Source organism: Notamacropus eugenii, chromosome 4 (genome assembly GCF_028372415.1).
Source record: "Notamacropus eugenii isolate mMacEug1 chromosome 4, mMacEug1.pri_v2, whole genome shotgun sequence".
In the NCBI taxonomy this organism is placed as follows: domain Eukaryota; kingdom Metazoa; phylum Chordata; class Mammalia; order Diprotodontia; family Macropodidae; genus Notamacropus; species Notamacropus eugenii.
In genome coordinates, this window is record NC_092875.1 from 439,979,099 (window position 1) to 440,051,187 (window position 72,089).

The 72,089-nt window shown below is 38.1% G+C and overlaps 1 long non-coding RNA gene across 2 annotated transcripts; it reads right to left on the bottom strand.

Annotated features, from left to right (window-relative positions):
- Positions 1-26,652: 26,652 nt before the first annotated feature.
- LOC140498642 (uncharacterized) lies at positions 26,653-44,612 on the bottom strand. Of its 2 annotated transcripts, XR_011965157.1 has the most exons (4): positions 44,284-44,612; positions 44,089-44,207; positions 31,404-31,494; positions 26,681-26,902 (listed from the first exon to the last, which is right to left on the bottom strand). It is a non-coding gene; the product is annotated as an uncharacterized lncRNA (long non-coding RNA). The 2 variants fall into 2 exon arrangements; XR_011965156.1 differs by lacking the exon at positions 44,089-44,207 and having other exon boundaries at positions 26,653-26,902.
- Positions 44,613-72,089: the final 27,477 nt, after the last annotated feature.

The following is a 72,089-nucleotide window of genomic DNA, read 5'->3' on the forward strand; positions in this document are numbered from 1 at the left end:
CCTCTAGTTCGCTTATTTTACAAATTAAGAAGCTGAAGGCTGGAGAGATCTACTGGTCTGGCCAAGACTACATAATGAGTAAGGAGCAAGAAGTAGAGTTTTATCCTATGCCTTTTGAATGCAAATCCTGTATTCTCTCCATTACACCACTGGGTCAGCATTAGGAAGAAAAACAGATCAGTAATTTATGAAAGATGATGTCCAAAAACAATAAAGTTCATGACCATATATTCAAAACTGATCACCGACTACCATGGCCCTCACTGCCTGGAAGGTAAGGTAACTTAGTTTTCACTCTTCCCTTCTCCCCTCCAAGGTTCTCTAGTACTCTTAAAAGGGTTTTGTGGTATCTAGGCTCTCTGCAAATGGCTCAGGTCAATACCGATAGTGGTCCTTTAAGTGTAGTGAGGTGGAGGTCCCTGGCACCTGAGTTCTATTTGGCCACTAACAGTTGTTTTGAGGTGCCAGTTGGAAGAGATGGTTCAGGTACGAAAGAAGTTGCTTAGATGATTTTCTCTTAGCCATTCATTGTGAGCTTTATTACTTGAAGCACATGTAATTGAGATTGAGCAAGGAGCTAAACAAATGTCCTGACAGAGGAAAAAAACCCAGACTTACATATACAGAAAGCTATACAACCTGTAGGATGATGATGGAATTTTAGAGTTTCTAATGGGGGTTGGAGATTCAGGCATAGGATAAGTACAAAGAAGGTGAGGAAGTTGGTTGCTTGCAAGATAAGGAAAAATTGTCATGACACAGGATGAGGAAGATGAATGACAAGATAGGGAACACAGGAGTAGGGGGACAAAAGCAGTGGGGTTTTTTGGTACAAGTTGTATGGTATTTCAAGATAAGGGGAAAAGGGTATTAAGATATGCTCAGGTTACAGGGTGGGCTACAGAATGAGCCTCAAATCCTCCTCAGAGAGCCTGGGAAAGTAACCCTTAGTATTCCTTCTAACTCTTAGGACACCATTTGTATCCACATCATTTAGATTAACATTTTATATAAATTTTTACTTTATCAAATTAAGCAACCATTTCTATAACATGCTTTAATAAAAGAGATGATTGCACATGAAACAGAAAATCTACTATGCACAATTTGCTATCCCTTTCAAATATACAACAAAGTTATTAAATAAAATTCCTTTTTCTTCCCTCCCCCCAACGATGGCTACCATTGACAAAATAGGCATGTATACACACATATGTGTATATATATATATGCATGTATGTATATATGTGTATTGAGTGTGTGTAAAATTATTCTGTACATTATAAAGGACTATTTACTTCACTAGATAAAATCATAAATATGTAAACATACTCCCTTTACAAGGTAGAAATTATACCCTTCCCCTCTTTTATCACTTCAGTCTCTGGGGAGGGAAGGGGAATAGGTTCATAACTTAGCTCATTTTCTACACAGCATATCATCCCAGTTTGAAGCCCAAAACCATGATTCCTAGACCCCCTGGCTTCCCTAGGGTTTCCCTGACAGATTGGTTGGCTGCACCATCCCTCCTTCAATCGTGGCTCCAAGGTCACCATGGCTTGAACTCCTGGATCCAGTTCAGTGGAGATCACTGAAAAGATCACCCAAAACAGAGAAGGGCAAATGACACTGAACAGAAACAAACACCCCCAGTCCCATTTTTCAGAGCTGGGGTAAAACTGGGGTAAGCAACTATTATGGGAGAAATAGCTCCTTTCTAAGTTTATATGGAAGGTAATTGCTGAAAAAAATATATTTATGATGACACAAATAACAGAAATAAAGATCTCAGTTTTAGTATTCCATTCAAACATAGGTACAAACCTCAGAGAAACAGCCTGAATAACCATTAGGCATCTAATAAGGCTTTTTATAGGCAAAACATCAGCGTGACATACACATACATGCATACATGTGTGTGTATATATGTACATACACATATACACACATATATACATATTCCTACATGTATGTGCATATATGTATTTTACATATTACAATCTTGTATATCCTCTTAGGCCATAAAAGTTAAAGAAAAAATAGATCCATATTAGCATACTTCCTTTAATCTCATAAAAGTTGAACAAACTTAGTTAAACAGTCATAATCTCATATATCCCCTAAGGAAACAAACTTCATCAAATAAACTTAATAAGCAAACTAAGTCAACTTATAAATTAAACTATATTTAGAGAGTTCTGTCTGTGTTTATCCTTCATTTTTGAAGAAGACCATGACATCAGAGAAATGATGACATGACTTGTGCTTGATTTTGTTTTGAGTGAGGGACGGCTGTGCAAGTTCACCAGGCTCACTTTCTCCTCCTGAGCCATCTGGATCCAGTGACCAGATATTCATCAGGATGACTGGAGATGGCCCAGGAGGCAATGGAAGACCTTAGTTTTTATTAGGCTGGCCTTTTCAGGTACTCACATGGAGGGAGGTAACACCCATTGGGTAAATAGGCATCTTTCAAATTGGCTGATTGAGGAGGAAGATTTACATGCTGCCAAGGAGTCTGGGACAGTTGGAATTCTTCTTCTGCCTTCTTACCTAAGGAATATTTGAGATCCCAAATACAGTTTTACATCCCATGGGGCAAGTTTAGTCCAGCTCAACAACCTCACAATGAGGAGAAAGAACCCTTAACTTTCCTTAACATTAAGATTCCTGAGTCAGGTTTTGGTCAGGTGAGGTAAATACTTTCAGAAGACAGGCCTTAAGTCAACTAAAAGTTGTAGGAAGCATGAAAGGAAATCAAGGATCAAAAATTTCATTACAGTGGGGAAGGAAGTCCTTCCCTTTCATTGGTTTAGTAAATCGTGCCTAAGCTATAGCAGAAATGATCTTTACCTTTTGGGCATAGCAGGAAAGGGGATAGAAAAAAGCACAAGCAAGAAAGCAGATCAGAAACAGGAGAAAAGAATAATTGATTCAGTCATATGTTACTTTTAAAGATGTGATCTGGTTCAGTTGTGAAGTCATTCAAAGGAAGCTACCGAAAGAGGGGATAGAGAGGCCTCCATGTTGGGCAATTTGGGTAAGTCCAGACAAAGTCCAGGTTACAAATAAATAAATCTCAAAGTCTGGATAACAAAGCAGGATGAGATGAGATAGAAATTCTAACATGTCAGCAATTTGTACCTCATAAGTACCAGAGACTCGACAGAATGAGATGCATGTGTGACCTTGGCTTCACCTTTTACAGCCCTATTTGAAAGTTCTCCCCAATGTACCATTTTTCTCATGTCCTTCCTTTTTTTAAAATCCTAGTGTTTCCCCATTGCCTACAGAAGAAAGTGTAAGCAACTGACCCTGGAATTCAAGACTCACCAAAATTTTGGCCCAGTTTTCTATCATACTACTCTTCTTCAAGTAATTTACATTCTGGGAGAACTTAACTATTTGCAGTGCCCATGTTCATTCTATCTAGTCCTATCTCTGAACCTTTGATGATACTGTCTACTCCTCAGTTTGATTTGGCAGACATCCACTAGGTGCCTTTGATATGCAAGGCACTGCACCATATGCTACAGATATAAAAATAAACACAAAATAGCCCCTGTCCTCAAGGAGCTTATTTTGCAATATCCATCCCTTAAAATCTTAACCTTTTGAAGAGACGATTCCTCCTTGAAAGCTTCCCTGACAGCCCTCCTCTCCCCATAGCTGACTGATCTCTTTTCCCCTAAATGTTTTTTTATACTTCTCTTAGACCTCTCCTGTGTACTTAAATCATTTCCCTTTGTTTAATAGCTATTTATGTGTAATAAGTATCCCACTCAGCTGTGGAATTGCCCATTACTTGGGTTCATTGTAGGGGAGAAATATGATTCAGGCTCCCACCCAGGGACAACTACACCAACATACAGGGAGGATACATAAATCAAACAGCAAAGTACTCAGCTATAGCAGAGTAGCAAGTAAACAACAGGAAAATTATGTAGTAAGATCATACTCAGCCCCAATACACAAATGTGTGTAATTTCCCACAAACACACTCCAGCAGAGAAGGGAGAAAATTGTTTAAAAAATAAGGTTGAAGTTCTTAAGTGGTGACAAGTTTCTATTTTGGGGGCATCTGCCTTAAGTAGCTGCTGAAAAACAAATTCCTGGTTGAATTTTCATGACTCCATCACCTGGCAAGTTGCTATGCCCTGGTGCTTCTGGGGTCTATACACTTCCTGCGGCTCCTTAGCGTGGTCAAGGGGAATGAATCTCCTCTCCTCTCTTCACATCCCCCTCTGCACCTGCATTTGTTATTTGAAGGATATCTGGACTCTGCTACTGCCTTCTGCTTCTAAACGGAGCATCTATTGCTTTTCTGATTGGATATTACTGCCTTTACCTCTCTTGCAGCCAGGTAGCACAGACCTGGCATTTGGCACCATGCCAGGTACACAGGAGATGCTTAATAGATTCCTGTTCCTTTTCCTTCCCTCCTGATGATACTATCCACCACCAACAATGCTATGTCAGGAAAGTGGCATCATTCTTTTAGAGTGAAAGAGTTTGTGCTAATATGTGTATGGACTACTCATAGCATACTTCAAATCGTACTCAACTCCAGCTCAATTGTTAGATTCACAACTCCGCTTGATTGGTGCACAAAAATCTTAATAAGCTACTCTAAGACATTTTTCTTCATTCCTCCACAAGGAAGAATTTTAGTCTAAGGGCTAATGGAAATGAGGATTATAGGATCAGAGATTTAGAGCTGAAAGGGGGCTCAAAGTTCATCTAATCCAACTCCCTCATTTTACAGGTAAGGAAACATTTGTCCAAAGAAGTGACGTAACCAAAGATACAAAGTCAGTAAGTGACTTAGGGGGGGATTTTAACCTAGGAATGAATTCCAGACTGAGGGGATGGCTTGTGTGAATTCACATGCAGTGAACAGTTGGAATTTGGATGGAAAATTCAATGGGCAAAAGAAAATGATTTAATGTAAGTCTTGAAAAGTAGGCTGAAAATAGAGGGTGGAAGGCTTTTAATTACAGTCCTGTGAGCCAATATTCAAAAAAGAGGATCACCAAAGGCATCCTCTCAAAGATAAGAAAATAAGGCAGAAGTGAACTTCCAGCAACTGGTATCCAGACTGCACTTTATCAACACGCAATTGCTTGTGTTACCTTCCCTTTGTTTCAGATGCAATTACTTTGTCTTACAGATACAAATGTGAGACAAAAACTAATTAAACTTCAGGGGAGAACTGACAAATCTGAAGTTGTCAGTGTGAACAATGGTAGATTTTGATTTTCCTTTCAATTTTTCCCTGCCTTCAGGTACAAGCAAAGTCCTTTTCTGAGGCTAGGGATATCATTAATTAATCACATGTACCTCTTTTCATTTGTCCTTTCAATCTCCTTTATAGGACCATAGATTTAAATTTAGAAGACCATGCAATCCAATAACCCCATTTTGTAAAGAAACTGAACTTCCAAGAGATTCAGTCAGTGACATATAAGGTCACATGGATAATAAACAGTAGAATCAGATTTCAAATCCAGGTCTTATGATTACAAATATGATCCTCTTTCCATTTCTTCAGCCAGTGGCAAGAATCTTGATTGTGGAATTTTGTCTAGAAGCAACAATAAGTTTTTAAAAGGGCATTGTCACCCTAAATTGAAATCAAGCAGCTTTTACTGACATTCTGGCTGTCGTGGCCCATGCCCTAATTAAATGTTATCTTTCTTTTTTTTAATTTGTAAGGTTTGTAAGAGTCTTTTAGAGAATAAGGTCCTTATCATGGATTTTATATCTAGAAAGTACCTTTCTTATAGGTGCTTAATAAATATTTATTAAATAAATTGAGATGCTGTATTTCTGATATTTTAATGAATCTTGTATTATTTTACTTAATGCTTTGCCTCTCATGAGATTCAATTCAATTCAGTACATATTTTATGAAACACTAAGTTACTTAAGTTTCTCTCTTTTAATATATTAAAAACTACATGTTGGCTTTATCCTTGTTATTTGGAACCTAGCTCAGTGCCTTTATACAATAGACATTTGATAAGTATTTGTTGGTAGAACTAGGAATAATAAATGGAGCTCTAAGTGCCAAATAATTCTGTTACTTCCTTTGAATAGCAAACTAAAAAAAAAAAGTTCTCAGAGCCAAGTCCCTCAAGTACTTTCTAATCAGTCATCATTTTCTTTATTCTCCTTAGAAAAATCACAACTCCACATGTACATGACTACAAGCTGTTTCTCAAAAAAAGTTTTTTCACCAATTCAGTTAGAAAGGTCTTAAGTATATTTCTAGCCTTGGATAGGGCCTCAAGGTCCCTTTACATACCTCAATAAGTAGGTATCTACAGCATATACATATACATTTCACTTTGTTGCTTTCATGGATCTATGATTTTCTCTAATGGTATATTGTGAGAAAGGGCTTTACAAATATTGAACCACCGGATTAATGAAAACTCTCTTTGTTATTATCAATGTGGCCATTCACTCCCTTAAAGGGATTTTAGACTGTATTTCTCCCATACATCCCATATACAGCACCTACTTACATCATTAGAGGCCTTTTTTTCCTTACACTTCTATAATCCTGGGAGGACTGTTGTCCCACTTTGGCTGTCCACATATGATCTTTTATCATTGCATAGCTTCACTTTCTAGTCACGGATATTCTTTATAATATATTTTATGACCTCTTCATAGTTACTGGCAATGTTACAATTATATTGTACCCACCTTTCCATTGTCTCATGGGTTATTTGTAATTTGATTTATTCTGATATTATGGTGTTACATGATTTGCAGCTGTATAGAATGAACAGGACAATAATCTAACTCTGTTCTCTATGAGTCTATAAGCCTGATTTGTTAAAGAGATGGACTCTTGAAATAGCAAACAGCTAGAAATAATTAAAAATCCCTTATGATTTCCCAAATGCAATCTCTTTGAAGACAAGGACAAGTTACCTCACTTTTATATTTGTAAGCACAACACCTAGTTCAGTGCCTAGAATATAGTTGTCACTTAATTAATGCTTATTGTTCAAACAATTACATCTTACTCAATTCTATGCCAAGCTCTTTACATGTAATGATGGTGGGCCAGCTTAGTAGGTGACTGTCCAGTTACATCATGGTCTTGGTAACACCTATCTTTCATTTACTTTACATTCTCACTGTGAATAGTTGAATTGATCTTTTTCATGTTATAGATTTCATTGAAAAAAATCAAGGAGCTGGTACTTGATGAAATTATCCAATGTAACCTGTTAATAAGAGAATTTTGAGAAGGTCATCATAAACTGTTCTTCTGTTTGGATATACTACACAAACGTAAAAATAAGCTACCTTCCATAATACCGGTAAACACATCTGGAACACACATATCCTTGTTTAACACCATGTAGAGGAGAGTACACAGTGGATCACTGAACACAGAAAACATTGTATGCATGTAGGTGATGGAGGCTTATAAGATTGTTTCATACTTATGAGAAACATCTCTTCTGAGGAGAGTCTTAACAGCTGCATTTTCTTTATTTCATGGAGTTAGATGCTTTCTCAAAATTGATAAACGATGAACACAGCAGAATCTTCTGTGGCAATGTATGTCATTCAGATAGACACAGGTGAATTGAGGGAGAAGCATAGGGCAACCAGAAGGCCATTTTAATATTTTTGAGACTTTTCATATCACATTTATTTCTAAATTTATCCCTTCCCAAATCAACATTTTCCAGAGAGCTATCTATTGAAACAAAGATTTAAAAAGAAGTAAAAAGCAACTAAGCAAAACTAAGAAACATCTCAAAGATGTCTGAGAATATATGCATTATTGCAAACCCATAGTCTCTCCTCCCCTCCCCACTAATTTCCGCCTCCTTCTCAATGAAGAAAGGGAGGAAAACATTTTTAACTCTTTTCTAGGATCAAATTTGATCATTATCAAGTAAAATTAACTCTTCAACAACCACTTATGAAGAACTTACTGTACCAGGCACCAGGTGCCAGAAATGAAATGCAGGGGGAAAAAAAGTTAGTTTCTACTCTCAAGGAGCTTGCAATCAAATCTAATCCAATACATCAAAAGGAGCTGAAGGGGTAGGGGATGGATGAAAGTACCATCAGCTCATTATAGCATAGTGGATAAAGTAGGAGTCATTTATAAGTCTTTTGATAATTGTTTGCACCTTTTGACCATTCAAACACCAGGAGAATGACTCTTGGTCTTATAAAGACTGATTTTTCACCAGTTTCTTAAAAGTTCGAGAAAGCCTGGTGACTAGCTAGATGCTATGGATACACAAAGGCAAAAATGAAAATGGCCCTGATCTCAAAGTTTACATTCTATTTGGAAATGAGGTGGGAGAGGGAAAAATATTTCACAGATAAATCTTTAAAATGTATTTTATTTTTAATTTATGGAATAAAGCAAACATTTTCATAACATACTATAATAAAAAAAATGATTGCCCATGAAATTGAAAACCTACTTCATACAACTTGCTATATACCTTTTAAATATACAACAAAGTTATCATGTAAATTAATTTTCCCCCCTCCCCAAGATAGCCACCATATACATATACCAAAGGTGTGTATATACATGTAAAATTGGTGTGTTTTTATATATGTATATGTAAATATAGATGCATCTATATATACACATATGAATGATTATTCTATATATCTATTTATCAGTTCTTTCTCTGGATATAGATGGTAACTTTCTTCATATGTCCTTTAGAGTTGAATTGGAAATTTATAGTAGTCAAAATAACTTCTTCACTAAAAGTCATTCTTAAAACAGTATTGCTATTACTAGATACAATGTTTTCTTGTTTTGTTATTTCACTCAAGTCTCTCCATGTTTTTCTAAGAACCTTGAGCCCCATCATTTCTTGCAACATAGTAGCATTATATCACACTCATGCTACAATTTGTTTAGTCACTCACCAATTGATGAGCATCTCTGCAATTTCAATTCTTTGCCATCACAAAGAGAGTGGCTATAAACATTTTAGAACATATAGGCTATTTTCCTTTTCCCCTAATTATTTTTGGAAATACACCTAGAAAGTATTGCTGTGTCAAAAGATATAGGTAGTTTAATAACTCTTTGGGCATAATTCCAGATTGTTCTCCAAAATAATTGGATCAGTTCACAATTACACCCACAATGAATTAGCATCCCAATTTTTCCACATCTTCTCTTTGAAATGACAATTTAAGTGGAATTTACTTAAAATTTTTGAATCAATATCCAATTATTATAATGGTTAGTAGATTTTCTTTTTTGATTTATCCTTCCTTGGTGAATGCATTAAGAGTAAATTTGTCTCATAAAATGAGTTTAGTAAAGTTTTTTTATATTTTTCAGTTTTTGAGAATAATTTGTATATGATTGTGAAAAATTGGTCTTTGTAAATCCATCAGGACTGACACCTAAACCAGGAAGAGCCAAAACAGAGAAAGAAAATTATAGATCAATTTCTCTAATGACTATAAATGCAAAAATTTAAAATAAGATTTTAGCAAAAAGAATACAGTAACTTATCATGAGAATAATACATTATGATCAGGTAGGATTTATAGCAGAAATGCAGGGCTGGTTCGATGTTAGATAAATCCATCAGGAGTTATCTTCTACTCCCTCATTTTTGGTAATGCCTGTGTAGCTAACTCTATTTTCTTCTCCTAGACTGAATTATTTAAGTCCCCATGTGGTGTTCTGTTAGTTTGGCTATTTTATATTTTTAAAGCTAATACTTTATTTCTTTTGTGATCCCATTTTTGATGGCATATAATTGTATATTATGGGGTTCTGATAATTCTTTATTCTTTTCTTATTTTGCTGTTGCTTAATATTGCTGGTTTTCTATCTTTCTGGCTTAATTTTACTGCCCTCTTATTTTTACTCATGCTGCCTAAGGGATTTTTCAATTTTGTTAGCTTTTCGAAGAAGCAGCTTTTTGTTTTATTATTTCTAGATCTCTTTTGGTTTCCAGTTTATTAATTTCTCCTTTAATTTTCAAGATGCCCTCTTTTGTGCTGCTAGTGGTTTTGTTTATTTAAACTGCATATTCATTTCATTGACACATTCTTTTTCTATTTTGTTAATGTGCGATTTAGATATATAATTTTCTCTTTGATGACTGTTTTAGCTGCAATTCAGAAATATTGATATATTGTTTTGTCATTTTCAATGCCTTTTACATGATCAGTATTTGTGTGATTGACTCTGAATGATTTATTATTTAAGATTTCATTGCTGTCTCCATTTAAAACTGAATCTTTTGTTTGTGATCCCTGAACTAATTACTATTTCTTTGTGTATGGTCTGTAATAAATGTGTTTAATATTTCTGTCTCTATTATCAACTTCTCTGTGACAGGTTTATGCTATAGAAATATTAGTGTTGGAGAAGGGAGGAATTAGGGTAAGCAAGAGGTGAATATGGCTTGAACTAGGGTGATGGACTTGTAAGTGGAAAAAACAGAGATAACAGAAGATATGTTGTGTAAGTTGAATCTACAAGACTTAGCAAATGAATGGATATAGGAGAGATAAGAGTCAAGGATCACTCTAAGTTGTGAACCCATATGAGTGAAATGGATGACTATTAATGACAGATATTGCAAACAAAGGTAAAAAAAATTGATAGAAATAGTGAACCCATTCTTTATACAACATAACATTCAAATACGTCAGTTCCCTTGAGAGAAACAGAAAATAGAAGGTGAGCTTAGGTAAGGGATATGCTGAATCCATTTTGAAGTGGCTTCTGTGAGTCAGCTGTAAATTTTCAGCATCAGTCTTTACACCTCAGAAACTGGCAAAAACTCTAATTAGGGCTTGATTTATTGTTCTGTTGGCTGTCTAAATTGAAAAAAAGAATGCAAATGAAATTTGAAAGTGTGTTGCATGTGTCTTTTTTCAGAGAATTACTTGTTAAAAATTTGCCAGAATGTCTCTGATTTATGAGGGAAAATCATGCGTTTCATTTGCAACATATTGAGTTTTGGATGTCCATGGGTCATCCAAGTGGATCTATTCAGCAGGAAACTGGTAGTATTGTATGTGTCAAGAAATATATGAGGGGTGGGTGGATATGTAGATTAGGAAAGAAGGGACATGTAGAAAGGTAGGAAGAGGAAAAGGAGAAAGCAGTACCACAAAAAGTCAAGGTCAAATATACAGAATTAGGGCATTGGGAGGTATAACAATGCCTATAGAAAGGTTTAAAAGAATGAAGAATGAGAAAAGGCCATTGGAGTTTGTAATTAAGAGAAGGGGGATGATTTTGAAGAAAACAAAGAGAAAAAAATGAAAAGCTAAAGAAACTCTAAATGTAGTGAACATAACTTGTGGGTATTTAGATGGACTAATCAAACCCTGGGCAGACAGGTAGAGTGGCCAGCCAATCTAGTAGCAGGACTTATGGATATTCAGATGTGACACATCACCTCTTGAAGGAGCTGAATTTTTAAAGTGTAGCAATAAAACCTAATCAAGCCAATATTGTAAAAACTCAAAGCTAACGCTGTTGCCCATCTAACTAAATGTCCTTAATGAAAGTATCAAATAATCCAAACCCAATTAATTCACGGCTTATTTTTCTGGTCCCTTGCATTTCAAATTAACAAAGTTTTTACTCTACTTGACTCATGAATGTTTTCTATCGCTTTCCATTTGCATCTAATTATTTCTCAAGATGCCAGATTTAAGTGCTCTATAGAACACTAATGACTGAAAACTTTTAATAAAAACAGGTGATGATAACGTGATAGTCAAGTTCTGGGTTAACTCCTAATAGTTTCAAAGTGTCATACAATGTTCATATTCCACAGCAGATTTTTGTATTTCAGTAACAGTCTTCATCTTATTCAATTCAGCAACATTTATTAAGTACCTGTTATGCGTAAACACTCTACTTTTAATTTACCTGCATTTAAGTGACTATAATCAATACTTTAGACCCCATTGCTTTAGTGGCAAGCAGAAAATTTGGACACCTCATTTTATCACTACCTTTGCTTTTTACATGTTACTATTTCAACAATTTATTTATTGACTGTCTGGTTATTTATGACATTGTCATTGTCTCTGTTTAGATCTCTGCTTTTGGTTTGTTCTTCTTATTTGCAATTTTGTTGTGTGCTAAGCTCTGTAGGAGAAATAATAAAAACATCCCACAGGATAATAGGATGCTAAATTTAGAGCTGAAGGGACTTTATAGGTCTCTGAGTCTAACACCTTCATTTTCCAGATCTAATCTAAAGAATCTAAAGCACAGAAAAGTTAGGTGACTTGCTCAGAATCCCAGCTGTCAGACCGAATTTGAACTTGGGTCTTTCTTTTACCAAGTCTCTTGGTCAAGAAGCCTTCATCTGAAATACAAACAAGAAGCATATGCATATACAAATTTGGGATCAGTACAAGACCAAATGTCATAAATTAATGTCAAATTATGTGGTGCCAAATGGAAGTACTATAGAGACTCAGGACTATTGATCAGTGTTGATTATAGTATTTGAGGAACAGATAAGTTGGTAATTGAGTAACAGAGAAGCTTGAAGTTGTCGATATGTGTGCCTATAAAATAAATGTGTATATGTATAGGAACAGATATAAGTATAACTGTATGTACATCTATTGATCTATGGATTTGTACATACATATGTCTGTATTTATATATACATGTACAGTCCCCAATCCATGTTGGAAACAACATAATCTTGAAAATATCAAAAGATCATTTCACAAGATGTCTCAAAATAAAGGGAGAAATAAACCACAGAAAATATTTCTCCACTGAAAGGAAATTCATGAACTTATAGATACATACATACTTACATACCATATGTTCATGTACATGTATGCTTGTGTGTGCAAATGTCTGTATGTCTAAATATATGCATAGATATTGGAGAAAAGGAGATAAAGGATATATATGAACTCACATTCATTTTGGCTAAATGTGATGTTAATGCTAAGGTCAAGGTCAATGTCAATGCTATGCAACTATACACTGTGCCAGCTGTCTTGTACATGCATGTGCCATTAGATATTGTGAATTCTTCAGGGAAATCTATCACCTCCCCTTGGGAAGTGGAGAGTGGGAACAAAGCATATATTAGCATCCTCAGAAAACTGGCAGTACCATCTTTGCAGTCAAAAAAGAATACTGAATCTTACATATGTATATGCATTTAAATTTTTAAAGAGTCTTGTAGATCCCTTGGTAAAAAAAAACCCTAACAGTTATATGTAATTGGTACCTGCTACATTGTGTTCGGTAATCTCTACCCTCTCCAAAAGCTGATTACTTTTTTCCTTAGAGAGTTCTTGTCTGAATATTCCTTGCTGTTTTTAGGTAAGGATGAGTCTCTGTCAGGTTAAGAGCCCCTGGTGGATGATTTCCTAGTACACAGTGACTCAGTCAAAGACTCAGTCTTATCTATAAAATGTACAGGCGTTTAATTATGTCATGGCCTATAAAAGATCTGTATGGGATTCATCCAGTTTTCTACTCTATTGTACCTGTAATTAGGATGACTCCTGTATTTTCTAAAATTAATCTATTATCCCACTTCACAGTATTTAACCTGCTGATCTTTTTACTCATTTAAAGTCTCCTTAAATTTAGCAGAATCTCATTTTCTATCACAGGACAGTTGACGTTGCTCTTTTTCTCTTTAATGTGTCATAAATCTTTGCAAGGACGCTCAATGAAAAGGAACAGTGTGTGGAAGGAACCTCAGAGACTGCCGGGTGAGAAGAAATAAGCTGATGGAAGCTCTGCCTACTCACACACACACACACACACACACACACACACGTACACACACTCTAAGCTGTGTGTGTGTGTGTGTTGGGAGTGGATGTGGGAAGGAGAGAGAGTGAGGAAAAATATTACCAAAGTTAGATAATGCATCTTTACATCTATATCTAATAGGAAATTTACCTCAAAAATAAGGTTATTTAAACTAATACCCAGATATATAGGGGGACTATAAGTCATCTAGCCTGAGTTCATCTCAGGTGATCGTTTATATTTGCTTGATTAGCAAGCTAAATAAAAGAGCATCAGAACTGGGACAAAATCTTGTCAAAGAAGTGAGTGGCAGAGTTACATTTAACTACGGAGTCAGACTTTAAGGAATTAAGAGAAGGAAAGTTGAGGCAAGGTGGCAGTGTAGTCATTCTGACCAAATGATGCAGATCTTGGAAGAGGTAGTGGGTTAGGGACCATCATCCAGTCATAGAGTTGGTATAGTTGAGAGAGTATGGCCTTGTTGGGTGCAGAGATAGAAGATAGTACAAGCGGCACCTTATAAATGATGCCAGATAATCCCCAGAGCCACTTCTAAAATGCCACTGCACTGAAGAATTTCTCAGTCAAGTTGAAGTCTGTTTGTATCCTCAAATGTACTGTAGGCTGAAGTTATCCAAGGTAACAGAGAAAACAACTGGTACATATTTCATCATAGGATCATAGATCTAGAGGTATGAGGTACCTTAGAGACCAACTGTTCCAAACCCTACATTTTACATATAAGGAAACTGAGGCACAGAATGGTTAAATGACTTGCCCAATGTCAGCATATTCACAGTGGCAAAGAGAGAATGTGTGTTGAGGATATATAACAGTGAAGTAAAACTGGGAAGAGTTATACAAAGATTTCTTTCAGAGTCAAATGGTACCAGACTAGAGGGAGTGAGTAATATTGAAGCTACATTCCAGATCAGGCTCAAGCTGCATGTATTGAGTTGGAGAGGTAAATTTCCTGAATTAATGTCAGCTAGAGAGTAGGAGGTGCTTTCTGAAGAAAAGATTTCTACTAAAGAGCCTTGCCTCTATGTTCAGAATATCCGGTTTTTGTTGGGTTTTTGAATGGTACAAGTTTGAGGTGAATGTAAGGTCCCTGAGGGCAGGGTTTGTCTATTACTTTTCTTTGTATTCCCAGCACTTAGCACAGAAATGTGATGTCATCAAAAACACAGGGCAGTTTTATTTTAAGGCAATTGAACCTATTCCTATCTTCCTGCTCAATTCTGGACCCAGTTCATTTGCACTTTCAGTAACTGTATAAGACAGATGTACTTACGGAACCATTTTCTGGCCTTCCTAACTACATATCTAGGGAGCATTTGTCATCTATTTGCTTTTTTGTCTGTGGATAGGTCAAATTCTTTTGAGTAATTATAGGTCTCTCAGTTCATCCTGGGTAATCTCCAGTCATCCTGATGAATATCTGGATTCAGATGGCTCTGGAGGAGAAGTGAGACTGGTGACTTTGCACAGCCCTCCCTCACTCAAAACAAAGTCAAGTGCAAGTCATGTCTTCATTTCTCTGATGTCATGGTCTTCTTCAATAACGAAGGATGAACACAACAATTATCTCATTTATAAGATTGTATAAGTTGATGCAATTTTTACTACATCCTTCATAAATATGAAAATTAGGGAAACCTCATCACCTTTTGGGAACCCCTATTCCCTCTGTGCAAAATATTCTCCATACTTGTAGCAAATATATTTGACTTGCATATATCTCTGTTTCAGGCCACACTTCATAATAATGATCAGGTCATTGAACAATTATTTCTTATATTAAATATTTCAAAGACTATTAAAAAATTTTAGGAACACTTTGTTGGAGGAATACTTTAACGTAGTATTTTGTCCTACCAAGTCACATGCTTGTTTTATTCAACACTTTATTAAGCACAGTGGGATTTGGTACTCCCTGCTCCTTTCAGTAAATATTGTGACTAAGAAGACATGACCTGCTGCAGAATATCATTTTCATAAGACTTCCTGTACTGTTTTCATACCTTTATCAAGGATGTCTTTGGTAAGTATGTAGATTATTCTTATAAAATTTTATAGAGATGGAAAAGTAAATGGAAGAGTTGATATTTATTGATATTTTCATAAGATTTTTAAGAGGTTGAGGATTTTTATTCCAAGTCTTTGTGTTTTGCCCTCTTTCAGATATCTCAAGATTAAATCATTTAACTTCTTCCAAATTGTGTCATGTCTAGCCCAGATCTCCTCTATGTATGTACCCAGTCTAGTTCAGGTGCTCTTTCCATCTGTCTTTTCCACAGTGTCGTGTCTACTTCATCTCACAGTAAATACTCTGGATCTAAACTAAACCACTGTCACCAAAATTTGCTTGTTCCACTGTCATTGCTAGAGTAGAATTTACTATAGAAACATCAGATATTTTCTATTTTTTATATGTTCCTTGTCCTTGTCCTCATATTCAAATAATAAATCAGGATGATTTTGCTTAATCAGCAAGCTTTTCATAAAATTAGTTTTCCCTTCACTCTTTCTTAATTTCTAATAAGAAGATGCTATTTATAATCTCCTACTATTTCTTCCTTGATATTTTATAACCAAATTTATATTCTCAAGTGTTGTTGCCCTTGCCTGACATATCTCTCTATTTGTCAAGGCCATTAAATATTTGCTGGCTAAGAACATTTTGATGCAGTTTGGGTCCACTTTTTTGACAGGATTGATTTAGTTAAATTAAACATTCATAGGAAATGATGATGGTCCTTGTCAATATCTGTTCTTTTATCCTTTTCCTATTTGCCACTATCTACAACTTGTTTAAATGGACCAGGTTAAAGCACACTATGTTAAATATCTATTCTTTCCTCTTTTGGTACTGATTTTGATCTTATTCTAACAAGTCAAGAGTCTAGGTATACAGATGGCAAATTCAGTTAAAGCAATATTTTCTGGTAACCAGATGTTTCTTATTCTTTAAAATGTAATTAATTTAGTTTTTTGGTAAAGTTATTTGGGGCTTGTGATACCCAACACCACTTGTCTTTTTTAGAACTAATATTTTGTACTCTTAAACACAAACATTTGCCAATATTCTAATGAAAAGTGGGGGTTGCAGAGATGTTTTAAAAGATAAGCTGATAACTTCAAGCATTTAAATACTTTTTAATAATTATGTTAGGAGACAAGAATAGAAAAACATGTGTAGTCATTGCCCTTTATGTCTCATAATATGTGACTACACAATACTGAGTGTAAAATCAAATGAAATTTCAAACATGCAGCACAGTCTCTACAATCCTCAATTCCTACTGAAAACTGATTTGTATCAACTCACTACTAAAGGGCATTGGGGGTGAGGCAGAATTCAAGCCATTTTGTAAGAAGATTAGAAAAGGAAAATGCACATCTAAACTTGTTGAAAGATACTTCAGGTATGACTTTTGCCTCATTATCAAAATATACTGAAAAAAAGTGATTTTTGATATTTTTTTGTAAAGTTCAAGTGTCTGCCGATAGGTGTACTTGACCTCTCCTGGATGAAAAATAAAATGCCCCAAAGGATAGTTAATCCCTGATCTGTCTCACTAACTGTGAAGTTTAAATAAAATTACATATATAAAGGGTTTTGAAAACATAAGCAGCTAAATAAATATAACAATGACACTAACATACATCACATGAATGCTGCCAAGGGGCTTTACATGCATTACTGCTTTTGAGGCTCACAATAACCATAGGAAGTAGGTAATGCAGATGGGGAATTTGGGATTGAAAAGTTAATTAACTTACCCAACATAATGCAACAATTAAGTATCAGGGATATTTATCACCAGGCTAGCCTAACTGAAGTAGCCCTACACTCTGAGAGAGAAACAAGAGGAAATATCCACCATGAAAATCAAATTATTACTACCACTTCAATGGAGACAGCTCAGGAATCTGAGCTCAAGAGCCCTTGGAATAGTATTCTTGTACTGCTTCCAGCCCAATCTTTGCAGCCTTCACCCAGGGACATAACTACTGTGGAGAAGGGGCTTGTCATGCTAACCAACTGGCAATCAATTGCTATCTAAGCAGACCAGTCTAGCTGAAGTATCAAGTCACTCCAACAGAGAGATATGTACTACAAATGTCAAACTGTTGCCACTACCTGTACTACTGAGCCTAGACTCCTGAGTCTAGGAGTCCTCCCCCAGATTACCAGCCCTGCTCTCTGAACCACACCAAATAACCATCATCCAAAAAAGCAATGCTTGTGGAGATGGGATATAGCTAATGGTACTACAAGTTCTACACACCTTCCTGCCTCAGCCCTTGACTTCAGCAATGGCTACTTAAGACCTGGAAAGACAAAGTTAGTCACCAAAGCCAAGACACTGTCAAATGATGAAACATCAAAACAATGGAGATGACATTAAAGAAATTTATTTACCACCTCACCATAAAGATTATGGGATCATTCATTTGACTTGCAGCTGAAACCTCATATATATTCTTTCTTTCCCATATTAGAATATGAAGTCTATGAGAGGGTGAACAGTCTCAACTTATCTATTGTATCTTCAATACTTAGCACAGTCCTTTGCATTTATCGAATGCTTAATAAATGCGTTTTTTGCTCATTCATTCATTAATCATCATCATAGCCAATAAAGACAATAGCCCATAATTACATAATACTTTAATCTTGACAAGTTATTTTAAGGTGTTTTCTTACAATCACCTCATTTGCAAGAAGAGATATCAGCCTAGTAGATAGCACACTGCATTAAGAGTCAGGAAGACCTGTGTCCATTTACTATTTCTGATGCTCATGAGCTATGTATCCATTGGCAGATCTCTTAATTAGCCTCTCAGGTTTGTGTCTCTGTTTCCTCATCTGTAAAATAAAAGGACTGGATTTGATATTTTCTTATATTCCTTTCAACTCTACATCTAAGATCCTGTCCTTATTTTATGCAAATTTTCTGAGGCTCGGAGAGGTTATGACTAGCCCAAATTTGTGTAACCAGTAAGAGCTACACCAATACATTTGGGTGGGGGAAATTATCTAAATGCCTAGACTTTGCTGTAGTTTTCACTAGATTGGGCTTGTCAAGTGTTCAGGTTCAGTACTCAGATGGGAAAACTGGGATAATTTGGTCTTAGGCAAAGACCAACAATGAAGAGTCCAGACAAAGAAAGACCTCCAGGGTAACTGACTGGAAACACTGCTGTGAATCAGCAAGACTAAGGGGTAGCCATCAGCTCTGTTATACCCTATTTCTTAAGTCAGTAATTTTCCCTGGGTAGCCCTAAATGATACCACAAGTGCCCTTGGTAAGAATAGCCCTTCTTCTGAGCAAGTAAGTGTTTTATATGGACACAATTTATTGTAGCCCAAACCCTATATATTCCTCAGTTTGTTACTCCTCCCAATCCATCTGATAGCAACCAGTGCAGACCAGGAAGGGAACCATTATCGACCCTCATTTGCTGGTGAAGAATGGGAGACACTGAGAGGTTAAATGACTTGCCCCAGGTGCCACAAAGAGCCCAGGAGGAGACTACCTCATCTCCCTACTGGTTGCAGCCTCTTCAGAAAACCATGAGAAATGAAATGCTGCTCAGCCTGATAGGAACCAATGCACAGGAAGGCCCCTCACTATGGCAAGGATTACTAGCGGCTTGCCTTATTCCCTGTGCACCCACATAGTGCTGACCAAGGTACTTAGGAGATTGGCCCTCTAACTAATTAAACCTTCCTTTCACAGAATCCTTGAACAACAGATCATTAGAGTGGGAAGGGGCCTTGGAGATCAAGTTCCTTATTTTACAGATGAGGTAATCTCTTCCATCCCCCACTGCCATAGTGCAGAAGTGACTTAGTCTCAGAAAGAGCAAATATCAGAAGTCTGACACCAAATCCAGCCACACAATCTGCTGTTTTACTGAAGTCAGAGGAACTATGCCTAATAAACCACTCCAGTCAGGGACTAGTCTCCTTCCATATTTTAATTTATTCCACAAAAACAAAAAGTGAGGGTTTCCTTCACAATTTATACTACTAACGCCGGAATGGAGACCAAAATAAATGGGATTTCAATCCAATAACAACAAAATATTTACTAATAAGTAAATGGCTATTACTAAATGTTTAGTATCTGAGTCAAGCATTATGCTAGGCCAGGAGTGGGGAACCTGCAGCCTCGAGACTACAGGTTGGCCCTCTAGGTCCTTTTGTTCTGTGAAGTTTCGATTCTGTCAAAGGGCCTCACTTGAGGACCTAGAGGCTATATATGACCTTGAGGCCACAGGTTCCCCATCCCTGTGCTAGACACTGAGACTACGAAGATAAAAATTAAACAGTTACTATTCTTAAGGAGTTTACATTCTACTGAGAGTGGAAGGGAATTACAACATAAACCCAGGCAGATATAATACAAGGTAATCTGAGGAGGAGAGAAAGCAATAGTTACTAAAACAAGGCTTCATGTAAAAGCTGGCAAGATGAGCCTTGAAGGAAGATAAGGATTCTGAAAGGCAGAGGTGAGGAGATCATGTCTCCTATAAAGATACAAAAGGGCACAAAGTAGTAAATCTGATGAGAAGCTTACCTGGATTGGAGTACGTTATGCCTGAAATTTAAAATAAAGCTTGCTGGAAGGCCAAATATGTGAAAGAGTAAAATGTGAACTAAAGCTGGAAACATTAAGTTGAATCTATGTAATGGAGGGTCTTGCATGTCAGCATGAGGAATTGATATTTTATCCTGGGGGCAATAGGGAGCGATAGCAGCATTGTGGTATAGCTAGGTCTGTATCTTTGATAAATTATGTTGACAGTTCTATGGAGGATGGACTGGAAAAAGGAAAGACGGGAAGTAGGGAAATCATTCAGGAGGCTTTTGTGATTTGACAAGAAATTATGATGGCTTTAACTATGGCCAAGGCTTGTGAGTAAAGGGAAGGGGACAGATACGAGAAATATTGGTGAAACTGATTCATTCTTACATGACTTTGCTGATAGCAAGAGGGTGAAGTTAAGGGTCACTTGCTGATAAAGCTTCAGGTGTACTACCAGCTTAAAATCCACCTCCTTCACTTCCTGCTTGCTCGTCTTTGAGTTCCTAACAATATTACCAATTTGCTGAAGGCTGGTATTTGTCTTTTTGTACCTGACATGATTTCATTAGTGTAGTGAAGGTGAGCAGCTTCCTCTGCCAATGAAGATCAACACCTTCTCTGAAACTAATAGTCTTAGAATGTTAGCTGGGGCGCCACTCAGCCAATGTAAGTCACAGGTGGGACTGAAACCCTCACCTTCCTGACTCTGGAGTTCACTATGTACATTCACTATGTAACTCTATCCCTCTTCCCTAGTATTAAAAAAAGAAAAAAATACATAATCTGGATTCTACCAAATTATATCCATTGAATTGAAAATTCTCCTGTTTGCATTGTGAGTCCAAATGCATGAACTCTATGAAACCAGGGCTTTGTCAATGATAAAGCCTCTCCTACATGGGAACTATTATTGTAACTGTGAATTGTGTAGCATGAGGGGACTATTGCTTATACTCAAAGCTCCTGGATGGATGAGGGGATTGGGAGCTCCAAAGACAGAATAAATTGGAGCGGAGGGAAGACTAGCAGTAGCAAACTGGAGAAATTTCTTAACAGTATAGTTTTGATTTTCTCGGACATTCCCCATCTGTATCTCTGAAAATAGGAACTTCTCTCTTCTAGAGTAACCAGAGAGAAAGCTGTAAGGAAGGCTTTCCTATTCTGAAAAGTAGCATTCTTTTAATAAAGTTCCAATAGTTGGCTAGTGTCATATAAGGTCCTAACTTGAGAGAGAGAGAGACAGAGAGACAGAGACTATGTTATAAAGGAATGATTTCATTCCTCATTAAAAACCTGTTTTATTTTTTAAAAATTTTATTAATTTCCAGTTATAAAACATTCATTTCCCCCTTCCTACCTCTCTCTAGTCACTGAGGGAAAAAAGTTAGAAAAAAATACAAAATCTCTACGTCACATAAGTGTCACATATATCAACTCACATTGTTTATGTGCAAAAATACATTTCTTATTTTGCACAATAGTCCATCATCACTTCATCATGAGGCAGACATCTTTATTACTTCTTTATTAGTCCTCTGGAATACTGGATGATCAAAATTTAGCTGATCAATCTTTCAAAATTGTTCATGTTTATAATATTGATATTAAGTATAAATTATTTTCCTGATTCTGTTTGCTCCACACTGAATCAAATTATACAAATATTGCCTGGAACTGTCTTTTTTGTCATTTCTTAGACCTCAGTAATATTTCATTATATTCATATATCTCAATTTGTTTAACCTCCCCCCAGTTGATGGGCATCTCCTTGGTTTTCTTTTGTTTTGCCACCATTAAAAAAAAACTGAGAGGAGAGAGAAATAGAGAGACAGAGAGAGAGAGACAGAGAGGAGAGAGAGACAAAGAGAGAGAGAGAGATAGAAGAAGGGGGGAGAGAGAGGAGAGAGAGATAGAAGAGGGGGGAAAGAGAGGAGAGAGAGAGAGGAGAGAGAAATAGAGAGACAGAGAGAGAGAGACAGGGAGACGGAGAGACAGAGAGGAGAGAGAGACAAAGAGAGAGAGAGATAGAAGAAGGGGGGAGAGAGAGGAGAGAGAAGAGGAGAGAGAGGGTAGGGGTGAGAGAGAGAGAGAGAGAGAGAGAGAGAGAGAGAGAGAGAGACTCAGAGACACTGATAGATTAAGGACCTTTTTCTCTTTGATCACTTTCGGCTAGCTATGAAAGGTGATATAACAAACAAATGAGGAGCTCTTGACCAAACAAGAGACAAAGAATCACAAAAGATAAAAATGGATGATTTTGATTACATTAAATTAAAGAGTTTTGTATAAACAAATATAATGTAGCTAAAATTAAAAGAAAATTCACTGGGGAAAATCTTTGAAGCAAGCTTCTCCGATAGAGGTTTCATTTTCAAGATACATTGACCTGAGTTCAAATGTCACCTCAGACACTTGACACTCACCAGCTGTGTGTCCTTGGGCAAGTCACTTAACCCCAGTTGCCTCATCCTGGGTCATCTCCAGTTATCCTGATGAACATCTGGTGACTGGATCCAGATGGCTCAGGAGGAGAAAGTGAGGCTGATTCCCTGCATAGCCCTACCTCACTCAAAACAAAATCAAGTGCAAGTCATGTCATCATTTCTCTGATGGTATGGTTTTCTTTGGCAATGAAGGATGAACACACACACACACACACTCACACATACATACACACAAACACATTGTATAAAGGATGGATTCAAAAGATAAGAGTCTAAGGCTCGAAACAGGCAGCTTTCAAGGGCAGAAATCAAGCTATCTCTAGTTGTATTTTTAAATGGTCAAAAAATACTAATAATCAGTGAAAACTAATTAAAACAATTCTGAAGTTCTATCTCACACCCACCATTGACAAATATGACCCACTCAAAAAAGGAAATGACAAATTTTGGAGAGTTATAAGGAAGCAGGTACATTAATGAATTATTGGTGGGTCTGTGAAAATGACCAACCATTCTAGAAAAAAATTTGAAATTATGCAGAAAAAGTTAGTAAACAGTGTTTTGGATCTAGCTTAAAAACCTGTTTTAATATTAATTTATGTTTAAGAGTATAATGCTCTGGTATGTAAGAACTTTGAATTTACTATATTTTGTCTAACTGAACTGAGAGGAAAATAGGAAGCAAGAAAGTCAGGAAGTAAGATAGATAAGGCAGAAATTCTATTACCACACAATCTACTTTAGCTATTCTCTGCTTATAGCCTAAGGTATGGGAATCAAAAGACCTAGGTTCAAATCCAGTCTCTGAGATCTATTACATGTGTGACTGTAGGGAAATCCTTTGACCTCCTTAGATCTCAGTGATTTTGAGTAAATGGCATTTGTAGTTTCTTTAACTTTATATTCTAAAATACAGCCCCTTACTGCTTCTGTGTTATATAGACTGTATGCCTCAGAATAAGAGTTTTTATAAAAATTATCAGAATAGCTTTCTCCAAACAGTAGTCTATCTTCCCTGAGCCCAACTAACCATGGGCCATTGTGAAGTTGGCTACATTTAGGATGATGCTGTTATAACAAATATAAAATTTTTGGATCAAAATGTCCTTAAGTACATTAGAACATGCAGAATGAAGATGGATATTATTTTGGTTTCTTCGTATATGAGCTTGCTACTACAAAGAGAAAAATATGCAATTTAAATTATCTGGAAACTATATTCTTCTTATGTACTTTCCTAGAATTAGGAGTTTGAAGAGGTGTGAAAGATTCAATCTCTTTATTTTACAGTTGAGGAAATGGGCCCAGAAAGGAATGCCACAGCATAGAGTTACAGGCTTGTTTACAAAGTTTTCTTTTTTTAATGGTAAAGGCTTTAGGGTGAAAAGCAGGCTCTTGCTAATCTCATTTCTTCCCTTTACCTCTCTTCTCAGTATTAAAAAATGTGGCTGCCCCTACATCATTTCTGACCCTATACTCCAACTCTTCTCATATAAGTAAAGCTGCTCCCAAACACAGGACACATTATATGGTGTGCAGAGACAATCCCTGTGACATCTATAATGCTCTCCGTCTGTATCTCTGCCTCTTGGAATACATGGCTACATCATGTGGACCTTTCCTGTTCTCCTCAAGGAGCAGAGATCTCTTCTGCTCTTGATATGATGATATGTAAAATTTATCCTTGTGCATATTATATTACCCTAGCAAGCTCCTTGGCAGTATGAATCGTTGTTCATTTTGTTCCCAATGCCTGGAAAAGTGCCATGAATATAGAAGGCATGTAATAAATCTGTTTTAGATTGATTGGATATGATTAGATTGGACAGATTATTTTATACATAGACTATTTTATTATTTTGTGTCCCCTGAGCTCAGTACAGTGCCTAGCACACAGAAAGTGCTTAATAAATGCTTGTCGATTGATTAGAATTTTCTACTATGCCATGTTTTTGAAGGAATTCTGGCCACCATCTTGCATTTGATATTCCATAATATATTTTACTCTATTTCTTTCCTTCTATTGAGTCTATGTAGGTGTGGGTATATTTCTGAATTTGAACAATCCACTTTTTCTTATGTGATCTCATCCTCTTATTCCCTAGGCAACAAATAGAGCATTGGGTCTGGAGTCAAGAAGACCTGACAGTATATCTGACCTCAGACACTTGCCAATTGTGTGACCCTGGGAAAGTCACTTAAGATCTGCCTGCCTCAGTATCCTTAACTGTAAAATGAAGGTGAAATTAGTACCTGCCTCATAAGGTTGTTGGAAGGATAAAATGAGATAATATTGGTATAGCACTTATCAGTGTCTGGAACGCAGTGTGTTTCTCATTCACTGCCGAAGACTATGCCATCAGAGAAATGATGACATGACTTGCACTTGACTTTATTTTGAGTGAAGGAGGGCTGTGCAGGTCACCAGCCTCACTTCTCCTCCAGAGCCATCTGAATCCAGTGAGCAGATATTCATCAGGATGACTGGAGATGACCCAGGATGAGGCAGTTGGGGTTAAGTGACTTGCCCAAGGTCACACAGCTAGTGAGTGTCAAGTGTCTGAGGTGAGATTTGAACTCAGGTCCTCCTGACTCCTGCACTGGTATTCTATCCACCACACCACCTAGCTGCCCCTGGAGCACAGTAATTGCTTAATAAGTGCTTATTTCTTTCCATTCCCTTCTTTACCATGAGACTACTATCCTCAGAAAAAAGAAATGAATTAACATTTTAAAAAAAACAACCCCAGACTTCATTGGAAGCAGTGTGACTGTGTTAATGCACCTGCTCCACCACACTACTAAATGTCCCTTCTTCTCTCTTTGTCCCCCATCTCCATACCACCCCCAAGATGTAAACATCTGGCACCAATAGACTGTCTTTTTGTGGAAAGATGATTAGTGGGCTGGCTTTTTACAACTCTTTTAATTTCTCCTGGTGTGGAGAGAATATGTTACTTAAATAGTTAGAGCTGATGTTAAGCTCTGAAACCTTCCACAAGCAGTTCTAACCATCACCAGTTAGCCATCATATTGGTCTCCTTAGAAAACCACAATGACATTTGGAACAAAAAGTCTGGGGCTGGAAGCTGAGTATGTCAAAGCTTGTCAAAAATTATGTCAAAACTTGATTATCCTTGCTTGCGACTTGACATATTTTCTGAAAGCAATTATATTGATCTCTTGGTAAAACTCAAAAATCATGGTAGGAGTTCAACTTGTTACTCTTATGCTGCAAAGGATATATTCCCAAATAGCCTTCCACAACCCTCAAGGAAGTGGTATACTCCAAATCTGGGGTGGACCTGTTGTCGGCAGGAAACCCTTGTGCTCTCCCTGGAGAAGGACTTTATTGGAAATAGCTGGTGTGGTCTCTACTTTCTATGATTTCCTGAAGTCTCCAAAGCATTGACTCCATTAGGGAGTACATGAAGAATTCATCTATAGAATTATTGGTATGGCTGTGAATAAAATGCATCATTCCTCTCAAACTGATTAGGAGTTTACTCAAACTAGGTTTATACTTTTGATTGGCTGATTGATTCAATCAAGCTTGAATTTCCTGCGATACATTAAATGGTAAAGAGATCCAAAACCCCACCTTTGTACCATTTATTATGGAACTATTCAAAATATCTGATTCATCCAAGAAGAAAGTTAGGAACTCCTCCAGGGGATTTCTATATGAATAGTAATCAGTCAAGATGTATTTATGAACTGCCTAGGATGTACTAGGTGCTGTGTGGGGGATGCAATTAAGGATAATTGTGGTCCTCCTTTGCAACAAAAGGAGATGATGACACACAGGAAATATTTAGTGATTGCCTAAAAGAATCAAACACACTTCTCTTTCTGTGTACAGCACAGCAAACCAATTCAGAATCATACAGTTAAGCATCAGGCCAGTTCAGTGGTAGTTAAATGTGGTGGTAAAAATCTCCTGAGAATTGCTATTAGGGATGGAGGAGTGAGTTGACCAGATGGTAGATGATCTTGTCCCTGAGAGCCTGCAGCAGTTTTCCTGGAGCAGCGATGACTGATGGTACCATCTGCATCAGGAACTGAAACACCAAGGACAAATTGGACATTCCAATTAGGGACTGCTTCTAAACTCTGTATGGGCATTGAGTCCAGAAGAAAGCTACATCTAAGAGAAATTTAATGAGGACTCCACTAAGGAAGAAAAGGACTTCCAGTAACCAGGAGTTATGAGTTTACCCTTTGGCTATATGTAGTCTCTATGTCTGAGCCTGATCTTCTCAGGGACTTGAATGTGCAAGAAGAGAATGTACTACTGTTTTGGGGGGGAGAGGATTATATCTGTAAAAATTGTTCTCATTATATATTCTCACTAAATTCCATTTGTAAAAATTAATAGAATTTTACTGGCTGGTTGATAATGGGAACACAATATATGGAGATTTGTAAGTGATTATAACTAGAAAAATTTAGTTGTTCAGAATTTTCCCTGGAACCCTGAGTGAAAATTTAGTTGGATATGCCAGGGAACCTGGCTTACCAATAGGAGTCGAAGTTGGGGAGATAGCTCTGGGTGGGATGCTATATTAGTGTTATGGAAAATTCAAAGGGTCCTAGGCCTAGGACTGATCATTGAACAGATCGTTGCTTCATTTTCTGAAATGGGGTTAATTATAATTAGCCATCCCACAAAGTTGCTTGTGGGAGGGGATCAAATGAGGTGTAGTATGGGGGGGGGGGGAACTAATTGAGAGTGAGAAGATTTGGATTGGAGTATTGATTGTGATATTTACTACCTTTGTGGCCTTGGGCTAGTCAGCCACTTGACCTCTCTGGGTCTCAATTTCCTCATCTATAAGATGAAGGGTTTAGATGGACTCTAAATTCTTTTCCAGCTCTAGATCTATGATCTAATAAACATGAATGAAAATGTTTTGGAAATGATTCTCAAATTGGCTGACACACTAAAAAATATCCAATGTCCATGATGGAGGTAGCTACATAATTCAAAGGGCATGCAAATTGAACTAAATTTGCCTTCTAGTAAAGGAGAACACTATACCGGATCTGAAACTTCTTGTGCTTATTTTCTCATATTTGATGGAACTTATTAAAAAGGTAACCTAAGAATCAATGTGAATGAAAACTGCCATGATTTCTATTTATAGGCCGCCCTTAACAATGATTCCTTAGATCAAGACGATTATTTCTGTTTCTATCTTCTTTCTTGTAGGTTATCCTTATAAAATAATTTATCACCTAATATTTGAATTTCTGGATACAAGCTTCTCTAAGCCCTCTTTAAAGAACTGAGGGTCATATCCACATCATGATAAGAAATTAGATATAGATAAGGATTATAGTGGATCCATATGGGTCTTATGTAAAGAGGATAGGGTCTGGAGACAAAGGATCTAGGTTTAGATCCCATCTCTGGTAGTTATATCCTGCATTACCTTCAGAAAATCACTTGGGCTTCAATATGTAGAATGAAGGGCTTAGAACTCTTTGCTTTCCAAGGACCCTTCTAGATCCAAATTATGTTGATATTTGTCCAAAAGGACCAATTTGGGATTAACATATTCTGCCAATCAATACATTTCATTGCATTTCAGTGTATTTTTTCACTCCATACTGCATTTACCTCTGAATATAGAGCATTACAGAATGTATAAAAAAGAAATTGGAAATTGTTGACACTAAAAAGGTTCTGAGAGATCATAGTTTATCAGAAAGTTTGGTACTTACTAACCAGACCTATGAAAAGCCTAGCTGTTTAGATGTTAAAGACAAACATAACTGTATATGTTGATTGCAAATAGATACAAATTAAGGAGAGAGCTTAAAATGCCACTTAGTACTAACCTGGCACAGCCAAACCTAAAAAATGATTAAAATTCACTTTTGGGAGAAGTCAAATATTTGGGGGATGTTGTAGAAAATTACTACCCCTCTACTTCATGAACTTCAATGCCTCCTTACTTTCAGAATCAAACATAATCAAATTTCTGTGTTTGGCTTGTAAAGACCTTTATTTCTTATCCTCTTCTTATTTTTCCAGTCATCTTACCCTTTTCTTTCCTCCACACACTCTATAATCCAGTGATACTTGTCTTTTTACTATTTCTCACTCACGAGACTCCATCTCCTAATGTCCAGCCTTTTCACCGTCTGTTCCTTGTGCCTGGAATGCTCTCCCTCTTATGTCTGTCTATTGTCTTTTTTCAAGGTTCAGCTAAAATTCTGTCTTCTATAAGAAACTTTTCCCAGTCACACTCTATGCTAGTGTCACCCTTCTAAAATTGTCTCCAATTTAGTCTATATTTATCTTGTATGTACATAAATTGCTAATTAATTTATGAAATTGTTAAATGGGGCAGGCACACCCGGTTCTTTGGGCACTTTCTGGGGAAAATCAGTATAGCAGTGAGGATAGTGCTTTAATCATATTTCAATAAGGCACAGAACATATAAGCACAAATGGCACAGAAAATACAAACAGCATAAAAGGCATGGGTACAGAGGCAGATAGTGTGGGGATGGGAATCGGGATGGGGTGGTAGAGGAAGCCAGACATCCTGAGGAAGAGAATGGCGAGAGAGAGAGAGAGACAGAGAGAGAGAGAGAGAGAGAGAGAGAGAGAGAGAGAGAGAGAGAGAGAGGCAGATAGAATTGCTCATGTAACCATGAATTGGAGTTGGGAGTACTTAAGCATCACGGACTGTAAGGAGGTAGAAGCATCTCCAGGACACAGGAGTTTGGGGGTCTCATTTTATAAGGTTTTAGTAGGATAAAGACTAACCCTTTTGTACCATTTGGGGTTAGTTCATTAACGTATTTACATCGTCTCAAAGTTATCAGTAACCTTTTGTTTTTCTGTTGGTCTTACCAATAGAAATCAGCAGCTCATCTGAAAATTACGGAGCACAGAAATTAGTAGGACCAGGCGTCTTCTTATTTAGCACATAGTCTCATGATGTGATTTTTAGTTAATATATGATATAGTTTGCAAGTAATCATTAAGCTCCTTTGGTCTACAAGAAGGTTTATAGGTGATTTATAAGTTCTTTTCTACAATCACACGTCCTGCTATTGTTACTTTTTACTAGATACTTGTAAACTTACTATACAAAGTATAAGGAGGAGGGAAAATTAGAGAGACTAGAATGAGATATTATTTTAACATAGTACATAGTTGTTAATATTTCTCCCCCTCCCCCATTAGAATGTGATTTCCTTGAGGAGAGAAACACACACACACACACACACACACACAGGTACACACATACACATACATACATTTTAAATATATATACATATATATACAAATACACACACACACACACACACACATATATATTATTCTTGACTTTTTGTTCTTCCAGATGAATTTTGTTATTATTTTTTGAAACTCTATAAATAGTGTTTTGGTAATTTGATTGGTTTGGCACTGTATAAGGATATTAATTTAAGTAAGATCATCATTTTTATTATATTAGCTCATCCTACCCATGAACAGTGAATAGTTTTCCAATTGTTTAGATGTGACTTTATTTGTGTGAAAAGTATTTTGTAATAATGTTCATATAGTTGCTGGGTTTCTCTTGGCAAGGTAGATTCCCCAGTATTTTATATTGCCTACAGTTATTTTAAATGACATTTCTCTTTTATCTCTTGCTGCTGAGTTTTGTTGGCAATATATAGAAATGCTGATGAATTCTAAAGTTGTTAATTATTTCAAGTTTTTTCAGTTGATCCTTTAGGATTCTCTAAGTATACCACCTTATTATTTGCAAAGACAGATAGCTTTGTCCCCTCATTGCCTAGTCTAATCCCTTCATTTATTTTTTCTTCTCTTATTGACTTAGCTAATATTTTTGGTACAATACTGAATAATTGTGGTGATCATGAGCATCCTTATTTTACCCCTGATCATATTGGGAAGGGAATCTAGTTTATCCCCACTACAGTCAACATGGTTGATGGCTTTGGATAAATAGTACTTATGATTTTAAGGAAATCTCCCTTTATTCCTGTACTCTCTAGTGTTTTTTTTAATAGGAATGAATATTGTATTTTGTCCAAAGCTATTTCTGCATGTATAGAGATAATCATATGATTTTGTTGGGTTTGTTATTGATTTGATCAATTATGCTGACAGTTTTCTTAATACTAAACCAATCCCGTACTCTTGATATAAATCCCATCTGATCATAGAGTATGATCCTTGTAATATAGTGCTGGAAAAATTAAAATTTATGCATCAATATTCATGAGAGAAATTTGATTATAATTTTCTTTCCCTGTTTTGGCTTTTTCTGGTTTAGTTATCAGTATGTTTCATAAAAGGACTTTGATAGGACTACTTCTTTGCCTTTTGTTTCCAAATTATTTTCCAAATCATTTATATGGTATTGGAATTAATAATTTAATGTTTGGTAGGGTTCACTTAGAATCCTGGGGATTTTTTGATCATGACTTTGATCTTATCAGTGCTCTTATATCATTATGGTTCCAACACTCTAGCCTAAGGAATCCACCTCCACCCAATCAATGAATAATGAATGAAGGACAAACACAGACCTGTGAGAAGACTGAGTTGCCTCAATGGGGATCCAACTAGCTGGGTAACTCAGCTCACCTGCTCCCTTTTGTCCCCTGTTTTCCTTCTCCTCTACAAAAGAAAGTAAATTTGGATGGTCAGAGGAAGCCCAGTTAACTTGGGATTTACAGGTCAAGTTTCTTTCTTTCTTTCTTTCTTTCTTTCTTTCTTTCTTTCTTTCTTTCTTCCTTCCTTCCTTCCTTCCTTCCTTCCTTCCTTCCTTCCTTCCTTCCTTCCTTCCTTCCTTCCTTCCTTCCTTCCTTCCTTCCTTCCTTTCTTTCTTTCTTTCTTTCTTTCTTTCTTTCTTTCTTTCTTTCTTTCTTTCCTTTCTTTGTCTCCTTCCTTCTCTCTCTCACTCTCTCTTTCTCTCTCTCTCTCTCTTTCTCTCTCTTTCTTTCCCCAAATCTTTAACCCAGTGCACTCTGAAGCCCATCCATTGCACAACAATAGGTCCCTGCCCAAACTCCACTTAATGGCTCTTTTTGGGAATCTCTTGGCTTCAGAGTGATTATCAGTACTAACTGTGTCTCTTTTCTTCCCATCTTGATTTACCTGTCCTTTTATGTTGCTCATTAAAGGGGCTTTTCCATGATTACTTCTTAAAGACACCTATTCACTGAATAGCCATAACCTTCATCTAAGTTACTACCTGAATAGGCCAAGGTCTCCCAGTGTATCCTGGGCCTTCTCCAGTCATCCTGATGAATATCTGGTCACTGGATCCAAATGGCTCAGGAGAGGAAAGTAAGGCTGGGGACCTTGGACAGTCCACCCTCTTAAAACAAAATCAAGGTAGTAGAAAGACGCACATACACATAGCTCCGAACCCACAACCCATAGAACAACTACAAAGAAGTAACTCACGGCGAATTCTGCACCCAGAGGCCACAGAACATTGGAGCGAGGGAGATTTCTGTTCCGGAGAGACCAGCAAACCTCTCGTAAAAGGTCCTTCGTGCTGCGGACTGGGCGCCGGGACTGGGAGCTGAGTACAGCCCTGCCGTGGCCGCGGCACCGAGAGGAACAGATCCGAGCGGGCTTCAGGGACGGGATCTCCAGCGGCCGCACAAGTACCTCCACCCACAGGTGACGGGGGTCGGTGAGAGAGTCCCTTTGGCGGGTCGAGGGGGGAGTGGGGTGCCCCCATGGCTCGGGCCCCCTCTGGAGACAGAAGCTGAGGGGCAGCGGCAGACCAGGGCTCTCCAAGCAGGCAGGAGCCTGGATCCATTGTTGAAGGTCTGTGCATAAACTCCCTGAGGGAACTGAGCCTGAGAGGCAGCCCTGCCCTCACCTGAGCATCTGAATTTAATCTCACACTGAATAGCAGCCCTGCCCCCGCCCAAAGCCCTGAGGCTGGAAGCAGCATTTGAATCTCAGACCCCAAACACTGGCTGGGAGGATCAGGAGGTGAGGTGGGTGTGAGGAAAATATTCAGAGGTCAAGTCACTGGCTGGGAAAATGCCCAGAAAAGGGAAAAGAAATAAGACTATAGAAGGTTACTTTCTTGGGGAACAGGCATTTCCTCCCTTCCTTTCTGATGAGGAAGAACAATGCTTACCATCAGGCAAAGACACAGAAATCAAGGCTTCTGTGTCCCAGCCCACTCAATGGGCTCAGGCCATGGAAGAGCTCAAAAAGAATTTTGAAAATCAAGTTAGAGAGGTGGAGGAAAAGCTGGGAAGAGAAATGAGAGACATGAAGTCAAAGCATGAACAGCAAATCAGCTCCCTGCTAAAGGAGACCCAAAAAAATGTTGAAGAAAATAACACCTTGAAAACTAGCCTAACTCAATTGGCAAAAGAGCTTCAAAAAGCCAATGAGGAGAAGAATGCTTTCAAAAGCAGAATTAGCCAAATGGAAAAGGAGATTCAAAAGCTCACTGAAGAAAATAGTTCTTTCAAAATTAGAATGGCACAGATGGAGGCTAAGGACTCTATGAGAAAGCAAGAAATCACAGAACAAAGCCAGAGGAATGGAAAAATGGAAGATAATGTGAAATATCTCATTGGAAAAACAACTGACCTTGAAAATAGATCCAGGAGAGACAATTTAAAAATTATGGGACTACCTGAAAGCCATGATCAAAAGAAGAGCCTAGACATCATCTTTCATGAAATTATCAAGGAAAACTGCCCTGAGATTCTAGAACCAGAGGGCAAAATAAATATTCAAGGAATCCACAGAACACCACATGAAAGAGATCCAAAAAGAGAAACTCCTAGGAACATTGTGGCCAAATTCCAGAACTCCCAGGTGAAAGAGAAAATATTGCAAGCAGCTAGAAAGAAACAATTCAAGTATTGTGGAAATACAATCAGGATAACACAAGATCTAGCAGCTTCTACATTAAGGGATCGAAGGGCATGGAATAGGATATTCCAGAAGTCAAAGGAACTAGGACTAAAACCAAGAATCACCTACCCAGCAAAACTGAGTATAATACTTCAGGGGAAAAATTGGTCTTTCAATGAAATAGAGGATTTTCAAGCATTCTTGATGAAAAGACCAGAGCTGAAAAGAAAATTTGACTTCCAAACACAAGAATGAAGAGAACCATGAAAAGGTGAACAGCAAAGAGAAGTCATAAGGGACTTACTAAAGTTGAACTGTTTACATTCCTACATGAAAAGACAATATTTGTAACTCTTGAAACATTTCAGTATCTGGGTACTGGGTGGGATTACACACACACACATGCACACACGCACACACACATAGAGACAGAGTGCACAGAGTGAATTGAAGAGGATGGGATCATATCTTAAAAAAAAAAATGAAATCAAGCAGTGAGAGAGAAAGATATTGGGAGGAGAAAGGGAGAATTGAATGGGGCAAATTATCTCTCATAAAAGAGGCAAGCAAAAGACTCATTAGTGGAGGGATAAAGAGGGGAGGTGAGAGAAAAACATGAAGTCTACTCTCATCACATTCCACTAAAGGAAAGAATAAAATGCCTACTCATCTTGGTATGAAAACCTATCTTACAATACAGGAAAGTGGAGGATAAGGGGATAAGCAGAGTGGGGGGGGATGATAGAAGGGAGGGCATGGGGAGGAGAGTGCAATTTGAGGTCAACACTCATGGGGAGGGATAGGATCAAAAGAGAATAGAAGTAATGGGGGACAGGATAGGATGGAGGGAAATATAGTTAGTCCTATACAACACAACTATTATGGAAGTCATTTGCAAAACTACACAGATTTGGCCTATATTGAATTGCTTGCCTTCCAAAGGGAAGGGGTGGAGAGGGAGGGAGGAAAAGAAGTTGGAACTCAAAGTGTTAGGATCAACTGTAATGTTCTTACCACTAGGAAATAAGAAATACAGGTAAAGGGGTATAGAAAGCTATCTGGCCCTACAGGACAAAAGAGAAGACAGAGACAAGGGCAGAGAGGGATGATAGAAGAGAGAGCAGATTGGTCATAGGGGCAATTAGAATGCTTGGCATTTGGGGGGGGAAGGGAGAAAAGGGGAGAAAATTTGTAACCCAAAATTTTGTGAAAATGAATGTTAAAAGCTAAATAAAAAAATAAAAAATAAAAAAAAAAAATAAAAAATAAAAAAATAACAAAATCAAGTGCAAGTCATGTCATCATTTTTCTATTGTCATGCTCTTCTTCAAAAATGAAGGATGAAGGGGTGGAGCCAAGGTGACAGAGTAGAAGGGCCAACTTGTAGAAGCTCCCCTCTGTTGCTCATAAAATACCTGTAAAAAATTACTCTAAACAAATTCTAGACCAGTAGAAGCCACAAAATGACAGAGCTAAAGAGATTTCTAGCCCAAGACAGCTTGAAAGGACAACAGGAAAATTTTATTGCACTGGATGTGGAGTAGAGCACAGCTTGCCTTGGCCACAGTGCAGCAGGGACAGGACCAGAACAGACCTTGGGGGTGGAATCCCTGACAGCAGCTGCGGTTCCCAGATTGCTAAACCCACAAATGCCATGACAGCATCAAAGGTCAGTAAGAAAGCTCTTTCACCAGCATGAGAAGGGAACAGGGTCTGGCCTCACCAGCAGCAGCAACTGCAACGGCAGCATCCATTTATGGAACCCTCTGCCTAAATCCCCTGAGGAAATTGAGCAGCTGAGCTGAATATCAGCCCTGAGTGACTCTCCTGGGTTGAGGAAGAGTGCTGATATGGTGCATCTGGAGGTGGGTGTGGAGAGGGAATTGTACTCACAGATCCTGGGCAGAAGAGAGTGCTCCTGGTTGCTCACAGACAAGAGCACAGGCCAGGAGAGGAGTAAACTATTCTCCCCTGATTGAGCCACCTTGAAGGAACCGAGAACTTACAGGTCCCCAGAATATACCCTCCTCTTGAGAAAGGACTCAAAAGTCAAGTAATTGGTTGGGAAAATGCCCAAAAGAGGAAAAAGAAAACAAGACAATAAAAGGCTACTTTCTTGGTGAACAAGGATTTTCTTCCATCTTTTCAGATGAGAAAGAACAATGTATACCATCAGAGGAAGAGGTAAAAGTCAAGGCTTCTACACTTCCAAAATAAATAAAACTTCCAAAATAAATATACAATGGCCTCAGGCCATGGAAGAGCTCAAAAAAGATTTTGAAAATCAAGTGAGAAAGGTGGAGGAAAAATTGGGAAGAGAAACGAGATGCAAGAAAAGCATGAAAAATGAGTCAACAACTTGTTAAAAGAGACACAAAAAATGCTGAAGAAAATGACACCTTTAAAAATAGGCTAACTCAATTGGCAAAAGAGGTTCAAAAAGACAAAGAGGAGAAGAATGCTTTAAAAAGTAGAATTAGTCAAATAAAAAAGGAGGTTCAAAAGCTCACTGGAGAAAATAGTTGATTAAAAATTGGAATGAAGCAGATAGAAGCTAATGACTTTATGAGAAACTAAGAAATTACAAAACAAAACCAAAAGAATGAAAAAATAGAAGATATTGCGAAATATCTCATTGGAAAAACAACTGACCTAGAAAATAGATTCAGGAGAGAAAATTTAAAAATTATGGGACTATTTGAAAGCCATGATCAAAAAAAGAACCTAGATATCATCTTTCATGAAGTTATCAAGAAGAACTGCCCTGATATTCTAGAACCAGAGGACAAAGTAAATATTGAAAAATTCACCAATCATCTCCTGAAAGAGATCCAAAAAGAGAAACTCCTAGGAATATTGTAGGCAATTTCCAGAGTGCCCAGGTCAAGGAGAAAATATTGCAAGAAGCTAGAAAGAAATAATTTGAGTATTGGCGAAATACAATCAGGATAACACAAGATCTGGGAGCTTCTACATTAAGGGATTGAAGGGCTTAGAATATGACATTCCAGAAGTCAAAAGAATGAAGATTAAAACCAAGAATCACTTACCCAGCAAAACTGAGTATAATACTTCAGGGGGAAAAAATGGTCATTCAGTGAAATAGAGGACTTTCAAGCATTCTTGATGAAAAGACCAGAGCTGAATAGAAAATTTGACTTTCAAACACAAGAATCAAGAGAAGTATGAAAAGGTAAACAAGAAAGAGAAATCACAAGGAACTTACTAAAGTTGAATTGTTTACATTCCTACATAAAAATATAGTATTTGTAACTCTTGAAACTTTTCTCAATATTTGGGTAGTTGAAGGGATTATATACACATATGTACGGACAGAGAGCACAGGGTGAGTTGAATAGGAAGGGGTGATATCTAAAAAAATAAAATCAAGGTGTGAGAGAGGAATATATTGTGAGGAGATAGGAAGAAATGGAATGGGGCAGGTTATGTCTCATGAAAGAGGTAAGAGAAAGTTTTTTTCAATGGAGAGGCAAAGCAGGGAGATGAAAGAGGAAAAAGTGAAGCTTACTCTCATCACATTTGGCTTAAGGAGGGAATAACATGCACACTCAATTTGGTATGAAAATCTATCTTACACTACAGGAAAGTAGGGGAGAAGGGGAGAAGTGGAGTGGGGGGATGATAGAAGGGAGGGCAAATGGGAGTAGGGAGTAATTAGAAGTAAACATTTTGGGGGAGGGACAAGGTCAAAAGAGAGAATAGAATAAATGGCAGGGCAGGATAGGATGGAGGGAAATATAGTTAGTCTTACACAACATGACTATTATGGAAGTCTTTAGCAAAACTACACATATGTAGCCTATATTGAATTGCTTGCCTTCTCAGTGGGGATGGGTAGAGAAGAAGGAAGGGAGAGAAGTTGGAATTCAAAGTTTTAGGAACAAATGTTGAGAATTGTTTATGCATGCAACCTGGAAATAAGAAATACCAGCAATGGGTTATAGAAATCTATCTTGCCCTACAAGAAAAGAGAGATGATGGGGATGAGGGAAGGGAGGGTTGTTATAGAATGGAGGGCAGATTGGGGGAAAGGGCGATCAGAATGCAATGCATTTTGGGGTGGGGGAAGGGTAGAGATAGGGAGAAAATTTGGAACTCAGAATTTTGTGGAAATGAATGTTGAAAAATAAAAATAAACAAATTAACATAAAAAAGGACAAGCATAGACACACACGTATATATGTATACATACGTATATACATGTACGTATGTTTATATATGTATGTGTGTATACATATATATGCATACACATATGTGTGTATACATGTGTATATATGTATATACATGTGTGTATACATATGTATTTATGTGTGTATACATACATGCATACATACATATATATATGTGTGTGTATGTGTGTATATGTATATATATATATAATCTCTTCTTTGTATCCCTAGCACTTAGCAAGCCCTGGCTTGACTTTCTGACTCCTACCTCTTTATAGTATGTACTTTTCTTGCATTGCTCTATAAATCTACCTTAGTCTCCCTCTTTACGGGGTGATTTATGGTTTGGCAGCTTCTGTTCCTGCCCTAAGTAGACTTCTGAGAGAGATGGTACTTGCCACTGCTGAGTTTTAATCCCTTTTCTTTAAGTCCCATGCACTGACTTACATTGGACTCCTATAATTATTCTTTCCTACTTTTTCCTCTTTTTCTTTTCTTACTGGACTGATTCAGCATCTAATACTTTTGTTTCTGTTTTTATAGGATTGATGGTAGGCTGAAAAGATATTCTGAACAGATTCTCCAGATCCTTGAGGGACTGCTAATTAATAGGCCATCCCAGGAAGAAGTCAGTATGTCCCAGTCCCCTTCTTTATATGACAGAGCCGGATTAATGTCTGCCATTTGTTGCTATCAGGTATAAGGTATGCCAGCAAACTCAATGAAACCAAAGTGTATCCCATAATGAATGTCTGGAATAAGTCTGCAGATATGTTCATATATCCCTTCCAGGACAATAAATGCTGGTGGGGACAGAGAACTGAGGGAATACTATAAGATTTTATATTCAATTGTATTGCTATTAATTCATAAATATTTTTTCTTGTTTGTTTTCTTTTTTTGCCCTATGGACTTAATAATAATTGCACTACTAATTACATATAATTCCTCTTTGGGGAAAGGTGAGGGGAGCATTGGGAGTTAATGGTGAATGGGAAAAGTGGTCTGTCATCATGCTGGTCCTATGACCCTGAAGCAGTGACTCTGCTTTAAAAATAAAGTAGGACAATCCTAAGTACTCTCTCCTGGATGACAGTCCTTGCAAATCTCCTGCATCTCATTTTCCTCTATCTAAAATTGTTGTAAAGCTTCTTCTGAGTCAGCTGCCTTAAGTCAGAAAATAGCATCCATAAGATCTAGCATGTTGGGGAAATATTGCAGGGTTTCCAGTCTAAATGACAGCCATGCCCTGAGGGGATGTGCATGGTCTCAGCAATATCTGCTCAGGCAAAAAGGAAACCTAGTGCTGGGACAATTGATGGTCTCTGGCCAGTTCCCTGTTGACTTGCTTGCCAGTGTGGCTGTAGACTCTCCAATAGTTCCCAAAGCACAAAATATGCCAGGATGTCTGGTCTGAATGGAAGGATAAAATTACTCAAGTTTTACCTTCATATTTCATTCTTGACCTATTGCAATCACCCCTTAACTTCTCTCCTCACATTCAATGGCTAGTCCTCCCCAAACTACCCTTCAGAGCACCACCAAAGTTAATTATTCCAATGTATAGATCTGATAACTAAAAACATCAGCTCCGTGTCTATATTTAAGTTTTAGTAAATGTTGGTTGAATTTTAAAATTTATTTGCATCATTTTTAGCATTGGAAAGAACTTTCCAGACTTTAATTCCCTCCATCTCTTAGGAGATTAAACAGTGAGCCTCCAAGAAATGTGTGATTTCCTCAAGGTCTTATACTAGGAGTGAGTAGCAGGGCCAGGATTTGAACTCATGTCCCTTGACTCCAGATTCAGTTATTTCCATGATATCATACTGAAGAAAGTGATTTATAAAATTTAAAGTGCTGTAGAAAATAATTGTAGCTTAATACAATTAATTATATTGTAATGTAATTATATTATAATATCATTAAAATTAATACAACATTTTGAGGTCTGCAAAGTGGATAGTATATATTATATCATTCTGGAATTCAATTCTTCCTCCCCTCTTTATCACAAAACTTCTTTGTTGTTCAGTCGTGTTCAACTCTATGTGACACCATGGACAAAAGTCCATGGGGTTTTCTCATAAAAATACTGGAGTAGCTTGCCTCTCCAATGTATCCCCCATTTTATAAATGAGGAACTGAGATGAAATAGGGGTTAAATGACTTGCCCCATGGAATCTCTGGATGCTTTCAAAGGAAGGAAGTTCACAGACAGTCTCCTACATACACCTCCTATCCTGTTTCAATATGTACTAGTGCCCTGCAGTAGAGATTTCTTTTATTTACTCTGTAGGTATTGTGTATTTGTTTAGTGTGCCTCTGTTGTCTTCTCCAGTTCAATGTAATTTTAGGGTAGAGATCATTTCATTTTGGCTTTTTATATCCCCAAAACTGAGCACAGTGCCCAGTATTTGTTTGACTGGTTGAAAAAAAGACAACTGAGTCTCAGAGAAGTCAAGTTACTTGTCCACAGTTGAGCAACCAGTAAATGGTAAATATCAGATACGGGATTTGAACCCAAGACTCTCCTGATTCAAATGCTAGTGATTTTTCATTTTACCTCTAATGTAACCTCACAATATTTCTTCTGATTCATTTAGAGATAAGCAAAACTCTGCCTAGGAAGGTGAGAAGATTTGTTCAAAATTTCCCAAGTCAAATTGGAAAGAGCCAAGACTCCATTTCCAGTGCCCCATAGGCACAATTTCACTGCATTGAAATTCTTGCCTTCTTCCTCCTCTTTTTCTCCTTTATAATTGCTTATTCTCTGATTTAAAAAAAAAAAAATAGAAAGAGGTGGGCCAGTTTAAGGATCAAATCCCTGCAATCTCTTTTGCCCCCTGCTGTTTAAGTACACTTGCTAATTACAGCTGCCACTGCCATAAAGAGCCACTGTGTTTGCTGGTGCCCCAGCTGCACCTGCTTTCACCCACCCAGGGAGACTCAGCCTCTCTGCTCATCTTGTTCTAAAGCATTGTCAGTTGGTGCAAGGTAGCAAATGAATCTTCAAGCAGTTCGCAGCGCAGCCTTAGGAGTCCTCAAAAGATGATTAACCTCTGTCCTCAAGCCTCAGACAGAGAAAGAAATAACCTCCAAAGGCAATAAAGATTGAATGGTCCAAGTCAGCAGAAGCTGATTGGAGTTGCAGAGAAGCAAACAAAGGAAGGATCCCAAAAGGATCTTTTCCTTTCCAAAGAGAAGGGGAGAGAGAAAATGAGGGAGGCCACCATACATTGAACACACCTAGCATCATCAACTGTGTTGAATCAAGGAGATGGGTCAAAGGCTTCCATAAAGAAGATGACACCTGAGCTAAAATTTGAAGAAAGATGCATCCTGAGGGTACAAAAGTGATAATGGAGGGCACAGTAGGCGTTCAGGACAGATAGCCTGCGTAGTGGTACGGAGAGGAGATGTAGAATGTCAAGTCTAGGGAATGGGAAGTCAATCAAGTTTGAACAAAGAGAAAGTGAATGGGGAGTAATGTAAAGGGTCAGAATGCATTAATAGGAAGTCAATTGTGAAGAGCTTTGAGTATCAGGCTCAGGAGTTTATAATTCATTCTAGAAACCAGATGGAGCCAGTGAAAGATTTTGAGGAAGGAAAGGACATGTTTTGTGTTTTAGGAATACCAATTTGAGAAGGGTGGTCTGTTGTGAGCAGACATCTGAAATACACAATCCTACTGGGAGGTTTTTGCATAATCCACGTGAAAAATGATGAAGATGTGAACATGGGTCTTGAACAAGAGGGTTTAGAGAATTTGGTAATATATGTGCTTTCTAGAGAGAAAAGAACAGGATTGAGAGTCAGATTTGGTCTACAGTTCTGTTTCTGTCATTGACTATCAACAGCATAATATATGATAAAAGAAGAGAATAAAGAGAAAAGATGTTGTGGATACTAATCAATGAGATTTATCAAATGATTGGATATAAGGGGTGAGAAGAAACAGAAAAAGTCAAAAACATTTCTGAGTTGTGAATCTGAATCATTGGAATGGTGGTGAGGTCCTAAAAAGAAATATGGTAGTTTGAAGGACAGGTAGGTTTGAGATTGGAGGTGGGAGATGAATTCTGTCCTGAATAATGTTGACACATACATATATGTATATGTAGACATACACACATATACAGATTGATGATACATAGATAGATAGATTTGTCATTGTAGAGATAAAAACTTAAACTAATGAGTGTTTATGAGATCATGAGATTATTGGGAGAAAAACAAAGAGAAGAGCCTGGAGAAGAACCTTGGCAGACATCCACACTTAACAGGCAAGTGATGGATGATGATCCAACAAAGAAGACTGAGAATGAGTTGTCAGAGAAGTAGGAAGAGGACAAAGACAAAGCAATCATAGGAAGTCAAGGGAAGAAAATATGTATTTAATATGAAGATGTATTTGATAGTTCCAAAAGCTGCAGAGTAGTCAAGTTGAATGACTGAGAAACAGACATTATACTTAGCAGTTAAGAGATCTTTTGTAACCTTGGAGAGAGTACTTGGAGAAGAGTGGTGGGAATGAAAGCTAAATTGCAAAAGACTGACAAGTGAGTAGGAAATGAAGAAATGGGGGCAAAGAGTTCAAGTATAGATGACTAGTACAGGGGTACATTAACCCGAGTGGGAGTGTGTGTGTGTGTGTGTGTGTGTGTGTGTGTGTGTGGTTTGTTCTTTGTTTTTGAAGAGGAATGTTGATATCATGGAGTGATTCTTGACTTGTGCATGATTTGGATTTAAGTGAAGCAGAGTTGCACAAATTCATCAGCCTTGCTCTCATTTCCAGAGTTCTTGAAGTCTAATGGCAAGAAAAAAGTGAAAATGACCAGTGATGACCTAGGATGCAGTGTATTAATTTGACCTGTTTGATGTCTGACCAAACCCTAAGCACTTCGCAGGACCTGCTTCAGACATCTTCATAGCCATTAAAACAAATTGTTCTCATCTGCCCATTCCACCGAGGGAAGTCTTCACTTGCTGGGGGTAGATATCCCCCTAACTTTTACTGAGTCTTTTTCAGGGCTGCTCATCCACTTGTGTGCCCAGTTGCCACCCAGCTCTCACCTGTGGCTCCAAAAAGTTATAGCATTTATGGCAGCAACACCATAGTGAAATGATTTTGGCAGATGAGCTAAACTGGATTGATGGAAACCAACAGGCATCAAACTCACCGTGTGTGTATAAAATTAGATAGACAGATGTGTATATATATATATATATATATATATATATATATATATATATATATATATATATACACACACACACACACATATATGTATATACATATATGTATATGTGTGTACATATATATGTGTGTGTATATAATACACATATATGTACCCATATGCATGTGTATATTATATGTGTTTGTGTTTCAATCCATTATGCTGTCTAGTGCTATATAAACATGAGACATGTTCTTTATCTTGTATTCCACATTCCTTATCTTCCCACAAGAATCCTGGACTGTCAGTAAAGAGAGATTCTTACTCCTACCACATTAAAGGAAGGAGCTGAGTCTTAAAGAAGCTGTAACATGCCTAAACTGCAACAGCTTTTCAAGCAACAAGACATATGTTCTTCTAACTCCTAATTCAGTCTTCTTTCACTATATCCTATTGCCTTTCCACAGAGGGCTGCCAAAGCTCTGTCCACCTTAAAGAGAGAAATAGAAAGAAACCCAGTGCAATCCCTGATTTTTCCTTCTCAGAGGGTTTTGGGAATTTTGTGATGTATGTATTTTCTAGTGAGAAGAGAACAGGATTGAGAGTCAGATGATTTCCAGTTCTGTTTCTATCACTGAGTCAACAGTACTGCTATATGCAGTGCAGTGGCAAGCATACATCAGAATACCAATTTTATGAACCATAGTACCAGGTCAGATAACGTGACCTCTAAAGTCCTTCTAGATCTGACACTGTGTGATTTAACACTGCCATCACACTGTTCTCCACGGTGCCTCAACAATTACATTTGCCCGTTCTTTCAGTCTTTCTTTTCACTGTCTTCTCAGCCTCATAGATACTAAAGGCAAAGTTGGCATACTTTTGCTTCTTGTTGCTACCACCTAATAGACATCTATGCTCAACTACTTCCTGTCCTTTCAAGGTGATTCTTTCTTCTCTTTATCTGTCACTTTCATCTACACATTGCCAGTATACTCTCTCACCTTTATCAATGACATAGGTTCCTGGCTTTACTCTTCCTCTGTCTTCATCCATGTTAATTACCCTTCCACCTCCTTTTCTTGACTGTTTTTTTAACCTCTTCAACTACTATGACTTCCATCTTTAAGGTAGAAATAGAAGGTATCATATGCTAGGTTCATATAAACACTATCAACACCTTGCCCACCATATCTTACCAGTGTCTGATGAAGATATCCTGCAATCTTGAGCCCAAGAGCCTTAAGAATAAGCAGACCTGCTGCCAGTTTAGGTCTTATAACCGTCACTGGAAGGAGAAATCATTGTGGAAAATGGACCCCAGCTCTCTTACCACCAGCTACAACTGCTGAACAATGGCAACTAACATAGATGGGTACAAGAGCCAAGGGAGAGGCAGTGCCCCCTCCAGACCACTCCAGTTCATCCCTCAAAACCCTTATTTTATGAAGCAACTCCTTTACTAAAGTGACTAGCCATTCTTACCAACTGTCAAATAACTGACAGATAGGGCAGACAAAGTCAGACTAGCTGAAGGCTCCCTGAGACATGTGTCAGGCAATATGAACCATAATCAACACCACTTTGACCACCATCTCCCCTTATGACCTAATAGAGACAGCCCTGGACCCTGAATCCAAGAGCCTTGGGAATATCAGTGTTTCTAGCCAGGAGCCCTCAGCCATTGTATCAGAAAGCAGTGCCTTGTATGGATATAGCCTGGCAACTGTTACTGCAGTTTCCATAGCCTTCCAAAAATCAAGAAAAGAAAATTCTTGACACTAAAGTCTTTGGCACTGTCATATGTTCAAGGTCAGAAAATGATGTGATTTTACCAATAGAAATGACATTAAAGAAGAGTTGTTACCATTTACTTTGCTGCCTCAGTTTAAGGACCATAGGACTTTCCCATCTGACTTGTAGTTGAAATCTGCCATTTGTTGTCTCCCCTCATTAGAATACTAGCTCCTTGAGAGCAAGGACTAACTTATTTCTTTATTTGTATATCCAATGCTTAGCACAGTAGTTTGCATGCAGTAAGTGCTTAATAAATGCTTTCTTCACCCATACATTTCCATTTTAGTCACACAGCTGAGGAATCACATTCTGACTTAAACTCTGCTCATCTCTATGATACTGAACTTAGAAATTCCCAATTCTGACTAGAACGTATGCTCTTTCTCCCACTCCCTTTTGTACTCCCCAAAACTTTATTTTTACTGTCACATTTTGTCTCAGTCTTCCTTACTCTTCTAGCCTGTCAAACTTTTTCTGTCCTTCCCTCCCTCCATATGAAGCGTTGCATAATGATCACTCATTGTAGCGCCGCCAGGATATTCACAGTGCCTTCAGCAGCCATGAATATGCCAGCACAATTCTGAATTGTGAAATACAACAGACTCAACACATGGAAGACAGAATGAAAACATTTATTCAGACACCAGAAAGCCAGATCCATCATAGTAACAAAGAAATCTATACAAAATAGGTTTTGTATGTTTGTCCTTCCTTGCCAAAGAAGACCATGCCATCAGAGAAATAATGATATGACTTGCACTTGACTTTGTTTTGAGTGAGGGAGGGCTGTGTAGGTCACCAACCTCACTTGTCCTCCAGAGACATCTGAATCCAGTGACCAGATATTCATCGGGATGACTGGAGATGACCCAGGATGAAGCAGTTGGGGTTAAGTGACTTGCCCAAGGTCACACAACTAGTGAGTGTCAAGTGTCTGATATGAAATTTGAACTCAGGTCCTCCTGACTCCTGAACTGGTGCTCTATCCACTGTGCCACCTAGCTGCCCTACACATAATAACAACACAGAGAACAATACCATCCCCTAGTCTCATGTTAGCCAGCTGTCCTTCCCAGTTCTGATTGCTCTCTAACTTCCTCTCAGCTCTACTCCAATTCTACCTCTTTCTGTTCTACCCTTCCTACTCATCCCTCCCATTCCATGTGACTTATACTCACATGACTCAAGCTTCCATGTGATTTAAGCAGATCATATGGTCCTATTAATAAATGGGAAAGATCTTCCTATTTAAATTACCATTACACTCGTTTTAAAAAATGTTTTCTCCTCCTGCCTTGAATCACTTGCACTCTATCAAGGTTGCATCCATCATCTCAACCCTGCTAACCTCTAATCTGGGTAACAGATTTGGCTTTTTCAACACCTTTTCAAAAGTAGATGATTGCAAATGGTTAAAGATCAAGAAAATCTACTGACTAGGTCCACCATAATTTTATGCTTTCTAAACTCAGCCAAGGCCTTCCATAGCAATACTTTTATCTATCTTTCATTGGTTCTATTTCACATACTCCCTGGCAGCTCTTCTAAACATTGCTCTCTTTTGTTAAAGCCCTCAACTCCACCTGCTCCCTCCACATTAAGCGAATGACCTACATGAGGTCACCTTACTATGAAGACTGAGGTCATAAGACGTGATCTCCCTCTGCTCTCTTCTTCCACATCTCTAACCTTCTCAAAGTCCTCACCGATCTTTTCTTCTCACAGATATCATAGAGTGAGCATTATGCTAGAGGTAGCTCTTCTATCTCTGCCTTTGATCCCATCTCCTTTCTGATATTTTGCAATCAATTATCCTGTCTCTCCAATGTTTAGAGTGCTGGTCTTGAATTCAGGAAGTCCCAAGTTCAAATCCTGCCTCAGATATTTATTAGCAGGAAGGTAGCTTAACCTCTCTTAGTCTCAGTTTCCTTATATGTTAAAATTAGGTAGGTTGTGAGGAACCAATGAGATATCATATGTAAAGTGCTTTGAAAACCTCAAAGTGGTATTAAATGCTGCTATTGTCATTATCTATTATCATCTTAACTTTCTTCTTCACTGCCTTCTTTCTATCTGCCTGCAAAAATGCTCAAGTCTCTCTTGTCTGTTAATAACAACAATAAAACCAGTACCAGAGACAGTCATGAGAGCCCCATGCCAAATCAAGCACTCTGATAACTGAAGGCAACCTGACTTTGATACCTACCTGAAGATGTCATGGACAGACCAAACGTTACCTGTGATGCTGGTCAGTGATCCAGGAAGGCAATTGATACCAAAATGTATAGTCACCTATAGTTCCTGCCCTATCTTTGGAGCAGGCCAAAGTTAACTACTTATATATGGATAAAATGGGCAGGCTTGAAGGGAGAAGAGAAATGATGCTTCCTGTTAGGAAAAGCATGACAGGTTTGGGCTTATGAGAATGAAAGGGAAGCTATTACCAAGGGAAAAGTAACAGGGGGAGGGGAGAAAAAACAATTATGCCTAAGGGAGTCCCTTCAACTCCAAATTTATTTGCCAATGTAGTTATTCTTATAGTGTCCTCCCAGTAAATATTTAGTTCACAGTGTTTTACTTGCTTGCATGCAAAGTTGTAAATGGGGAAAGAAAAAGATGAATTAATCAGAGGGTGGTTAAATATAACATATTACAACAAAGCTTCTTTATTGCAGATTCCAGTGTAATCACCATGCTAAAGTCAGAACTCTCAGCAAGAGCAAAAACCAACCTCTTAAGGAGACAATAGTTTTTTGGCAGGTCTGCAACTGACTCAATCTCTCCTTTGCAAGGATGTGTTTTCATTTTCCAGTCAGGTCTCTCAAATAGCCCCTAACACTGCCTTAAAATGCGTTTCTCTCTTTCCATCTCTTTGTGATAACCTCATTGTTACTGATACAATAATAATGGACAACCTTTTCTCTAAGCCAGTTTTTTGCTTGTTATTAAAGCACGAAACAGAGAACAACATGTCTGCGTTGCTGACAAATACCCAACCATCACTTTGGAGACTTGTCTGTCATGGTTGCTTTTGTTTCTTTCATAAATAAAGTGTCTGCATAGTTACAACAAAGCTTACCGTTCTTGTCTCTCCGCCTGAGGAAAAGGCAAGTCTTCTAGAGTTGATTAGACAAGTTCCAGAAGTGCATTAGACATGCAGTAAAATTCTGAAAAATTTCCCCAGATGTCTACAGCTCATGCAAATCGTAGGATCCCAAAGGAGCTTTTTACTCTTATAAAAATACCTGCAAAATGGACTCTTTGCTAAAGTTTGAGTATGCTGAGCATTGTCATTCCTACCTACTTAGGGTTTTCTCTCTCTCCTTAAATTACCTTGCATATTGTGAATGCAGAGGCAAAAGGACTGGATTTGGAGCTAGAGAACTTGGTTTCAAATCCATACACTGCCATTATGACCTGTGTCACTTTGGCCAAGTTTGTCCTCATCTCAAAATTTAAAGGGTTAGACTAGACAACCTCTAAATCTGTGATTTAATTCTCAAGAGGCAGCATAGTATAGTGATAGAGTACTGAATTGGACTCAACAAGACACAGTTTCAGCTCCTGCCTCAGATATTTATTTACTGTGTGATACTGGGAAAGTATTGGATCTCTCTGTGTTTCAGTTCCCTTATCTGTGAAGTAGGAGGGTTGGACTTGATGGCTTCTAAGTTCCCCTCTTGCTTTAAATCTATGATTTTGTGATCTGTGCACACATTGTATACCCTTAGAAATTTTGTCTTTATATCCCTAGCATCTAGCACAGTCTCAAGGTTCCCTCTCTTTCTCCAATCAGGGATTCCAGCTCATCCAACAGAGATTACAACTCAAGCCATAACTGGGAGTCCAGTAACTCCTTGTTACTCCAGTAACTCTTAAGTCCTCATTCTTATTTGTAAAACCCAACTCCTTCTGCAACCACAGATTCACTTAAAGGATATGGGATTGCTATTCCTTCTTTCTACTGGATCTTGGCTTCTTCCCTAGACTAAAGAGGCCCAGCTACCATGACCAAGTCTGTAGAGAACTGAAATTTCATTCCCACCTTACTGTGCTTCCTAAATGCTCAGTTTTAGGGATAGGCATCCCTGTGGCCTCCTACCAGTCCAAAGCATAGCAAAGCACCCCAATCATATCACAATTTGGTTTCATTGGGCACTAAGTGGTACTGGGAAAATAATCCAAGCTTCTCACTGATAAATATTTGTAACCAACTTCCATCTCAAGGGAAATTTTATTTTCAACATCCTTTACAATAGGTATGTTCAGTTTGGGATAGAATGGGGAAAGAGATCAAAGGCTAGTTATATAGTGTCAACTTGAGTCTGGAAGAAATCAAAGCCAAAAATACTCACTGTAACTAAGCAGGGTCACATAAACATACCCCACTTGGCACATGGACATGCAGAGCCTTCTAGAAGTCGCCAGTTAGCAATGTAGATAAGCCATTCATTGGTTTTGGATGAAAAAGATGTGAATTCCTTTCCCAGATACCTAAGTAGTTCCATGACCTGGGGCAAGTCATCAACTTCTCTGATCCTCAGTTTCCTTGTCTAAAAAATAAGGATAATAACAACATCTACCTCCCAAAATTATTAAGGAATCCAATGGGATATAATACATAAATTACTTTGCAAACCTGATAATGCCATAGATATTAGTATTATTGTCAACATCATGATCATTATCATTTCAAGTTCTTGTGACTTCTGAAGGTCTAATAAGGTTTGTACTGTGAAGATATTAAGCAGGCCAGAGAACCATAAACTGACTGAATCATTTTAAGTAAAATAGGGTCACAGAAAATTTACAACTAAAAGAGCATCTAATCTAATTCCCTCATTTCAGAAATGTGGAAACTGAGGACTATAGAGAGGAACTGATTTATTATACAAGATCATAGATATAATAATAACTCACATTTAGAAAGTATATTAAGGTTTGCAAAATGCTTAACTCACAACTTTATGAGGATGATACTGACAAACATTAACAAAGATAACAAACATTATTCTCCTCATTGATTCTAAATCCAGCGCTTCTTTTGTTCACTACAACCCAATGCTTCTCATATGGACTACTTATAGATTTTTCCCTACAAATTTACTTAGACCAATTTACCTAGATATTCTAACTTTCATACATAAATATTTTAGATTGTGAAACCTTGCAAATATCTTGCATTCTAAGTGTTCTTCTGATGTACTCACTCAACAACTGGAAACACAGAATAAATAAGCATTCTGGATGTGCAACAAAATAGATACGCCTGAAATGTGTATGACTTGGATGAGTCCAAATACATTTGTGTTCAAATGGTATGAAAATACCATTCCATCCCCTCTCAGAGCCATATTTTATGTTCTGTAGAATATTACACCTATCAATCTCTTGGTCCTTTCCCATACTGCCATGTGAATACAGCTAGACTCAGTTAAGGAGTTGTTTCTTGCCATTGCCTTTCAAAATTGTTCCAGTTCTTGGTAATTCCCTCTCATCTCTTTCATCCACAAGAAGCAACTAGATGGTTCAGTGGATGGAGTGATGGGCCTGGAGTTGAAGACAAAGCCCTCTTAGCTGTGTGACTCTGAGCAAGTCATTCGATACTGCCTGCCTCAGTTTCCTCAACTGTAAAATGGGAATCATAGCACCTGTTTTCTGGGGCTGCTGCAAAGACCAAATGAGATAATACTGGCATAAAGTGGGCACTTAACAAATTATTTTTTCCTTTCCTCCAAAGAGTTTGTGTTTGATTCTTTAACCTTAGAGGTAATGAAGAGAACATTCCACAGGAATTTAGAAGAACCAGATTATGGTCTGAGCCCTTTTACTAACTAGCAGTGTGATCTTGAACAAGACATCTTACTGCTCTACACTAAAATTATTTTATTTGTAAAATGAGTAGATTGCACTGATAAAGAGCTTCTTGACCCTTTTTTGTGCCATGGACTCTGCAGCTAGGTAAAACTTGTAGACACCTTCTTAGAATAAGGTTTTTAAATGTATAAAGTAAAAGACCCAAGATTACAAAGAAAACCAGTTCTATCGAAATACAGTTGTTTCATACATGTATTTTTTAAATTTAAAAAAACTTGGGTTAAGAACTTCCAGCACTGGATGACCTCTTAAGATTCATTCGGCTGAAAAGTTATATTGGTATGCAACCATAGAATGGAAAAGAAAAGAAAAAAATCTTTTTGCTCCTTTCTCTGAAGGATTATTTGCCCAACTTGACTGAGAAGGAAAGTTGCCCAAAGACACACGTTGGCCCTTAAAGCCCTGTTTTGACTTCTCAAGGGCAATACAGTCCCAAATAGCTGCAGATGGTGGGAGGGAAGATGAGCCGTCTAAAATGATAGATGTGACTTGATAGCAAACTGCAGAAACAGCTGGCCTCTTAACACAATGACACAGAAGAGCAACAAATCTCCCTTTGAATCACCACCAAAAGGAGCTACTTTGGTGTTTCTGTAATTCCTCAGCTGCCTACAGGACCTTTCAGTTAGGAGATCACCCAATGTTATCAAACATAATCTGCAGTTCCACCATTGAGTTTTTAATTTTCCCCAAAACCTGAGGGTTCAAACCTCCACTTTTCAAGCAACCTAAGCTTGAGGTCATCCCAAGTGCCATATTCTCTAATCTACCTCTCTTGGGATTGCATTCTGCCAAGTAGGAATTCAGCAGTTTCCCAGTTTGCTGAATTTGGAATGGCTGTATATTGATAGCAGCATCTAGATATACATCTCTCTAATCTGATCAGAGCACTCATTTCTTCTCATGGAAGCAAACAATAGCAATTCCAACCCCTTAAACACGCCTTCCTTCCCTAGTGTTCTTCACTGCTCACCATCTTAAAATAGCCTCCAAGAAAGCATGTGATATGAGGAGAAGATGGTTCTGAGGTTTTAGTTCGAAAACCAGTGCCTTTTCATCTGTCATCTTTGCCCTTTGCCTCAGAGAAGAGTTCAATGGCACAGATGGTAAAGCTTGGCTTTGGCTGTGAATTAACTTCAGAAAGCACCTTCTTCTACCAGCTTGCCATTTGTAGCAGCCTTTTAGAGGCATAGATCATAGGAGTCTTAGAAGTTTTATCTCTCTCAGATTGCTAAAAAGGTAGTTTAGCTCATTAGTGACTACCCAGATATCCATAGGGAATTTTAGCTAGGTATTGAAACGTGAATCTGTCCCATAATTTGGGATGAATTATTTTAAATATTTAAAGGTAAGTCACTATCACAGATGCTTTATGGTGTAATGAGACCTTAGCACTACCTGATTAAATGCGCCAGTAAATCAACATTATTGAAAAGCAAAGGAATGATGTGAATTACTTTTCAAATTGCTCTGAGAATTTCCATTTGCCCATGCTATAGCAAAATGGGAATGAATGAAAAACATTCATTGAACTCTTACTATGGGCCAAGCACTGGGCTAAATTCTAGAGATAAAAACACAAAAGTAAGACAGTCTCTGCCCTCAAGGAGATTCTTTTTCTAATGGGGGAGACAACATATTTAGGAGATTGTTACTTTGTAAGATCATTTTAAGTTTAAAAGATCAGAGGAATTTTCACTATTCATACTGAAGTTACATAAGATTATAGGAGAAGTGGTGGAAGTGGAGCAAAGAGGAAGTCAATCAACACATCCTTTCAAAGAAGCAACGATAGTTTTAATTATAATTCCTGGAGCAAAAGGTGAAAAATTAAGATTTTAAACAGGGAAGGGCAGGTGGCAAGGATATGGCTGGGAGCATAGGAAGCATTGGCTGAGAACTGGAACTGAGCAGATGTAGCAGACCATGTGTGATTTGACTGGTTTTCTGATCAGGACAGCAAGACCCCCAAATGAAGGGATTAATTAACACAGGGCTTTGTCTTAGATCACCTAGTATTCTGGAGGTAGCTGCATTAAGATGGATGGCAAGTAGACAAAGAGATGTGAATCTTTGGACAAAGCTTTCTCTAATAGTATGCGCTAGTATATGAAGGGATTGGTTTCTTTGCTCTTTGTGTTGTCTAATTATCAGGTGCCCGCTTATAATCCATTAGAATGGCACACATTCATATATTATCCATGCAATCTCATCATCCAAAGCTGGGTCATTCAGAATATTGTTACTGTAGCTAGATTGGAAATAGCCAATTAGGAGAGAGATGAGGAAGAGTAAGCATGACGGAAAAAGGCACCTGTGCATAAGTTGCAGTTTTATTATATTCTCCTTCTTGTACTTTTTCTCTACTAGACCCTAAGCATCTTGATATCTGAGAGTGACATGGTTTTCAACTTACTTTTGCACACCTAACAGCTTCAAAGACAATGCTAGGCATAGGACTGCGTAGAGTGATGATTGTAGAATGAAATGCTCCTGAATAAAAGTATGGTGTTGGGAGAGAGCAGGAGAATCATCTTGTTTTCTCTTAGTGTCCCCTCCAATGTTGCCTCTGATCCTTCCCTCCAAGCCAAACCAGTTTAGTTTGGTTTAGTTCAGTCAAAGGGCCCTTACTGTTACAATGCCCTAACTATTTAGTCTTTACTCCTCTCTCTTCTATGGAGTGGAATCAATTATGATCCCAACCCCTTCTGGATCCACTGGTCTTATTTTAGAATAATTGGAGAAGAAAAAGGGGGAAAGGCAGTTGTCTATTAGAAAAATGTGTAAGGGAATGTGTGAAGGAAAGAAAAAAGCCAAGGCAAAGTCTATGAGGAAAAGAGGATTGCATAGTTCTACACTACCATCTCAGAGTTGAAAGAGACCTTCAAGACCATCTAGTCCAACCCATACTTAAGTTTGAATACCCCCAACAGCAAATCCAAAGTTTAGACTCCTCCAAAGATTTCTACTGAGGAGAACTCTCTACTTTGTAGGGCACATCGTTTTTCACTTTTTATTGCTGTTACAGTTAATAAGTTCTCCTTTGTGTCAAGCCAAAATCCATCTCCCTGAAATTCTGTTGTTTCTAGTTCTGTTATCTGTTCTTTTGTTGATTAGGCCAAGAAAAACCAGTCAATGTCTTTTCCACGGGCTGACTTTTAAATGCTTGAAGTTATCACGCTACTCCAGATGATCTTTTCTCTAGGATATATACTTCCAGTTCATTTAAGTGAGACAGCATGGTATGGTAGAGAAGTTGGGTTTGGAGTAAAAACCTGAGTTTAAATCCTACCTCTGAAACTTACAAAATGCACAATCTATGCCAGTCATTTAACCCTCCTAGGTCTTGATTTCCTTATCTATGAAATGAAAGTATTGGCTAAATGACCTCTATGGTCTTTTCCAGGTCTAAATTTATGATTTTTCTGAGTTATGGTCTCTTGCTCCCTGGTTATTCTGATTACCTGCCTTTGAACACATTATGACATACCAAGAGGTTCATCAACATTTGACAAACTAATGCTGTCAATTAAGATATGAATAGTCAGAGAGGAGGAGGGTGTCACTATTACATCTACTATTCTGCAAAAAGTACTACCATGAAGGCTTCCTGAGATTGCATTAGGTTGTTTTGTTTGTTTGTGCTGTATCTCACCTTTACCATCTTTGTCCTGCACTTGGACTGTTGATTATTTGTACCTACCAAGACTTTTTATAGCCTAATTCTATCACCACATGTATTAGATGTATCTGTTAGCTTCATATTATACACATACACATAGCATCTAATTATGTATCTATGTAGTTCCTAAAAAATGTTGAATGGAACAATGTCAAGAGAGATCTCCTTCTAGGGTCATAATTATTCATTACCAATAATTCTTTGGGATCATTCATTCAGACAGTTCTGAATGTAACAAAATATATGATTTTTTAGCCTATATTTTTGTCATCTTATTCTCAAGAATATGAGACATTCTGTCAAATGTCTTGCTAAAATACAGGAATATGTTGTCAACATACTCCCATCTAATGACTCAGATGAAAGAAGAAAGGTAATTAGCTTGATACAAGCCTCTTCTGTCTAAATGATCACCATTTCCCTTGCTTTTTAAATGCTCACAAATCATCTCCTTAACAATGTACCCTGCATTATTCCCAAGAATATAAATCCAGATCTTTGTCATATTCTTTGAAGAATCCATCTTCTTCCCATTTTAGAAAACAGGACAGTATTTTCTTGCTTCTAGTTCAATAGCACATTTCTAATTCTCTAAGGTTTTTCAATGATCACTGACAATAGCTCAGGTTCCATAAATAATTTCAGTATCCTGGGGTGTAGTTAATTTGGCCTAATGACTTGAATTCATTGAGGGAAGCTTAGTGTTTTCTTTCCATCTCCTTATTTATCTCAGGTTTCAATTCCCTGTTAATTTTTTTTATCTATCTTTCTTATGTTGGGAGATTGGAATATTACAGAGCTGGGAAGCTTACTATGGGTATAGATGGGTTTGTTTGTGGGATAAAAGAAACATTAATTTATGACAGTTACCACTGCAGAAGCATTGACAAAGGACCATTTTGTTTGCTTCTGGTTCTTATAGACTATAGTTTCTATTAATATATTTAAGGGACCTGAAATGTAGAAAGCATTAATTTGTAGTGGACCCAGTGAATATGATAATATCACTTCTTCCAACAGTATCAGAGTAAAAACAATGCCATATAAAAACAGAAAAGACAGATAGTGGGGATTGACCTGAGTTTAGTAATTACTAAGAAGGAATTATCAGAATTACAAGGGCGAAAGGGTTTCAAGTGTGGAGCAAAGAACCATGTTGAAAATTTATTACATGGTCAAGAAAGCCAAGGGAAAGAAGCAAGTCCAGAATAATGGGAACAGAATGAGAGAACAGGGGGATATCATGGGATGGGAGGTTATGTGAAGAGTAATAATCAGATTCATGTGGAGTAATTAAAGGAATGGAGAAGTGGAAAGACAGTACACTAATAGAGAAGGAGAGCTTAGGACCTTGAAGCCAATAGTTTTAGGTTATAGTGAAATATAACATCTGAGGTGTGACAGATCCTGTGAGGAGCTAAGGTAAATTAAAGATTGAACTCATGAGAAAATGAGGAAGTTGAAGAAACAGTGCTAGCAAAATTTTCTGTGTTTATACTGAAGTCACATAAGATAACAGAGGAAGTGGTGGAAGAAAAGGGGGAAGTGGATGATCAGGTGCTGAAATCACCAAGAAAGGAGACTTAGATAAAAGTAGATAGGTAACAGCAATAATTCCCTAGATAGGATATTACCATCAAATAGCATAGTCTTTAAAATCAGAAAGGCTGTTGAATAATAGTGGAAAATGAAGGGTCTAGAAATGGCAGTGACAAGAAAGAAATAGACCAGTTCCTCCTCTGGTTCTCATAATTCAGAGAGTACAAGAAAAGTGTCAAACATTAGAGAGGGTTATATAGGGTATAGTGGGTTCAGAAGAAAATAAGATTTCAGTGGAATGAGTAGGAGAGAAAGACTATGAGGCTGACAAAGAAATAAGGGGCTCATTATTCTCATGTGGTAGTTCTGGAGGAAATCACTTAAATAAAGTTTAAGTATAGCTCATGTCTAGGGTCTCTACTAAAAAAGAATTAACAGTATCTCCTCTAGGGAAAAAATATGTTCACTATAGAAAGTAGATTGCAAGTATAAGGATTCTATTTACTTTTGGCCCCATGAAAGAAATGCTTAAAGTACAAAAGACACATAAGCAGACATTGGTAAATATTTGTAACATGGGAAAGTAACTGTTCACTTTTATTATACTTTCCCAAGAGCTAAAGAAAACTTGATAGGAACTACTCACTAGGTATTTTATATTAATTCTATCTGTACGGTCTGAAAAACTCACATGTTCAGATTTTCTGGCCAGTTTCTAGCTATAAAATCTTCTAGGGGGTAATGACATTATTCTCTGAGAAGTTGTAGAAAGCACCTCCTGCTAGGCAACCATATCCTGACCTGTGGAACTCATTAGGTTCATTTTTTGGATCATTTTTCAATGACTTGAACTCAGAAAAAGGAACACTAAAAGGAAGAAGCAGTCAGGGATTTAAGGTCTTGTCTCATGTTCTCCCATGTAAGTACGTGATGCTTGGAAGAGGGAAGAAGCATAGCGAAATCTCTTTCCCCTTGCTAGAAGGCCAAGGGAGAGCTATTTTCCAAACAAGATTGGACCCTAAGACACCAGAAGTACTTTCTCCTCATTCATCCTGAACCATTCACCAGTCATCTCTGACAGAACCCAGTTATAGAGACAGACACGGTTCAACTAGAGGGGTATATCCTTTAGCAAGGGCATGTATATGACCTTCCCCATGAACCAAAGGTTTCATGTGTAGCTCCATGGAGGGAAGGGGTGCATCAACCTCACAGACTGGGGAATTTCCCTAATCACTCCTGTTACATGACACTTTAAATCAGCCAAAGGAAAATGGGAAGAATTAATGGACAGGTGAACACATATGGGCAAAATTAAGGGCCCTGATTTTGGGAAGGGCCCTGGGTTTGGTGCTGGGACAGATATAAATATTAGATAACAACTAGTTTTTAATCTGCATTAGTATTTCAGGCAAATGGAGAATAAAAGATAAGCATAGATAACCACAGTATATACCATTATGTGATAAATGCACTGGGAAGTTGTATCACAAAATGCAATCTCAGAACTGAGAGACTGGTACTGATTCAGGGATTAAGAAAAGGACTCACAGAGTATGGATTTTAAAGGAGAAGTAACAAAGGAAAGAGGTGAATAGACAAGGAGAGGTGTGAAAAGAGGCATAAAAGCAGAAGAACGCATGGCCTATTCACAAACTAGAAAGCAAACGAGTCTCTCATAATACCATAAGATGGGAAAGGGAAGGTTTCATCAAGTAGAAATGTTTGAATTTTACTATTGTAGACAACAAGTTGCTACTGAAGATGGTTGAGCTAGCATGATTAACTATGCATAAGAAAGACAATTTTGATAGCAGTATGAAGGATGAAATAAGGAGAAAGACAGCAAAGATGGGAAAAATATCCAACAACTCTTGTAATAGTCTAGGTGTGAACGCTGTAATGAAAGCCTGTTGTAAGGTGGTCACTACAGGGTAACTAGAGAAAATTTGACAGAGTGAAGAGCATATGGAAGGATGGAAAGAATAGGACTTGATAACCAATTGAATATGTGAAGTGAGGAAGAAGGAAGAAGAAAATGATAATCCCAAGATTTCAAACATGAGAGACTGGATAAATAGTGGTGCCACTGGCAGCAATGGTGACATTGGTAGGAGAAGCAAGTTTAAGAGGAAAGATAAAACGTTCCAGTTCTTGAAATGCTAATTTGAGATGTCAGTGGGGTCTCCAGTTAGAGATACCCTATAAGCACTTGGAGATGTTGGTCTAGTATTAAGAAGAGAGGGCTAGACATACAAATTTTGGAATCATCTACACACAAGTGTGTTAAAAGCATGGAACTGAGTGAGATTTTCAAGGGATAGGGTTAGAAGAGAAGAGAGTTAAGGCCAGAGTATCATGGTAGGCACATTAAAAAGCTGGCAAACGGGTAAGTAGCAGTAACACAGAAACATAAGGAAGCCCCAAAAACATAGGAAGAAAATAAAGAAAGCATGGTGATCTGAAACCAAGGTAATAATTAACATAATTGTGTTAAAGAAAGCTAAACATGAGTGGTGGAGCCAAGATGGCAGAGTGAAAGCAGGGATGCATCTGAGCTCTCTAACAAATTCCTTCAGATATTTCTAAAAAGTGAATCCAAACAAATTTGAGAGTAGCAGAATCCACTGTTAGGCAGATTTCTAGCCAAAGAGAATCCGGAAGATGAATGGGAAGGATGTGTTGCACCTGAGTGGGAGAGAGCAGAGTATGCAGGTCTACACCTGACCATAGCAGACCAGGAGCCAGCCCTGGTAGACTGAATCACCAGCACAGTGATGATTCCCAAACCCCTCAGCACAGGACGGGATTCTGGCAGAGCTGGTGCGAGGGCCCTCAGCAGCTGTAGCAGCTACTCCTGGGGCTATCAGCCCACAGATTAAATATTGCCATAAGTGCTCTCATCCTCCCTTATTGACCTTGAAACACCCAGAGAATATTACCCCAGGAAACATCATGGAACAGTGGAGCCAGCAGAAGGGGTACAGTAGTCTTCTAGCTCCAGAGGCTAGGGAGATCACAGGGAAGGGTCCTTCCTGCTGAGCTAAAGGGGTTCAGGTCAGGCCTGGAGGCATCCAGCAAGTCCCACCTCAACAGACCAGCAGAGATCCTGCGCCCCAGGGAGAGTGAAGCCAGCAAGCACCAACACCAGGACCTCAGGCATACCTGCACACAACCAGGGGAATGACAGAAACAACCATGGACTTCCAGACCTTCCTGATGAAAAGGTAAGAGCTCAATGGAAAATTTGATCTTCAAACACAAGACTCAAGAGAGATATAAAAAGGTAGACAGGGGCGAAACCTTGTTACTCAATAAAGGCAAACTCTGCACATCACTGTGTGGAAGGATGATACTTGTTAATCTTGAGAATGCTATATTTATTGTGATATTTGAAAGAGAGATATACAGAAGGAGGGCATGGGTATAAATTAATAGATATGATAATAAAAAGCTAATTAAGGGGTGCAAAGGGATTGTAATGGAAGAAGAGGAAAGGAAGAGGCAGGAAAGGGTAAATTACATCACATGGAGATTCACAAAAACATATTACAGTAGAGGGAAAGAAGAGAGGGAGATGACATTGTATAAAAGGATATAAACAGGCAATTTTCAGAGGAAGAAATTTAAAGCTATCTCTGGTCATATAAAAAATGCTCTAAATCACTATTGATTAGAGAGATGCAAATCAAAACAACCCTGAGATACCATATCACACCTATCAGATTGGCTAACATGACAGAACAGGAAGATGATAAATGTTCGAGATGTGGGAGAGTTGGAACACTAATTCCTTATTGGTGGAGCTGTGAGATGATCTAATCATTCTGGGGAGCAATTTGGAACTACTGCCAAAGTATATGAGGACTTATTTTGATAGACTTAGCCCTTCTCAGCAATGCAAGGACCTAAAACATTTCCAAAGGACTCATGATGCAAAGTGTCATCCATATCCAGAGAAAGAACTGTAGTCAGAATACAGACTGAAGCAGACTGTTTTCTTTTTTGTTATGTTTCATTATGTTTTGTTTTGTTTTCCCATGATTTCTCCCATTTGTTACAACTTTTCTATGCAACATGACTAGTGTGTAGATGTATTTAATAGGAATATATGTGTAGAGACCACATAAGATTGCATGCCATTTTGGGGAGGGAGGGGGAAAGGAGGAGGAGAAAAGTAAAACTTAAGGAAGTACATGTTGAAAACTGAAAACAAATAAATTAATACATTGGGAGGAGTTAAAAGATAGTTAAACATGCCTAATGGAAGCAAAAGATGTGTCTTGGGGTGAATGAGTAAGAAGTATGGGCCATATCATGGAGGGTTTTGAGAATCAGGTGGGCCAGATATCAGAGCCCATGCCTGTGATCCCTGATATTGAGGAAGGCTGAGGCTAGTGGATCACTTGACCTCAGGCATTCTGAGCTGCAATAAACTAAGTTATAACTACATCTAACACCAAAAGATTGAGTCCCCAGAGTTAAGGGACTGCCACACTCTCTAAAGTGGGGCGGGTTGGCCCCAGTCAAGAATGGAGCAGGTCAAACTTTCACGCCAATCAATACAGGGCTAAGGTTAGATGGAGGCTACTGTACTTTCAGCTGGGTAAGACAGGGAGACCTAATCTCCAAAAAAAAAATAAGTCAAGGAGAGAAATTTGGACTTGATGTGGTTGGCCGCAGGGAACCATTACAAGATCTGGAACAGGAGTAAAGAGGCTTATAACCAAAGGACTACACTACCTAGAAAGCATAGGTATGAATTCACGCACATACAGGCTTCCCCTTTTATGTCGCATGACAGACATATGCCCCACATACACAAAGCTATAACTAACAAACATCTGCATCTGAGGCCAATGGTATGGGTGCAGGGGCAAAGGAATCTTCACTGGCTTGTAGCCCCAGAGGAGGAAGTACATTCTGAAACAATAGTTGCTTAGTCAAGTAGCATTTATTTAGCACCTGTCATGTGGTAGGCTCTATTATTTCTAAGTTGCTAGAGGGAGAAGGAAGTATTCCCTGCATGGGGCCACTTCCCCTATGGTGGCAGCTGGGCTAAGGAGAGAGTGCTGTCAGGGACAGATGTCAGCACCCCTTGTATTTTTAACCCAATTTTCATTCCCTAAATATACTTCTCTGTATACACACTCCCAACACACATGGCTACCAGACTACTGCCTTCTAGTCCTTAGGGCCCCCTCTCTCTGATTGGGATCGTGATCCTGAGAGTAGATGGCCAAAGATTTTAAACCACAAATAAACAAGCAGAGAAGAGAAGAAAAAAGAAGAGCATTATTATACTCTAATATATAATATAATATGACATGACATGACATGATATATATTATATATTAAGTATCACTTAAGAGTATTATTGATTGGGGCTAAGAGGAGGTAGTTCAAGCACTCCTTGCCTCCTGTTTATTTGGGTTTGTTAAAGACTAGTTGGAAACCAACATTTAATGGGCTGTAGAATGGTAAGAAGCATTGCAGTGAAGAAAACACCATTGTGGAATAAAGCAAAGATAATAGTGACTTATTCTAATCCTCTCATTAAATATATGATATAATAAAAAGAGAGAGAAAGAGACTGCTTCCCTTCTTATGTTTCTCAATGAGTAAAAACAAACAAAAAAGGTCTCATTGCAACTGGGTAAGAGAAAAAACACAGAAGGCATTTTATGCAAATTTACCTTCTTGAAATTATTGTACTTATATTCACTCATAAAAGTGTGTGCCCAGCATCTTATTGTTATTGCTGCCTTGTAAATAAGCTGGCACCCAAATAGCCCAAATGCCTAAAACATTGTGGCAGGCTGCTTGTCAGTAGGAGACCAGTAAAGGTTTTGGCAACCGTCCCATATCTCAATGTGATTACTAGAGATCTTGGGTTTACTTTTAAATAAAGAGCAAGTGAAATCATTCTGTAAAAGTTCCTTAGATGCTACCCCTGAATTATGTCACTGAGGAAAGGGGCAAGGATGTGTAGAGGGTAGATAGGTCATTTTCCCCATTTTCTACGCTTCTTTCACATAGAGCAGGAGATAGAGTGATAGACATGAAGGAAGATCCTACTTTGAATCCTGCCTTGGACAATTATTAGCTGTGTCACTGAGCAAGGCAATTAACCTCTCTGAGCCTCAGTTCCTCAACTATAAAATGAAAATGTGGGGCCAGGTAGCCTCTGTGATCCCTTTCAGCTTTTAATATATGTTTCAAGTTTCTCTATTCTCAACTCCCTATGAGCTCAAAACCACCACCGGCCCTTGTGCAGCTGCAGATAAGACTCTCTCCTCTGTTTTGGGTAAAAACAGCTCAAGCAGGCAGTCTCTGAGCTAAGTCTGGTTGTCACTCTAGACCTGCCTCTATCACATCTCACTGTTCCTAGAAATCTCATACAGTTGAAAATCAGATTCAGATACGTTCTTTTACATGAACTTCATAACCACCATGTGACTTAGGCAAAAGTAGCTAGTGCAGGTGTCGCTATTACTATTTGACAATGAAGAAACTGAGATTGAGGTTAACAGATTTATCCAAGCTCAGCAGGTCAGTGATAGAGCCTCGAACTGGTATACAGATCTGCTGGTTTCTAGTGCTATGATCTTTTCTACCACATCATACTGGAAATAACAGAGTAGGTCCATAGAGATATCACTTCGCTCTTCTAGGACAGTAACCAGGAGCATCCAGCATATCTTGCAAGCCAAGGATCATAGAGAAAAAGAAAATGAGTGAGGAGTCATTTGAGAAGGACATTTCAGAAAGGCCTCTTTCCTTTCCACTACACCTTTGGATTTTCAATTTGAGTCAATTTCAGCTCTGCTATTTGATACCTATGTTGGGGAAAATTACCTAATCTTTAGATCTCCAAGTACCTCTTCTATAAAATGAGAGGGGTTGGTGTAAATCAGGAATTTTTAACCTGGTACTTACAGGTAAAGTCTGTAAACCTGGATGGGAAAAAATATATATCTCTATTACCACTAACCTTTGGTTTCCTTTGTAGCTCTTCTGTATTTTATTGTATGAATTTAAAATCATCCTACTGAGAAAGATTCCAGAGACTTCACCAGATTGCCAATGATGTTTATGACATGAAAAAGGTTAAGAAACCTTATATTAGATGGTCTCTAAGGTACTTTCAAACTCTGAATTCTATGTTCCATATTCCTGTTTCCTTTTACTATCTCCAACCCCTGACCTGGAGATATTTGCTCCTGGGTGACTGTGGACAGTAGATCTTTACAGACTTAACTTTTTTTTCTTAAGTTGGCAAGGATGGTTTGTTTTCTCTCTCCTCCATTATTAATACCATTATTGATATAAAGCATGCTCCTATAATGTGCTACATGCTCTCCACTTTTCACCAAGACAGAGTTATTACCCTCAAGGAGAAGGTGACAGGGGATGATAAAGAGGACCAGTGGTGAAGATGCTTAGTAGCTTTTTCTCCTTATCATCAATAAATAAGCTCTACATTTTTGGCATCCCAATGTTCATTTTCTATTTCCAGCCACTTTTATTGAGCTCCCAGAGGGAAGCTATTGTATCACGACATTCTAAAGAATGCAAAATCATAACTGTATATTCACAAGGCTAACTCTTCTGTACTCACAAAACCTGTACCCTAGTTCAGATTTTCATCTCCTTTTGCCTAGACTATTGAAAAATCCTCCTAGGCAGCCTCTCTGCTTTCATTTCTTTGCCCTCCCCAATTGAATTATCAAGACAGATGTCACACTGATATTTCTAAAACATAGATCTGACCATATCACTCTTCTGCTAAAAAAATTCCAATTGCCATTTACTGTGTCTTTAATAAATAACAAAATCTTCAGTCTGAAAGTAAAGCCCTTCATTATTTACTTCTCACTTACCTTCCTAGTCAGGTCATTTGATCCCATTCTTTTCCATCCCTTACCATTCTCTGCACTCTCTTGTTAAATGGACCTGCCTTTCTTCCAGTGCTCTTCCAAGTCTGAGATGCTCTCCTGTTTTACCTCCACCTTTTACAAATCCTATATTTCTTAAAAGAGCATCTCAGATTCCACCTCCTATATGAGGACTTTTCTTATCTCCTCAGTTGGTCTTACTGTGTTTATTCACTTTACATTTGCTTATTAGCATGTCTGTTGTGTGCCAGGGCCTCTTACCTCTGAGAGAATATAAGCCCCTTGAGGGCAGGTACTGTTTAATTATTATGTTTGCATCACCAATGCCCACCATTGTGCTTAGAACACAGTAAAATAATTATTTTGAATTGAATTGAAGGAGACGAGACATCTTTTAGTCTAAGCCTCTGTCTGGCTATGACCATGTTTAAACCATCACAAACAAAAATGTACATGTCGTGGTTGTTGGTAATTTTTCTGTCATGCCTGACTCTTCATGACCCCATCTGGAAATTTCTTTTCAAAGATACCAGAGTGATTTGCCTTTTCCTTACTCTAGCTCATTTTACAGATGAGGAAAATGAGGCAAACAGGGTTAAGTGATTTGCTCAGGGTCTCACAGGTGATAAGTGTCTGAGGCCAGAATTGAACTCACAAAGATGAGTTTTCCTGACTCCAAGCCCACTACTCTATCCTAACTGCCCTGTCTTATTGTTAAAACTCTCTGAATAAAGAAATGCCATAAATTTACTAAACAAGCCCTTCCAGTATCGAACAACTATCCCTCCCGGTGACTTCTTTTCCTTCAGCTTGACAGCTTCATTGTTCTCATTCTTTCTCTCTTCACATTATATCTCTTACCCCTCAATCTGAATGTTATATTTGTTAGCTAAAAGCAAGCTCCTTGAAGGCAGGAGCTATTTGTCAGCTTTGCTAACCACCACCCCCATCAGGGCCTTGGACATAGCAAATATTTAATAAAGTTTTGTTGTCATTGTTGCTGAGTTCGTCCTTCGTGCCCAAGAAGACCATGCCATCAGAGAAACGATGCCATGACTTGCACTTGACTTTGTTTCGAGTGAGGGAGGGCTGCACAGGTCGCCAGCCTCACTTCTGCTCTGAGCCATGCTACCCACCCCAAATCACCATGTTACCACAACAGTCTTTAGACTTTACAAAGGACGTTCAATTTAATTCAGTTCAAGGAGTATTTAGCAGTCCTTCACTATGTGCCAGGCACTGTGCTGGGTCCTAGAGTACAAAAAAGTATAAAACAATTCCTGTCCTTAAAAAGCTTACATTCCCTAGGGGAAGAGGGAAGGGAAGTAAATATAAAATACATAAAATAGAGACAAAGTAAATAAAAGTAGATTAAAGGTGTAGAGGAGAGCACAAAGAATGAAGTCATAAAGAAAGGTGTAGTCTAAGAGATAACATTCAATCTGAGCCTCCAAGGGAGCTGGAGATTCCCCAAAACAGACAAATAGGGTAAACATTCTAGGCACGGGGGGCTATGTGCATTATACCCAGGAAAGAGAATATAGTCACAGGGCAAGATCATCATGTGCAAGATTCATGTGAAATGTATCTAGAAAGCATCTAAGCTTGTGAGGGAGATGAGCACGAATTATCTCCATTTTACAAACTTACAAACTGGAGTTCAATGAATTGCTGGAGATCTCATAGAGTTTAAGTGGCAAAGTTGAAACTAAAACTCATGCAGAGTAGACTCTCGTGGTTAGTAACTTTGAGCTCCCTAAACTGCCTGGCCCCTGTCTAAGGCAGCAGTCTTTTTTACTCTCCTCCCCATACTCTCTGTTCCTCATACATGAGGCTCCATCTCTCTACCACTCTCCACCCCTCACCCCACAGCCCCTGTACCTGCCCCCATGCCTGCCATGCTTTCTCCTCACCTCCACTTCCTGGCTTCCCAGGTTTCCTTGAAGACGCCTTCAAGACTTCAAAAAGTCCTCGTTGCTGTTCAGTTCTTTCCAACTCTTCATGACCTTGTAGACCAAGCTGTCCGTGGGGTTTCCTGGGCAAAGATAATGGAAGAGTTTGTCATTTCCTTTTCCAGCGAATTAATACAAAAGAAGGTTAAGAGACTTGTCCAGAGTCACACAGCTAGTCAGTCTCTGAGGCCAGATTTGAATTCAGGTCTTCCTGACTCCCGGCCCAACACTCTTATCCATTGAGTCACCCAGCTGCCCATCAATAAGTCCTACCTTCTGTCAAGGGTCTTTTTGGGTCCCCTTCCTTCTATTGCCCTTTTTCTGACCTTACCTTATACTTACACTCTCCTTACATGAAGCGTGCAATGTTTTAAATGTTGCCTCTTTACATTAGAATGTGAGCACTTGAAGACAAGGACTGCATTTTTGTCTTTCTGCGTATCCTCAATGCTTGGCACAGTATCTGGCACACATTAGGAGCTTAATAATGGATGGTTACTGTTGGATCCATAAGGAAAGTGAACACTCACAAGAAAGAACATTTCTTTATGATATTTTGTGGGGCTCTGGGGACCCTTAGCTGCTGCTCAGTTTTCCCAGGTCTTCGATCCCAGGCTGAAGCGATTTCCTGACTCTTAAATCAGTGTTGTTGGGTTTGTGGTTGTTTTTGCTGTTGTTTTGTTGCCAAAGTTACAAAGATTTAAAATGGGATAAGCATGGGTAAGGAGATGAATGTGGGTGTATGATGTGTGTATGCATGAATGTGAGTGTGTGTGTGTGTGTGTGTGTGTGTGTGAGTGTGAAAGGAACTTAGTGAGCTAACATTTATATAGCACTTACAGTCTTACAGTTTTGGAGACAACTTTAGATGAATTAGCTCATTTTACCTTCGAACAAGTGAAATGCAATACGCTAATTGGTCATCTTCCAATCTATTGCGCTGAACTGTCCTCCAAGTCTAATACCAAACAACTTGGTGGGAAGCCTTTGATATATTGCTTGATAGCAGACTTGCAGTTAATCATAACAATAAACATTTATTAAGTGCCAAGATACAAAGACAAAAACATAATAACCTCAGCCTTTAAGGAGCTTACATTCTCTCAGGGGAAACATCATGTGTATAAAAATATACAGTTTTTTTAAAAGGCAAGTTTTAGTAAGGAAAGATGCTGGGGAAAATAATAGCAGCTAGGAGTTGAAGATCAGGAAAGACTATGTAGAATTCACTGGAGAAGAACTTTGAAGGAAATAAGGAATTCTAAAAGTCAATTGAGCTTCTTACTAGCAAATGAACCAAGAGGATTAAAGGAAGAAGTTGTCTGCTAAAGGGAAAAATTGTGTTGCTCTAACGCAGCATAGTCATTGCACAAGTCATTGACTGAGTCTGGAGTATCCACTCTTTGGTCTTAGGATGTTGATGCTCCTCTGCTAGGCATTCAGTCACCAGGCCCCTTAAGACATAGGGTAGTCAATTGAGAGCTTAAAGACTCATTAAAAAGAATAAAAATTAAATAGAAAAGTGAGAAGCATAATGTAAATCGTCCAGAATAGTTATCCCCAGATGCAGGTGGCTATACAGCTACCTTGGCCTGTTAAAAATAATTATCATCCATAGAGAAAGTTTCTGTCATAGAGATGCTCTATGCTCTCAGCCAGCCTACCAGATTTCTTGCACAGGGGGCAAAATATGGAAGTGAAAGGAAAGGGATCAATTAGGAGCTCCAGTCCTAGTTTATTAATAGCTCCCTGAAATCGATAGAGGATTGTCTCCCCTGAAAGGGGTCAAAGTCACTGTCTCTTTTGGTGACTCATTCCCTAGCTGTTGGTGCCTTGTGTTTTTCTGACCCCAAATGCAGAAAGATGCCTCTTGAATCACAGAGTTGAGGGACCTTAAAAGAGTTCTCATCACCCTCTGAGAGTTCAGTCTAGGGCCAATGACCTATAAGTAGCCTTTTAAAGACAGTTTTTTTTTAAACCAAACACATGAAATCATTGCAGAAAATTCTACTAAAAACATCTAGAATTAATTTGTCTCCCTCCAGTATATGTGTGTATATACCTGCATATATATAGATACATATATGTGGGTATATACACACATATACATGTTCATACATGTGCACATGTACAAATACCTATCTATGATATATATGTACACATATTGCATGCCTACTTATGTATGTGTTTCTATGTATGTCTTTTTGGTTAGGAAGTTGTGATTTCATTAATATGAGAAACTCCTGATATCAACATTTCCCTCACCTATTCAAAATCACTAGATTATAATTAAAACTCTTAGAGAAGTACTTGGAATCACTGAAAAGTTAAGTGACTTGCCTGGGATCACAAAGTAATGCATTTCAGAGGAAGAACTTGAACCCAAATCATCCTGTGACAAACCTGGCCCTCTATCCAATATGTCACCCTGCCACTCTCCAATGTTGTTGGCCACAGGTCAATGGAAACAAGAAATTAAAGGCTTAAAGGGTTTCTGCGACATAACTCTTGAAGGGAAGAGGTGGCATGCAATGCAGATCACTGCAGATATCATTACAGATGTCACTTCCAAATTTCTAACGTCATTATTCCTACTTCTACACTTTATCTTCACTCCGAAATCCAGCCTCTGGTCTCAGGGGAACATACCATTTCTCCTAATTGTACTGGCCCCACTGCTGAAGGATACCTATTTCTTTTCCTGTTGCTTTAGCAAAGACAAGGTTGAAGTTGCCAAAAAAAAAGCTTTTACCAAGAAACTTTCACAAATCAAAACTCCCATAATCCTTCCACGTAGTCTCAAGTAAAGGTAAGATCTCAGATTACCATATCTTAATAGGAGTCTGTGAGTCAAGCATCAACAGAGGCTTTCTGGTGGCTGTGCTAAGATAAGACCATCCCCAAAATCGTTGTGCCCCAATGGCACCCATAGACAAAAGAAGCCCCCAGTTCTTACCTCTAAAACAAAAGGAAAAGAGCTCTGATCTGTCAGACCTTGATCTTAGGCAAAACATAAGAAAAATGTTACACAGCATCAAGCTACTGATTTAACATTTTGCTAAAAACATCTAAATGTCCTTCACGTCAACTGTTATTTGTCCATGCCACCCTGATTCTATACTTGTGATATTGACTTTTAGATCCCAAGAGTAGGTTTTTGTAATTTTCCCTATTGAGTTTCATTTTTACCTCTCTAATGTCATTTATTACACTGTGTGCCTCTAAGCTTCGGGTTTTCTTTTTCTATTCAATAAACATATCATATAGTTCTTTTTTAATAAATCATACAGTACTATAAAAAGTTATCATTAGCTTCAACATTTGTAGTACAAAGAACACTGGACTTGCAATTGGGAAGCCTGTATTTTAAATACTGGCTCTGATATTTACTAACTTTGTAACTTTGAGCAGATTCCTTAACTTCTCATTGCAGTTTTCTTGATCCCAATGTAAAATGAATATAATTGTCTTTGGTTTGAATAAAATCCTTTATGAGCCTTCAAATGATATAGAAATAGCATTTTATTTTATAGAAATATTAACTGTAAATAATATTTATGGATGTTTATTTAAGTAATTGTCCTTTGCAGTAGATATTTCTTGTTGGACTGCATTTTCACTGTCCCTCAATACTCCGGAACACATTCTCTTCCTGTTTTCTTCTCCTGACTTTCCTGACTTTTTTCAAGTCTCAATTCCAGTCTGTAAGCTCCCTTTCTAGGGTCTCCTTAATTTTAGTACCTTCCCTCTAAGACCAATTGATCTTGTCTTTATTTTGTTTGTACATAGTTGTTTTATTTTTGTCTTATCCGTTAGACTGTGAGCTCCTTGAGGTCAGGGACTATTTTTTTAACCTTTTCTTATATCCTGAGCACTTGGTAGAGTGCTTGGTAAATGCTAAGTGATTAATATATGTTTGTTGACTGACTCATAAAAAAAGAAACATTGACTTAATCATGATCAAAGACAGAGCTCTGAAAAAACAGAAACTGTTAAGTCTAGAGTTCTGTGGCATTCCAGAGGAAGTATCCCTCCAAAGTGGTCTTAATTCACTCATTAACACCCTATTGGTAAGGACAATCAGAAAGTTCTGCCATCTTCTAACTTCCACTGATTCGTCCTTGACTCCACCTGCTGGCAATATCAAACAAGTCTGTTCTTTTGTCTAAACAGCACGACAGATATCTGAAGACAACTACTCTGACCTTTTTTATTGTTTTATCTAATACCTCCATTTTTCTTTCCACTTGAACTACTGCTAAAATAGGTTTCCCCCAAGCTGTGATGTACTTGAATCTTTTGAAGCTAAATAGAGATTCTTCTATATATACCCTGTCAAATTTCATGGTGATAAAGCAAGCCACTATTTCCTTCACAGGATTATTTTGAGACTCAAAAAGGATAATATGTGCAAATTGCTTTACAATTGTAAAGTGCTATATGTAAATATATTATTGTTATTATCATTAGGGGCAGATTATGGTACAATGGATATTCACTGAGCCAGGAGTCAGGAAGACCTGAGTTCAAATCCAGCCTCAGATTCTTACTAGCTGTATGACCTTGGACAATCACTTAACCTGTTTGCCTCAGTTTCCCAAGTGTAAAATGGGAATACTAACAGCACCTGCCTCACAGGGTTGTTGTGAAAAATAAATAAGATAACGTCTTTTTAAAAAGTGCTTAGCACAGTGCCTAGCAAATTGTAGGTGCTATATAAATGCTGATTCCCTATCCTTTCTTCCTCGATTTCCTCCAGAATTCCAAGAATTTAAGGCTATTTTATATCTTGATGTATTAGCTAGTTCTTCCAGCTTTGTGGAAACTGCAAATCTGACAATTATGTCTTCTGTTTTTATCCAGGGCATCAATAACATGCTAGAGGATCAGATCCAGGACAGATGCTTGTGACACTACTCAAATGACTTTGAGACATTAGATAAACCATTTTAGACATGACTTTTCAGCAAACTTCAAGAGAACTTTTATGTGTTATAATCTAGTCATTGAGTCCCCTGACCTCTGACCTAAACACACTCAAAAAAGGAGTGAGTGATTCTGGAAAATAATTGAAGTTGTAATTACTGCTGATACAAAATAGACATCCCAGTCAATTTTCCCTTGCAAGTTCTCTGTACCTGAAGCACTGAGATGGTCTTGTAAGACTCCAGGGGTATACAGTATTTAACTAGAAAGGATTCGAAAAAGCTGGAGAGAAAGGGCACACTTCCTGTAGTCCTCCAGGTCTATACAAACGTTAATACAAATGCAGCAAGGAAAACCCCTGGAAAATTACCTAGATTTCTCCTACGCAATCCCACAATCTCACTGACTCAATGTCTTGGCACTACCAAAAGTCTTATTTTGTTAATCAGCAGATAACTCTGCAGCTGCAGAATGATTGTGGTATCAAAGTATCTAACATCAACAATGTTGATTGCTTCTCTGTTTTTTTCACTATTTGGAGAGTATAGGAAGCTGTCCAGCACAGTCATCTTTACTCCTTTCTTAGAGTTTTTCCAGCACTATTTCTGTCTGTCATACTAACAATATGCCCCCTCTACATTATGCCCTTTCTTCCTTCACCCCTTCCCGAAGGGGGTGGGAATTCTGAATAGCCCCTGAAGAAGCTGGAACAAGCTCAGGAATATCTTCTATTAGTCCACTGAATGGCCAGTCACAAGGCTTAAGTTCTCATCTGGAACGATCCTTCCTGAGGTCACAGAACACAGTGTATTCATTGGCAAGCATATGTGCAGTGGTTGGAATATCCTATTATGACTTTGTCAAACACTGAAGTGTTCCCTAATAAGATGCTATTTGTTCAATAGATGGACACGATACATTTTCTCACAATTTCGGGTCTGTCATTTTGGACCACTGCCTTATGTGACTCCTGCCCCTAGTCTTCCTACTTGCTCCTCCCACAGTGACTCCAGCAGAACCAAAAACCATTTCAGTCATTGGGTTAGACTTCTTCCTAAGGCCAGTTTATTCGATGACTACATGCTCTGATGGATCCTAGAGTTTCTAATTCTAGTTTGGGGACTTAAAAGTATTTCAGACTGTTGTCTTCTCCTTGCCCCATAAATTTATATCCCAGGATAGTCTTACGATGAGTTTGAATCCAGCTGACTCTCCCCCTACTTAAGACTTCTATAGACTCCAGAACTTGACGAAACCTCTTCTTCTGTTCCTCAAGAGCAAGGCAATTGCTGCTACAATGCTGGCTTTGGGGGATAGAAGTACTTGTTTGGTTG